Consider the following 59556-nt stretch of genomic DNA (forward strand, 5'->3'; position numbering starts at 1 on the left):
GTGATTTGGATTGGAGTTGATGTTTGCCATCTCAATCTTCAATTCATAAAACATTTTGTATTTCACATGGAGGAAGTGGTCCTATTGGTGTGAAGAAACACTTAGGCACTATATTTTCCTTCTCATCCAGTGGTAATTATAACATTTTTCCATTGAGAATATTTTGTTTTCTCCTGGTCACATTTTTAACGAGCTTAGTTTTTATAATAAAGGTACTTACCGGTGGCATTCCATTTAAAATATTCAGTTTTACCTCTCAGAACCGTTTCTGCTACACCTTGGGGTTATGACTTTAGGAGTTGTATATTTATTTATACTCTTAATATTCATTTTGCAAATTCAGAACACTGCTAGAATCGAGCCTGAAGATGTTGCCAAGCATCCAATGGACTACGGATTCCACGCACCATATCTAAATTATACAGTATATTATTTAGATACACGTAATAATAATCTCACCTAATAACTAATAATATTTTTTCTTTAATTTTTAATTGTATCACTTTTAAATAATATAGAAAAAAAAACTAACATAAAATTTAGTATACGTGCATCGCACGTACTTTTTGCTAGTATATATATAATTAACAATGAGAAACCAATAAATTGTATACAGTATATATATTTATATATAACTAAACCGTCAAGTTAATTACTTCGCAATCAGACTTATCTTAAGCTGTACTTATGGAAGCAAGTTACACGTAGTAATATATGTTATCCGATGATTCTGTTTATTAAAAACATAAAAGGGTTAGATTACTTTCATTTTTCATTATACGATTTGATTAGATTTTGAATGTTGTTTTTTAGTTTTTCTAAAGCCATCTCTATTTGTAAAATTTAAATTTAGTGTTAAATCAACATAAAAAAATTACTATTTCAACACTAATTTTTTTTTTTTTAATTTTAATCACAACACTAAAAATTACACTAAATTTTATATTATTTATTATTCTATTATTTTATTAATATAATAAGAATATTTTAATACTCAATATATATTATTATTTAATTTTTTTGGTGGCTATTTATAAGTATAATTTTAGTGTTATATTGTACTGAAATAAATATAAATACTCAATATATATAATTATTTAACTTTTTTGGTGGTTATTTATAAGTATAATTTTAGTGTTCTTTTGTACATTGAAATAAATATAGTATAAAACTACACTATATTTAGTATTTTAGAGTTTGATTAGAGATACCTTACTCTCTTCTTGTAAAAGATCCCATTTCGCGCAACTTTAAAACCAATTGAATTATTAAAAGGCTACAACTAATATATATGTGAATAAAGAATAATATATATATTAATTACTTGTTCAATTGTTTTTATTTGATTTTCTATAAATACCGACGAAGACGTACATTGTAGAGTATAAAATAAGTGGTAATAAATAGTGTTGTGCACTGAGAGTCGTAGCGTTTCATAACAAGACAAATTAATAATCAAACTCCTTTTCACTAGCTCATTTTGTTTTTATGTTGACTAAGTGTCTTAAGTCCTACAATTTCATTTGTCCATCTTTTAAATCATACATAGAAGTTTATCTGTTTCTCTCTCTGCTAATACTCTTTTTTTTCTTTGAATTTTCCTCTACAAAATTACCGCAACAAAGGAAAAAGAAACGTTTTCCATTTTATTATTTTGATAAAGTTGTGTGACGTATATATTATTTCCTATATCCATAATTTTTTACATAAAAGTTTTTACCTTTTTTTTTTGTATAAATTAATTTAATTCCTCAATATATAATTAAATTACCAACCACAATAAAATTTATAATTTATAATTACGCTCTCATACACTACAAAAAATCTTAATTTTAATTACAACAAAATTTATTGAATAATAAAAATTAAAAAATTTACATGATCACTTGTCATTCTCCAAAAATAGAAAGAACTTCTTAACATAAAATAAAAGAATAAAATAGTTTAGTTTCTAAATCAAATAAAAAAAATTATATTAAATTTTATAAATTTATTTTCTTAATGTTAGAACTTTCGGCGGCTTTTCTTTATAAGACAAAGTAATATTTTTTACTATAATTATTATTAATATTAAGCTAAGTAATTTAATAAACTCTTTCATAGTTTAAGTTTGATTAAAACTAATGTTTCTTTTTATTTTGTAAAGCGATCAACAAATATAGTTGCTCACTCTTTCGCTAGAGCTGTTATATCCCACCCTAATCGTCGTTTCAACTTGAACAATGTTCCTGTTGAGTTGTTGTCTTGTTTGATAACTAAATTAATCATTTAATAAAATGATGATTTTATTTTTAAAAAAAAAGGTAATTTAACTTTAATATATATTGCTTGAAATATTATCATATTATAAAATTATTATTTTTATCATCACTAGTAATAATACTTTATGTTTAATGCTTTTTTATATATATATATAACAATATTATAAAGTATATTTTTTAATTAAGAAAATTAATCAGAAAAAATATTAGTCTAGATTATAATTGTAAATCTCAAAGATTAATGTTGATAAAATTGTTGTTGTGGACAGAATGTAGCTAAAAAATGTAAATATTACTTAATAACAGGTTATGTTGATATATTATCATATTATAATTATTTATAATTTATAAATATGTGTTCCTATTATTTTATTAATAATTTTTTTAAAAAATAAAATAAGTATATCTTTGCACTTTGTTTTCATTTAATATTTATGGACTAATAATATTTATTGATATCCTTATATTTATTTATAATTTTAATATGAAAAACTTATCTTGAAAATTATATTAAATCGAAGAAAACTTTTTAATGAATTAATGCTCCCATATTTCCGCAAACACCAGACTCTATTATTGATCCCAGCTTTTATTGAATGCTACTACTCATATCTATCCTATTCCTCATAAATTTTCTCAGCATTGTTTTTCATTAATTGTTTTAATAATATTTGACCCAACTGTTTTGAAAGGGAAAATAAACTATAATGTGTTATCCGTACATACTACAAATATATCACTAATCAATTAAGCAAAATAGCTAAAAGTACTAACATACCCTCTCATTACAAAGACGCATAGTTATGTAGTGGACAAAAGATAATCACCTTTCCAGTGGCAAATTAGTCATTTCTCATCAATATATTACGACACACGTGGATTGTTGAGGATGGAGAAACGCCGTGAACTCGCTCTAATAAAATAAACGGGATTGAAATATAATACGAAGCCTAGCAATAGATGAAAGAGGGGGCACGTGTCAGTAACCCACGTTGCTGACAGCTAATATGAATCCAGAAAGCAAGGAGTAACACGCTCCCGCCGGAAAATGATGGCCTAATAATAATACCATCTAAAATCAAATATCACAACGAAAATATTAAAGAGAGTCATAAACATATTGAAATAAATTAATACTTAATTATTTCCTTTTCTTTATGTATACAAAATAGAAAAATGAAAAAGGTGACTAAAAGTGAGGGAGAGAGAGGTGTGAGAAACATGATGATTGGATTTGGGGGATTATATTTATTTAATTAATGTGTAAGTATTTGTATTATATGAAGTGTTACTATAAATAAAAATACAGGTATACAAATTTTCTGAAAGGTAAAAGGACACGCGTACATCTCCATAGTGATCTAAAACAGAGGACGGCACCGAATCCTTTTGACTTCAGCAAGTTTCTTACCCTTAATCCTTTTGCTTCCTATTTATACCAAGTACGTCGCTTACGGACCCTACAAACCCATCTCTCTCTTCTCTTTTCATATAAATATATATAATCTTCCCTCTCTACTCCTAAATACAATTACATTTATAATAAGCTATAATTAGAAAGAACTCTTGGATATAGATTGAGCATAATAGCATTTGATTGGAATATAAAGGAACATTTTCACATATACCAATATGGGTAGAGCACCGTGTTGTGATAAAAATGGGCTCAAGAAAGGGCCTTGGACTCCTGAAGAAGATCAAAAACTAGTTGATTATATTCAGAAACATGGATATGGTAACTGGAGGACACTTCCCAAAAATGCAGGTATGTATATTTTATTAGTTACGTCCTTTAATTTGTTTCTCATGATGTACATATATATATATAGTACATATGCGTGGTGTTTAATTATTTACTATATACTAATTCATACTAAATTTATGTATAACAGGACTTCAAAGGTGTGGAAAGAGCTGTAGACTTCGATGGACAAACTATCTCAGACCAGATATCAAAAGAGGACGATTTTCTTTTGAAGAGGAAGAGACAATTATTCAACTCCACAGTATTTTGGGAAACAAGTAAGCGCTAAATTTTCTTAAATCTTTTGAAAAAAATAGCTCACATTTCATTTTCCTATTTGATAAAATTACGAGTGTTTTTCCTAATATAATATTTATTGTGTCTTTTCTTTAGATGGTCTGCTATTGCTGCTCGGTTACCAGGAAGAACTGACAATGAAATAAAAAATTACTGGAACACCCACATTAGAAAACGGCTCCTCCGAATGGGAATTGATCCAGTGACTCACAGTCCTAGGCTAGATCTCCTAGACCTCTCCTCCATTCTAAGCTCTTCATTCTACAACTCATCTCATCATCATCAGATGAGCCACATGAGCAGGTTCTTAGGAGTCCAACCAGCAGCTGTAATGAACCCTGAACTTCTAAAACTAGCCACTTCTCTCATGTCTTCCTCAAATAACAACAATTCTCAACAACGTGGGAATACTTCATCATCAACAAACCAAAACAGTAACACCACTACTTTCTACTTCCAAAACTCCCAACAAGAAGTTGTCGATCACCAAAACCAGCTTTATAACAACATTAATCAATTCCAACAACAAGTACTGTACCAACCTAACCAACTCCATGAAATCTCACAACCTGGTTGCCCCACTACTACTACAAGTACTTTAGATCACGTGTCTTGTGCCCCACTTTCTAATGATGAACTAGTACATCAGGACCTATCAAATTTCACAAATTTCAGTTCCCCAAGTTCCCAAATCAGTCATGAATGGCAAAGTAGTAGTACAACAACAACAACAACAACAACAACAACAACAACAAATGGGATGCCTTCAAATTTTACGGAAGCAGATCACTATGCTCCGAGTTTACCGGGTTACAGTTCTTACAGTACTTATCATGATAATCATAATTATCATCATCAACAACCTACGGTGATTGATCCCTCAACGGAGAGCTACCAGTCAAATCAAAACTTTAGTTTTACTACTACTACATCGGTTTTGTCTACTCCTTCTTCGAGTCCTACGGCGTTGAATTCGAATAATTCGACCAATTATTTGAATAGTACTACTTGTTCAACTGAGGATGAACCGGAGAGCTATTGCAGCAGTATGTTGAAGTTTGAAATCTCAGATATCTTGGATGTTAATGAATTTAATTATGTAATGTAAATCATGATTAGAACTATTACGGATTATAACTGATCCAGGAGAAGGATTTTTTTTAATTTAATTTTCTATTTTTCAAAAATGTTTAGGGTCTTGGGTTTGGTGGTGGTATTGATGCGTGTAAAATTTACTAATAATTAATTGTTTTTTTCTTTTTTAATCTTCGTAAGCCTTACTGTATCGGGAAGAAAAAGATCTAGCTGTTAGTATTTTCTTAATGGAAAATTTCCATTATTGAGATTATGTTTTCTTGTCCTTTTCTCCCTCTTTATTTTCAATATCTTATTTATATGTTTTCTAATTTTTATTATATAAATAATTGTTTTACGTCAGTGTGATAAGAATCATATATATTTATTAATGAATGTATTAATTATATTTCAAGGACTTTCTACTTATATATATAAATGAAATAGACCTACTCAACAAAACAAGACCACTCATTACTATAAATAACACTTTATCTTACAAAATAATGTTGTTTATAAATTCGTAGTCACTAGAAGCTCACTAATTTAATAAATGTGACAGCATGTAACTGATATATTATGTACAGATTTTATAAGAAAAACTATAATTATATACAAAATAAAATGATTAATTATTAAATTCCTTTCCCAAACGTATGAGACGTTAATATATATATATTTTTTTTTGAGAAACGCGCGTTAATATTTCTATTTGATGCAAGAAATAGACCCCTACAAAATAATTAAACACAATATATATATTCTTTGTAAGGAACACAATATATAAATATGAGAAATGTTAAAGGGCAGTATTGGTGCTTAACACCTTCCTCCGTGTCAATATCGTTATTGGTCCAACTAAGTATCATGTCCCATATAATTTAATATAATAGCTTTTAGAGAATATCGCTAACTAATCGCAAGAGGTGCCTAACAATGTTATATATATATATATATAGTTTACGGAAACGTAGGAAAAAAATGTAAGGTTTCTCGGAATCCGACAATACTAGTTCATTGGTTCCGGCATAACAAGCCGGAGATTTGTATATAAGTACTGACACGTGTACTTCTACTTGTGTGGCTATTGGTCCCTTTCACGTATAATAAAGTAATAATTTTGCATGGAGGGCCTATTATCATTGTAATGTGAGTTTGACGAAACCAATACCATACGTGTCAAGACAAGAGCGGTGACCCTTGTTAGGGGACCACTTTAAAAATAAAAGGGCAGTGTTTCTTTTTATTAAAAATTTTGGCATGGGTCTTGTGCTTGGTTTGGCTCTTTTATCCTATTATTTAATACCCCAATGTCAAACCAGGAACCTAATGTTAATTACCTCATACTGGAGACACGTGGACTCAATAATACAGTTTGTGGGGCCTTAAAAGGGTGTGATGTAACTTGTTGACCACTTGATCCGGTTACCAAAGGAGGGAACCAAACGAAAGAGGGGGCGGGAGAGGTGGGGTCTTATATCCAGTTGCCTTTTGGTCCCTTTTTGACTGAAGACTTAGATTAGGGAACAACATATATACACATATATATGATATCTTTGGTCTTTTTACAATAATGATTACCCAATATCATGAGATATAAAGTACAATAGTTGTACTGTTATTAGATATATCGCCATATTCCGCAATGACATCTTTTCTCTCCTAGCACTTTTAGAAAAAATCTTATTGTTATATATTTTTTAACAAGGTGTGAATTTGATTTTTTTGCATTCAAACTAAGAGATCCTTTCCAAAAGAAAAAGCTCTTTACATGAAAAAGATTCCTTACTTTTTATTTTTCTTTCTTTTTTTCCTATCTAGTTTACTGTTAATGAAATTCGCACATGTATATTTAATTATAATTTTCCTTACAATTATGTATAGTCTCCACTTTTATTGAAAAAATAAAATTTTAATGATATTCAATTATAGCCTATACATATATAGGTAGCAAAGATTGTTAGAATTTGAGAATAAGATGAATGGAGTTTCATTTTAAAATTAATTGTTAATGGGAGGAGTAACCCATTCATCTTATATATTACAATTTATTTCTACACAATAATATAAGACTAACTCTAATAAAAATTATGTAACAAAGTCTGCATAACATTATAATTTATAAGTAGCACCAAATATATTTTTAGTTAATTTCCTGGTTTGTACTTCTTATTTGAATAAAGGGCAACATCAATATATAGTCAATAATATATATAATTTTCAACAAAAAGTACCATAATTAGTAAAATATAATGATGATCGATCATTTTTATTTTCAAACTTGAAAGCACGATATCCTGAGGCCAACACAAGCCATGGGAGTACTATTAATTAGCTATAGTTAATAATTTTTGACTTAAACGATGATCCACTATTTTACCAAAATGGAAGCAAATTCAAAAATTACTTTCAAATTTCGGCTACGAATTCAACTGAGTTGCACTATAATAATGTGGCATATATGTACATCTTTTTCAGGAAATGGTTAATGTATAGCTTTTTAGCAATCATGATAGCTAGCAAGCAAAAGTTCATAATAATACCATATATATATATATATGGTCCTAATTCGATATCGTCTCGTTGAATGTTTTCGGCTTTGGACTTATTAAGAATGATGAGTTCAATATCAAAAAGAAAAGAAAACCTCTTTAATTTGTCTCAAAAAGCGGGTCCCTTTTGTTTTTATTTATGGCATGATCGTCGCGCCACACCATATATAATCCTAAATGTCTCCAAATGAATGTCTTTCTCCACACGTCTCTAACATATCTCTTTAATCTTTATATATATAAGTGTGTGTATGTGTTACACTGCTTCAGTCTCTACTCCACACATGTAATATTTATCACATTTAAATCGTTATTAATTCATCATAATTTTTTCTTCTTTTCTAGATCTCTATAATATTTTTGTTCGATTGCGTGTTCAATATTAATTTATATTATTGACGGTGCATACATGCATGTGTATGATGTCAATTATAAATGAATAGTCTCTCTTTTTTTTTTCTTTTTACTGTGATCGAATAATGCATCCATTGTTATATATGTTCAGTGTAATTAATGAATGAACAAGTGCAAGTATGTATAGCTGCAGCTGTATAATAAATTTATATAAATGGTCAACTAAACTAACGAGAAACACACAACAACCACAAATGAAACTGAGTAGCTACAAAGAGAGCCTTCATTAATTCCATCACTCTATCTCTATACTTGCCGAATAGAAACTTGGATGGAAGGTCAAAGCCTCATCAGTTACGTAAGCCATACATCATTTATACGTCTTTGTTTTTTTCTTGCATATGATGATGACTCACGCCCCAGTATTGACCTTTATTTTGGTACAATAATAATATCAAGGCATGGTATATAGCACAAAAAGCTAATAATCATTAATCATGATCATGTAAATTTATTGTAATTGAAAAGATATAATTTGGATGGTGTGATACGTGTCCACATGTAAAGACAAATTTTTGGCATATAGGGTTATTGGCTACGTAGTTTGAATACCATCGTGTAGCTAGCCGACCATAGTACACAAAAATAAGACATAGACGACCAGACCATTTTCCAACCCTCTCTTTCCTTATCGACCGCCCAAAGAAAAAGCCCTTCATTGTTTTGAATATATGTAGTAAACTCTTAAAAGTGAGTTTATGTCTCTGCGTGCCTATTCATTTTTTTTCTTCCTTCTCTTTATATATATTCCATATAATTATTAGTCCATGTTTTCTTTAATTATCTCCATACATTTCTGAGATTATGATAACGCCGTACTATTTATTGTCTATATGAAAATTAAAACTACTGGAAAAATATGTGCACTCATCAAACGCGAAATTGTTAATTAATTATGAGCGAATTGGGCCTGATATTCCTGACAATTTTAGTTTGAAAAGTGATCTGCAAAATTTACTTGAAAATATAAAATTATATTTGTATGAATTGCATGTCATTATATATTGCCTTGTCACGGATTGTGGCTACATATGTCCAATTTATATTTTGGTTTTAAATGAAAACTGTCGGTGCGTGGGAGAAATTAACAAAATATTGAAATTTAATATGTAAAATAGTCACACTCAGTCTAGCTACTCTATGCTGCGACTATGATCATCGCATAATATAAATTTATGGTTGCATAATTTTTAGTTGCTTTGTGCAATCATTCATAATTATTTTGCAAAGAAATTTTTTTATAAAGTTATTTTATTAATAAAAAATTTCATATTACAAAATACTCTCCACTCATGAGTAGGTAAAAGCAGAAAAACAAGCGGTCATTTGTAACCTTAACACAGTTTATCTTTGAAATTCGGATGGAGACATCTCCTCTTACTGACTCTGTATAGCATAATTACCTTAATATATAATTGGAATTGCAACCGTTCACAAATGTCTTTAATTAGTTTTGAATTTTAATCTATTAATTAGTGTAAAATCTCTCAACGCGTAAATGATAATAGTAATTAGGGATGAGGAAAATGTTTGTTCAAGAGTAGCTAATAATATTAGCATGCCGCCAGTAATAATAAGTAAAAAGGGATCTCATACATTATATTATAATAAAATAATGTATCTCACTCTTCCTTTGTTTATTTATTTTTCCTCCAACATGGCCTAGTTGCAGTGATATCTTTCTTTCTATGTATAGCTGCTAATGCTAATAATATGCTATATATATGAAATTAATGTTCTAAATCGACAGACTTTTCCTTACGTTAGTAGGTCCAGTACGAAGACTTCGTGATTGTGACGCAGATTAATTTTCACACCATTTATTAGATATATAGTTGTCGCAGTCATATATGATGCCAGAGCTGCTCGTTCTATTTTATCCAATAATTATTAAAAATAGTATGAAGAAATTAAATAACTAATATACATCAATACATATACAGAAATAGCATTATAAATAGAGCAATTTACGTACTATAAAATTTGATTACATGTTTAATATATGAGAACTTATGTATGAATACTCTACGAGAGATGCACCTTCAGCACTCTCTTTTATAAATTTATCATACATTAATTTTTTATTATTTTATTTCAGGCCTTTTTAATTATAAGATCTGAACTCTATAGTGTTATATTTCTATAGGGAAAATTAATTTACAAAACTTTTAAGTTTGATATATAAGTATATCTTTATTGGTTCGTCAACATGGTGTAAACAATATTCTCTCTAACACCCATTTGTGACTTGGTCCTCCGATATCTGTAAATATGTATTTGTTGTGCTAGCCTCACTTATGTTTTTTTTTGGGCTTTTTAATATAAAAGTTGTGACGTACAGTCATAGAAAAATGAAGAAATTACACTCTATACTCTTTTTGTCTTCTTTTATTTTTACCCTCTTTTTTAAAGTCTATCATTTTTACCTCTTTTTTTTAAACATTGTACCAATTTTGTCCCTGTCACTTCAAGATACTCTCCATGTGACTCTCTTATGTCAGAGTATTTTAGGTACAATACATATAAAAAGAGGTATGTTTCAATTAAATATAAAATTAGAGGTAAATTTGATTAATTGATTAATAAAAGTGGTATTTTTGCACTTATCCCTAGAAAAATATGAGTTGTGTCGTATGGTACAACAATTTTATATGGTAGGCTCGATACGGCCCGTAAGTCCAGTAATTTTGTATCATATTTTATTCGGAGAACCTTTTTTCTCAAATAGATCAACTTATTTTTTTATACGGGCTCAAATTTGTGTTCTATATTTTTGTATTTTTATTACAATGAGCTAAATACTAAAATATATGTACTTTATAGTTTTAATAAATTTTATATCTTTTTCAATAATAGTTGCACACAATTATATAAAAAATAATTATAATTATTATAATTTGAATATTACAATCATGTTAATTGATAAATAATATTGATATTATCAAATTATTGGGCTTCTTAATGTATTATGCTTTCGAGTAATCTATTCGTGCTTACATATTTGTTTACCACAATAAATTTACTAATTTTTATTTTTATATTACCAATTATTTCAATATAACAGTAAATTACAGGTCGATTCCACGAGAACTATTATCAAATTATCATTCATAAATTAGTAACAAGAATTAAAAAATGAGTTCTTATAATTATATAAAGATTAAACAATAAACTAGAATGCAAATAAAGATATTACGCTATTAAGAAATAGTTAAGAGTCAATCTTCACCCTCAACAATCATTCAATATCAATAATAATAAAAATTATTCTGATTTCCCAATTAAATTATTAACTCCACAAAAAGCGCTAAGCAATCAATTTTTCGAATCTTCCTATTACAATTAATCATCAAGGTGAAATGCTTAATAATTAAATCTTTTTTATTAAGCAATAGATCCACGAAACATGCAATCTATTTAAACTAAGAAAATTATTAATTTCTATGGAGATAAGTTAATTTATTTAACAAATCAATAGAGCATATAATTCATTTAACTTAGATTCTATTTTTCATCACAATCAATGATACATTTGACATTACTATTATAATTGTAAATTATCACTTTATTTAAAATCCTAAACTATTAGGTGAGAAGTAATTCTAAGATAATAGTATAATAATGAAAAATCTTAATTAGTTGTACACCTAATAAGAATTCACAATATTCAAGAATAGAAACAATTTAATATGAGAGAAATCAATAATAACATCCATTATTAACAATCAAAAATTCATGTTTTAGGATTTTGAAATAACTTACGCTTGACTAAAAAGAAACTACTCTACAATCACAACTATAATCATAAACATAATCATAATTAATTAAAAATTAAAGAAATTTGGGGAAAGAAAAGAACTTGATGAATAATTAGTGATGTAATCTCCCTCTTCTCCATTTGTTATGGGTTTCTTCCTCAAAAATGCAGTCTAAAAGTTGCTAAAAACGAACCCTATAAGTCCTATAAATACTCCTAAAAATCCTATGATTTAAAAAAAAGAAAGATAAAATTTGAAAAAAAAATTAGAATCATGCTCTCGCAGCGAAGGGAAGTGCTCGCCGCGGCCATGACTTGTTGCCGAAATTTTTTGTCGCGTGTTCAGATTTGTATATTGGTCATGACTTCTTCAATACAACTCAGAATTGGATGATTGAAGATGTTCCGGAAAGCTAAGAACGAGATCTAAAATTTTCATGTTCAATCTGCTTCCAAGGTCGTCGAAATTTACAATAAGTTTTGCCTTGTAAAATCGAGCTCCTTGACTTCCACTATTTTTCATTAAAATGTGCTAAAATCTATCCAAATTAATGACTCCAAATGCATGATTAGTCTTTAAAATAGTCTAATAAATTATAATCACACTAATCAATATTTTGAAAAATCAATTTAAGAATATTAATACATAAATTGGTTATATTTATAAGAAAAAATACCGACTTATCACGTGTCATGCTTTCAGACTTGCCTTGCCTTATCGTACATAAACTCATATTTTTTGTGTCGTGTCGTGCCTAAGTCTAATACTTTTCATGTCATGCCATGTCGTGCCTAAATTAACACATAATTTTTGTTATCGGATCGTGCTCGTGCCTCTCGGACTCGTGTCTGTTTCGTGTAAGCACAACTCCGGTCTTGCTAGCCTATCAAACTATATATTTAAACGTAGTGTATATCAACAATGTATCATTAACAATAGGCCGGCCATATATATACATGATGTTTAGGTACTGAGGATGCATTCAAATAAATATAAGAGATTTAAAACAAAATTCGTATGATACCATTTTAGACTCTTCATATTTACTCAAAAGATTCTTTGTTAAAAAAAAATGATTATATGTTTTGGAAGTACTTTTTCTTGACTTTGTAATTCTTAAATTTGTTCAAAATATTTTAATTTAAATCTGGTTTTAGGTAACTATTTTGAACCAAAGTTACAAACTATGACTATGAGATTGAGTAAAAGTAATTTACTCTATTAATAATTAGGAATAGGATGTTGGAATCTTGATTCTAGAGGTGATTGTGCAGCGGACAGTTTGGTGTTTTGCAAACATTTTGTATCACTTGCATATACATTTTAAGTAATTTTCTAAACTGCACTTGCACCACAAGTGTAGTATGACTGTATGAGCGGTTTACACATATTACAATTTTTTTTTTAATTTTAAAAAATGAAGATATCTTGTACACCTAAAGATGTTAGATTTCGATATTGTTGTATTTTAGTAATAGTGGGCGACTAGAAGTACCGCATGAATGAATTATGAAGTATTAGAGTGTATTGGCCCAGTTTGTCAGCTAAAAAAGTGCAGCTTGCCGATTAAGCTTCAGCCCATTTAAATCTAGTAACTAGTAAATACGTTGTGGGCCTTTAGGAAGAGTTTCAGCATCTACTACCTTTAATAGTTAAATCTTAGGAATAATTACATGAAACATCCATTTTTGTAAAAATTTTACAGTTTTACGTTCATTTTTTTTATCATAATTTTACAGTATTTTATAAAAATATAAAAAAATAACAAGAAAACTACATGAATTTAACAAAAAAAAGAAAAAAATAATATAAAAAACAAAGCAACATAAAAAATAATATACAAATAATGAAAAATTAACAATATATAACAAGAGAATAATATAAAAATACAGACATTCATTATACATAAAAACTATAGGGTGAAATTGTAAATATACGTGGAAATTACTCAATTATTTTTTACTTCCAGACTTTTCTCTCGACCCTCCCAGTATGAACGAAGGTCTTTCATCTTCTCAGGCGTGTTCACACTCGATTCATCCCAGTTTCCACACGGTGAAACCGATGCCAAGCCCCAGATTGTTTGATCGCGGTGGCTCCGACTCCTCTTCCACTGAGACGCAGAACAGCTCGACCCACCCAAGCCAAGCGAGCCGTTCTCCCCTGCAGAAACCCAACCACCCCAGTCGAATCAACATTTACTCCGGCCTCCCTCCGAACTCAGCGACCAGAACAGGATTAAATGATCTCCTCACAGGTATTGATTTTCCCTTACATATTCTCCTATTCACTGTCAAATCTGCTCAGAGAAATTGGTTTTTTATTGAGCAATTTAGGTATATTTTTGGCCTTCCCATTAAATTGTACCCTGCAATTCGTACCTTCAAATGGATTTGGGGTAGTGAGAAACCTCTCAAATCAGTTGACAGAAGGGAGTTAATCCTTTTTGCCAATTTGAGTTCAAAATCCACATTAAATTCTATCTGTAAATGTGTTCTGCTCAGTCTTAAATTCAATACCCTTACGAAGCAACTCTACTCCACATTAATTATCGCCGATGGGACTACTACTGCTGTGTTTTGTATTTACTTTGTTGGAAAATTTCTATTTATAGCTGTACAAATAAGCAGGTCTTCAACATACAACCTTGTCTCACACATCCCTCACTCCCTTCAAAGCTTTACGTACCTGGTTCTTTTGCATGTTATCTATAGTATATATCTTAGTCTTGCCTTTCCCCTATACGCCTTAATCACCCAAGTAATTATTCACTACCAAAATCCCTCTCTGTGGTCTAATATAGTTATAGTGTCTTCCTACTCCTATCTACACTCTCATATCACTTGCCTATTATTGTTCTTTCTTCCCTGTAAGATTTTCAACATAGTTAAGTGTGTCTTATATATTACTTATCTTTATACTCTCTCTGCCAGTAAATTAGCTTTAGTTTTGTTATCCCCAGCGTCTGTTACCATTCTCAAAATCCCTCATTCGTCCATCCTCACTTACCCGTGCATCTATTGGTCTATTTGCTTTCCAAACTTTTTCCACACCTCTCTAAAGACAATTTCTTTGCAATCACAGCTTGGTTTTTCTCTGTTTTGTGTCTTACTTCACACTCTTTTTGTCTGCTCAATGGATGATCTAACCTCCTCTCTCTCTGTTGCTCTCAACTTAACAGAAACTGAATGCACTATCCAAACCCTCCATGATCACACTCCTGCAAATACCCCTGAAACCGAGCCTCAACACACGCCTCCTTTTCTTGTTGTTAAAGTGCTCACTGTCAAGTCCTACAATCGGAAGAATTTTATCGAAAAAATGACAAAGAATTGGAATCATATCTCTAGGAATCCTGTGATCATTACCGAGCGCCCTCATGGCCTTTTCCTTGTTGAGTTTGGTTGTGATGGAGATAGGCGTCGGGTTTTGTTACAACAACCTTGGACCTATCTCAACCAAGCTATCCTTATGGACATCCCGAACTCTTTGGATGTTCTCAATGGGGATAGCTTACTCAAAATCCCCCTTTGGGTTCAAGTTTTCAATACTCCTTTTCTCAAACGTTCCGAAGAGTTGGCGGCTCTTGTCTCCTCTTCACTCGGCCATATGTTGGAACTCTACAAGCCTTCCCTTCGTGAAACTTGGGGACCATATTTTAGGCTTAGAGTTATGTTTGATGTCGCACAACCCCTCCCTCGGGGCCTACCCATCCATTTCTCGGGTATCAACAAAGTTGTCTGGCTAGAGCTAAAATATGAGAATCTTCCTGACATTTGTTTCTTCTGTGGCCGAATGGGACATAGCTACAACAAAGGCTGCATGGACTATATGAAAGCTTGTGATGAAGCTCCCTTTCCCCCGGAGCTCAGGTATGACATCAAAACCATTACGGGCAAAGTAAAAGTTTCTACTAACGCTATGTTATGTCATGAACAGCTGAACTTTGCCAATCCTCCGGTAGCGCCCTTCATGACTTCCAACCCGGCTAGTGCGGTTTGTGTTGCTCCCCCGGAGATCATGCCTCCGTTTCCCACTTATGGCTCCCAAGACATCAACCCTTCTCATGGCCAAACACAACAAGTGGGACTCTTCAAATCTGGCCCATCCACCCTCCCACAAAACTTCCCACAATGGAACCAACCCGATCCCACAAACAATGCACCAACCCACAACCATCCTCAAAATACTCTCGAGACAATTACACCGACATACACCGCCCTCATGAATGCTACTATGAGCAACTCTAGCGTCCAAAAAGCCTCCCCAACCTCCACACCGAACCAAGTCGTCACCTCCCAACATTCAAGTGGCTCCAATTCCACAAGCCAAAAACACTGCCATGTACCCTTACCCGAGAACATCCCTCTCCTTGACACAAGCAAGAGGCTTGAAGCCATGAACCTCACCTACCAACCGGGATTTGCTACCCCTTCGGGATCAAAAGCTTCAAGGAAAAGGAATAAGCCCGATTCAAAGGACAAATTCAAAAGGCAAACTGAAGTGGTCAATGGAGAGCTTCGTCACCAAATCAAACGCTCCCGCTCTGACAACCCACAGGCCACTGAAATTTCTTCTGGAAACGCAGGCCTTGCCACTGAGCAGGCCTGCCCGCCACCATGAAGCTTGTCAGTTGGAATGCACGAGGGTTAGGGAGTGACCGTGCATTCCGTAATCTCTCCCGTTTAGTTTCTTTTTGTAATCCTACTATCTTATTTATTATGGAATCTAGGCTTGCTAAGAATGCTGTAGACAATTTAAAGCACAAGCTCCATTTTGACTCGGGTTTAGAAATACCTAGGATTGGTAGAAGTGGGGGCTTGCTTTTATTTTGGTCAAATGATGTAACTATCACTTTACTTTCTCAATCTATTAGCCATTTTGATTGCTATGTTTCGTGTACTGTTTCCAACGTGTTTTTCCATCTTACTTGTTTTTATGGTTCTCCGTTTGACTCTCTTAAGGCCCACACTTGGAATATCCTGAACAGAATTGGTAGGGATAACTCTCGGGACCCGTGGCTTATCATTGGGGACTTTAATGCATTCCTTTTTTCCCAGGATAAGCAAGGGGGAAATCCTGATAGGGGCCCTTCCTCTGACTTCAGACAGCTCCTTGACTCTTTTAACCTCTCTCCTCTTGACCCGTCTGGCCCCTTGCTCACGTGGAACAATAATGTCGCCTCCCCAAGGAACATTCAAGAGCGTCTGGACTGGGGTATCGTTAATAACCCTTGGACTGACAATTTTCCTGATGCTACCCTTGCTCATTTGGGTTTCTACGGCTCTGACCATCGAGCTCTTGAACTTGTCACCTCCAACCCCTCAGGTGCCCGTCCCAAAATTAAAAATAAGCGGTTTCACTTCGAGAACGTTTGGCTGCAGGACCCAAATTGGAATCATGTTTTAGACCAGTCTTGGACTAGACTCCCAAACCAGAATGAACCCATTCACAATTTGGTTGCTACCCAAAACGCTTGTGCTCAACACCTCAATAACTGGAACCACAAAAAGGATTTTAATTTTAAAAAGCACATCAGCGAGCTTGAGAAGCACCTCGAAATAGCCCGCTCTGCTCACATTTGGGACGACAACACTATTCGGAACATTAAAGAGCTCCAATCTAGGTTAGACTCACTTCTCTACAAAGAAGAAACCTATTGGAAGCAGCGTGCGCGGACCCAATGGTTAGCTCAGGGGGACAAGAACACCAAATTCTTCCACCGCTATGCCTCTCACAGAAAGAAAACTAACAAAATCCATCAGCTTCACTTGGCCAACGGCGGAGTCGTCTCTGATGAAGAGAGCATAATCCGTGAGATGGAATCCCATTTTCACCATCTCTTTACATCATCGAATCCCTCGGCGGAAGCTGTGGCTAAGGCTTTGGAAGGAATTGAAATTTCCCTTTCCGAGATAGATAAATCCTTTCTGGCTGAGGATTTCTCTTTGGAGGAAATTGAAAAAGCTTTTTTCCAGCTTCCCCCTGATAAAGCCCCCGGACCTGATGGTTTTAATTCTAATTTTTACAAAGCTAATTGGTCCTCGGTCAAGAATGATGTTCTCAAAGCGGCGGCAGACTTTCTCAATGAGAACGGGGACATTACCCCTCTCAACACAACCCTCATCACTCTCATTCCCAAAGTAAAACAACCAACCACACTTTCTGAGTATCGTCCCATTAGCCTCTGCAATACCATCTACAAAGTTATATCAAAGACTATTGCAAATCGGCTGAAGCTCGTTCTCAACAACTTGATCTCTCCCAACCAAAGTGCTTTCCTCCCTGATAGACTCATTTCGGACAACATTATTATTGCTCAGGAGGTAGCGCATTCTATAAAACTCAAGACTAGGGGCAAAAAAGGTTGGATGGCGGTCAAACTTGATATGGCCAAAGCTTTTGACAGAGTGGAATGGACCTTTATTGATGCTATCCTTCGAAAATTCCAATTCCCTGCCCACTTTGCCCATTTGGTGCTCTCCTGCATCTCCACGGCTTCTTTCAAATTCAATCTTAATGGTAGGATTTTAGGTAATGTTTCCCCGTCCAGAGGTATTCGTCAGGGTGATCCTCTCTCTCCTTATCTCTTTCTCCTCTGTGCAGAAGGCTTCTCCTCTCTCCTGCGCCAGAAAGAAAGAGATAACTCCCTCCCTGGCATTAAAGTCGCCAGGAGGGCCCCGGCCATTTCTCACCTGCTTTTTGCGGATGACAGTTTCCTTTTCTGTCAGGCTTCTATCAACTCTTGCAACGCCATCAAAGAGGTACTCGAAGTTTATGAAAGGGCCACTGGGCAAAAAGTTAACTTCCAAAAATCTTCCTTGTATTTTTCTCCTAATGTGGAGTTGCGAGACCAAACCTTGATCTCTGATTTTTTGAGGATTCCTGTGCGCCTTTCTTTTGAGAAATACCTGGGTCTTCCTCAACACATTGGCCGAACGAAGAAACAACTGTTCCACTATCTTCATGATAAAGTCTGGGGCCATCTCCACAATTGGCGAAATAAAGTCTTCTCTAAAGGGGGCAAGGAGACCCTTCTTAAATCGGTCATCCAAGCCATCCCTACTTACAGCATGGCTTGTTTCCGCCTCCCTGTGGCTACGTGTCGCTCTCTCGAATCCATCATGGCCAATTTTTGGTGGGGTTCTAATGACAATAATCGTCCCAAAACCCACTGGCAAAGCTGGAAAAAACTTTGCAATTCCAAAAAGAATGGTGGGCTGGGTTTCCGTTCTCTGGTCCATTTTAATCAGGCTATGCTGGCCAAGCAAGCCTGGCGCATTCTCAAACAGCCAAACTCAACGGTGTCCAAAATCTTATCTGCTCGATATTTCTCTCAGACCTCCTTCCTTAGCAGTTCAACGGGGCATTCTCCTTCTTTTGTTTGGCGTAGCATTTGCTGGGGAAAAGAGTTGCTTCGCAAGGGTCTTATCTCAAAAATAGGAAATGGACAGAACACATGCACTATTTCGGATCATTGGATTCCTGGTTTCCGTCAGGTTTCTCCCTTAACCCCTGTCCCGGAGAAGGTCGCATCTTTCATCACCCCTTCTATGTCTTGGGATACCTCTCAGCTTCAAAGTTGTTTCCCTCCCCACATAACCCAGGCTATCCTCTCCATTCCCCTTCCCCTCACCCCCTCCCAGGACGATTTGATTTGGGAACCCTCAAATTCTGGGGTTTACACTGTTCGATCAGGCTATTATCTTAGTTTCTCTTCAACCTCCCCTCCGGACATCCCTTCTTCCTCCACCCCTTCGCCTTGGTGGAAATCCCTTTGGCACCTTTCCATCCCCGCCAAGGTGAAACATTTTGCCTTCCGAGCCACAAACTCGACCCTCCCTGCTGCCCAAAACCTAGCTTTTAGGAAAATCATACAATCCCCGGGTTGTAATCGTTGTGGAAACCAGGAAGAATCAGTGTCACACGCTTTGTTCTACTGTCAGAGTGTCCGGAAAGTCTGGAAAGGTACGCATTTTTATCCGTATATATTTTCATGCTCATCAGAGATTTTATTTCATGATTTGGCTCACATGGTTCATACATCCTTTCCCAAGAAAGATGTAGAACTTTTCCTGTGTATTGCTTGGTTTATTTGGTTTAACAGGAACAAAGCCCTCAAAGGCCTCCCTTGCGACCAACCCCAGGCCATTGCTAGTCTGGCTCAGAGCTTCTTGGCAGATTATAATGCGTCCTCATCAGTTCCAAGCTTCATGGGTCCCACTCGTTCAGTTCTTGCCCCCTCTTCTTGGATTCCCCCTGCCCATGGCCTCCTCAAGCTCAATGTTGATGCAGCGGTTCCTAAGACTGGCGGAAAAGTGGGCTTTGGTGGAGTTATCAGAAACAGTGAAGGTTTGGTTGTGGCCGCTCTCGCTCAGCCCTACTATGGCGGGGGCCCGGTTGCCACCCTTGAAGCAAAGGCTCTCCTCTCCCTGCTTCGATGGTGCATTGAAGAACACTTTTTAGTTCAAGACATTGAAACGGATTGCAAATCCATCACTGATGCCCTTCACCATCACAAGGAAGACCTCTCAGTTTTCGGTGATCTCATTTCGCAAATCAAAGAAACTTTATCTCTCTTCCCGGCTGCTCGAATAGCCCACATCAAGCGTAATGCAAATTCCTTGGCTGACAAATTGGCTCACTGGGCTACAGGGTTAGATGAAGTTGCTGTTTGGATAGGCGATGACCCCTGCGACTTAATGGACTTTCTTTCTTTTTAGCGGGCTCCCTTTCTCTCAAAAAAAAAAAAATAATATAAAAATACATCCAAATACAGTATTTTTGTAAATAAAATCTAAAAAATCATAAAAAAAATTACAAACTTCAGAAAAATTGTATTTTTGTAATATTTTTTTTTTTTGTTGTTTTTGTTTTAGTTTTTGTATATATATATATTTTTTTTTTGAAATTATCCCTAAATTTTATTATTTTATATATAAAAAAAAATAATCCTTGTACCTATATGAAAATATCATTTTACATGTTGCCACAAAAACACACGTATATATATATTTACATGTTCTTTAAAGGAAAAGAATTGACTTTTTTTTTTTTTTTATGTATTTATATAGGATTAATATTATTTCAGACTCTGTCTTTCACAAAAATTATCAATTAAATTTTTTATTTTATTAAATGATAAAATAGACCCTATATTTTTTAAAATTGTAAAATAGGATCCTGAACTGATTTTTTATTAAATAAAACTTAATAATAATTTGATGAAACTGGTTACATTTTGAGTATTGTGTTAGAAATTGTCCTAAAGTTGGTCTTATTAAAAAATAAAATTATTAAAAATTGAGCTGAGGGTCCTATTTTTACTATTTTGGAAAATATAGGGTCTATTTTATTATTTAACCAAATAGAAAGTCCAATTGGCAATTTTTATAAAACATAAGGTCCAAAATAGTATTTACCCTATATAATAAAAGTAAAAAATTAAAAAGCTGACAAAAAAAAAAAAACTATAGAGTTATAGGTGTTACAATTTGTTATTATCCTAATACACTTGGTATTTATTTTTCTTTTATTCTTTCATAGACAAAAACAAGAATTAGTGTTATATCTTGGCCTAAAGACTAAAATCTTAAATCAAGATCTCTGGTGTAATGTTTTCCGTGGTAAGTACCATGTAAACGAGGATCCTCCTTTTGGAACTTTAATCTCCATGCTTCAGCTTTGATAGTAGCTCGAGCTATTATTTCTTTGAGAGCCTTGATTCAGCAAGGGGGCTATCTTCTTGGAAATCTTCTCTCGATCTGTAAAACAATTGGCTTAGAAATTAATTCTCTTTTGAGCAATGGAATGTTAGATAGATCCAAATTACATGAATGGTTTGTTCCGAAGATTGCTGATAATTTTTCTCGCCTCGACCAACTTCGTTTGGGCATGGATATGATCTTCTCATATGGTTGGCTCGGAATAAGTGTTTCATGAGGGAGTGGTGGAGGCCCCAAATGTTACTCTTCAAAAGGTGAGGAATGGAGTTTTAGAGTTTCGTCATACGATGTCTGCTGACTTATTGTAACAGATTGAGGTTGGTGGTAGGGTAACATCTCCCGCCCCAGGCTCCAGTGACTTCAATGTGTTTGTTGATGCTGCGGTTCATGGTGGGGAGGCCTTTCTTGCTGTTTCAGTTTTGGGTAGAAAATATGTTTTCGTTTTGAGGCTCTTTCAGTTAAAGTTAGGTTGTCTTCCCCTCTCGAGACAAAGCCCCTTGCTCTTTGCCATTCTCTTGCCTGCGCTGTAGCCGTGGGTGAAGGTCCACCAATTTCTACTCTGACTGCCGCGAATTGGTGTTGGCTATTGATGCTAGGAGAACACATGTTTAAACACTTACTAATGTTTTTCTATCTTTGTTTGAGTTGTTAGATGATTGCTTTTGTAATAGTATTTTTGATTTCCTAAAGCTCCAACGTTGCAACTCATGATATTGTTGAGTGAGCGACATCCTGTAATGTGACTCGTTTCCTTCTCTTAGGGAGGTTGCACTATTTGTTACTTTCCACGCTCTAGACTTGTTTGATTGTTTTTGTTTTGGCTAATGAAATGTTCCAATTAGCAAAAAAAAAAAAAATAAATAAATAATAATAAAAAATAATGGCGTTTGGTGATACTTTTTTAATTAATTTTCTGTTTTTAAAAGTAAAAACGTGAAAATATTTTTTAAAAATATGTTTTATAAAATTGTTTTTACTTTTTAATTTTTTAATTGAGAATCAAAATTTTAAAAACAAAAAAAATCACTTTCAATTTTTTTAAACAATTTTTTTTCTTAATCAATATTTTGCACTTCGATTAGACTCGGACCCAAATACCCCCGCGGTTTGTGGCGCTTAACCCGACCTCTAACCTGAACTCGAATCTGACCTCGGACCTATAGACCCGACGTAAATAAAATCAAAATTTGAATATAAAAATGAACTTTACAGAACACATTTTTGTTTTCTGTTTTTAAAATTGAAAAACAAAAGTAGTTACACAACGTATTTTTGTTTTTTAAAAACAAAAAAATTTTAAAAACAAAATTTTACTCATTTTGTGATTAAAAATTTAGAAAATAAAATTGTTACCAAACGGCAACTTATATTATTTCCACAAGAGTTTGAAGGAACTTTTTAGATTTTTTATTTGTTGACACATGCATTTGAAAAATGTGTATTAAATTTGTGTATTTTTATTTCTTTTATATTGTTTATTATATATACAATGATTTTGCACCAAAAAATTGGTAATTATATGTTATTTTGTTTTTACAACTTTCATGTTTATGAGATGTATCTTTGAATATATGCTGGTTTGAAAAATCTTCTCAATCTGATTGATACTATTATTAAGGAGTTTTCGGCCAATCCTTTTTTTTTTTTATTATTTTAGGTGTGCATGTAGTATAAACTATAAAGCATATGTAGGGGTTTAAAATGAGAAATATGATTGTCTCTCCTGCTACGCAATTTCAAAAGAGCGTATTGCAATTATTTTAGCTTTTGGGCTGAAAGTTGAGAAATTGTATTATCCCATTTAATTTAATTTAAAGTATTGCTAATTGTTATTGGACACCAGTAGTGCCTAGCATCCTTAAGATGTGTCGCCTTACGATTGGCTAGTGATACTCTCTAAAAATTATTATATTAAATTATATGGGATCTGATACTTAATTAGACTAATAACAATATACAATATTAACACGTAGGAGAGTGCTTGACACTAATGCCTTTCAGCATTTTTTTTTTAATTTAATAACTTTTAAAATATCTTAATAACAATGCCTAATAACAATTTCTAGAATCACCCTCCTTTTTTGTAACTGTGAATACTTTTTAGAGAAGTGTAATGATTATACTCTCCTCCTTTGTGAGGACTTTTTAGAGAAGTATGATGATTGTAAGAAAGAAAAAGAAAAAAAAAAGAGTATATTAGCATTTGGAAAGATGGGAAAATGATAAATTTGAGTTGGTTCCTTTTATATAAAAACATAATTAATAATTGAGGAATTTCTGGTTTTTGCGGTAAAATCTCCTAAGTTTATGTTATTTTTATAAATTTAAGGTGTCAATTAGATATTATCGTTAAATAGTAATTGGATTACTACTGTAATGATTTTAAAATTTTACTGTGATATATATAAGTACATATAGTGGTCGTTCAATTGATATTTAACGGTAATATTTAGTTGACGTGTCAAATTTAAAAAAAAATAAACTTAAAAAATATTGTCAAAAAAAAAAAAGAGAATTAAGTATAAATAAATTAAAAGATAAAAGAGATTCACTGCAAATTACTCTTAATAATATAAAAGTATGTTGTGGATAATGTATTTATTTATTTATTTTTGAAATGGTTAAGAATAATATTTAACTTATATTTTGACTAATTGACAGATGAAAATATTAAAAGGTATTATAATGTCTAGTATTTTTTTTGTTAATATTATTATTTTATTCAATTTAATCTAATCAATCATAAATTGATATATCTAAAAGTGTGAAGCAACACTATCAACAATAACAATGCCCTTGACACATATTCTCATCAGTTTTCACTCTTATACCAAAACGCGCAGCACATTGTGTACGTCTCGCCACGTTGCCGCGTTCAATCGATGTCATCCCCCTTTAGCTTTAGTCAGTCAAATCTATGTTTTAGTGAAAATTAATTAATTATTTCCAGTTATTCTCTTACTATGATCAATTATATGATTTGTTGTTAAATGAAAAATCATAAAATATCTTTCATTCGAAGTGAATGAAACCATTCTAAGCTCTCACATTCATATTACTTCATTCCAGCTTTTGTTTCACCTACCACCCACTTCACTTCGTTAAACGATTTAATCAGGACTCTTCTTATTGGTAGACTCCACACCAAAAAGACCCTTTGCTCCCTAAAGACAAGAGTACGTCGGCTACTCTTTTGCATTTGCTATTGTTTTTTCCTCAGCCGTGTTGTCGTCAAAAAGGGCAATTTCGTCAATTGAAAAAGACAAAAGCCCATGCCCATCAACATCAAAAAGTCCGTTGGCTTCAGTGGGGGCATTAGTAACCGACGTAGGTGCAGGTGACTAACACGTGTACAACCAGCACTTACATCGTGGACTCGCTACGTGTCACCCTCAATCCAACTGAGCTACGTGGCGATTTCGTGGATAAATAGATAATAAATCACTCTGTTTTTTTCCTCGATCAGAAGACCAAACTTTGGATTTAAGTACCAGTACTTACCACTTCAACTTCAAACTTAAGTGTATATAATCAAATAGGAACAGGCGTACGGCTACTGCTCTGCTCCTCAAAGGTGATAACAAACCTGAGATAAGTCCAGTAATATCCGATATGGCCAGGTCTATAGAGCCACTTGTGGTAGGCAAAGTGATAGGAGATGTGGTCGACATGTTTAACCCAACTACTGAGTTCACTATCCATTATGGTTCAAAACAGATCAGTAATGGGTATGAGATCAAACCCTCTGCCGCCGTTGACAAGCCCAAGGCCCAGATTCTCGGTCCACGGAACCAAGCCAATCTCTACACCTTAGTACGTACTTTATTTATACTCTGTCTGTTATTTTATATAAATATATATTAATGATTGTCGAATTGGATTAATAGGTGATGGTGGATCCTGATGCTCCAAGTCCTAGTGAACCAGCATTGAGAGAATGGCTCCATTGGTATAGATAATACATATTCAGTCACACTCAAAAATGTTTTCTTAATTCTATTGTTGGTCTTATTTATTTATCGTAAATAGTGACTGGTAATAAAGATTATTAATTATTTCAGGATTGTTATAGATATTCCAGAAGGATTCGATGCCACCAAAGGTTTGAACTTTTGTTATATAATAATTATGAGAATATTCAAATTTATTAAAAAAAAAAAGTAAGTGAATGGAACGTAATCACGTACAGTGGTAATGATGAATTTAAATATATATATAGGAAAAGATTTGGTTGAATACATGGGACCCCAACCACCAACTGGTATTCACCGCTACGTGTTGGCGCTATTTAGGCAGAGTGAAGGGAGCATGGCAGGAGTCCCAGCACCAGAGATTCGTAGCAACTTCAGTACTCGCCAATTTGCTGCCCACTATGGCCTTGGGCCACCAGTTGCCGCACTATATTTCCATTCACAGAAGGAACCTGCTACTAAAAGACGTTGAGAATCGAGATCATCACGCTACCTCTTATGTTTCAACTTATCATTCCCTCATATATAACTTATTATAGGTTTACGAGTTTGATCACCAGATCATACTTTGTTACTTGATTGGAGTGGTTTTTTAAGTTGATTTTCTTAGCTAGTAGTAAAATGTTTTGTTATTAATTTTAGTGGATCGATCGAGTTTGCTTAATTGGGATCTTGAATCTTCTTGAGATGACAAAAGTTGACAAAGGGCACCATTTTAATCACTCGATAAACTTTGCTTTTGCTTTCTTTAGGATGACGTAGCACTATATTTGCCAGCTTCAGAATGGTCAAATGCGTTAATTAAATTATTTCAAGTATAGTGTATTAATAGACTAGTTACAAAGGGTTATAATTCCTTTTACACGATGTGAAATGAAAAAGAGTTCTCTTTTGGTGACAAATCTGTTAAGACAAATAGCAAAAGTTAATAAGGATGGTGGGGTGACATAAGGCCTTAAATAAATCATGAGAACATTTTTCTTTAAACAAAGTCGTCTTGTTCTAATCTTAGTTTTGGCTATCCAATTGAATCTGACCTAAGCTAATATTCATCATTTTTATTTTTGTTAATTGTTGTGAGTAATTGAGATTAATAATAGGCCATGTGAACGAGGTAGTGCGATATTAGATTCTTATTTTCCTGTTATGTGTTTATGAGAGGTTTACTATATGAAACACAAGTTACTGTAATACTGTTAAATGCTTTGAGCTTGTGTAATTGTGTGAATTGAGTAACACGTACAGCACTTTTTATATTTTAAAGCGGGTATGAACTATGAGCTACATTACACTTTTGAATTACATTCCATTATTCTCTCTTCGAAATATATCTAAGAAAACATCACTGAATTAAAGCACCTTTTCTTTTGCCCATCATAATCTTTCCTAATCGTATTTGGATTTCTATCCAGGTTCTAGTAGTTGAGATTCATGTAAAGACTGTGCTCCCAAAACACCACGCGTGACAGACAGCTTAAGTATGTAGTAATTTACAAACTTGTAAGTTGTAAATAAATAATCTCTTCAGATAGATCACTACAGACTTTACTCATTCTTTCCAATAATCCATAATTACGAGTCAGAATAATGCATCACTAAAGGGTCTAACATATGTGTTGAACTGATTACGTAAAGTTAATACATAGAATAAGTACAAATTCTTATGCAGATTGATAATTGAATTGAGGCTGTTTTCTCTTACTCCTACACATGACTTGTGAAAAATCAAAATCTAAAGATCCGTACGGTCACACAAAAGAGTGTTGGGACACCTAAGAAATACATACAGTAAACACTCCGCAGGAAGTCATTGAACATTCACTATCATTTATTATTTAAAGTGCTATGCTAAATTTAGACATGCACGAGGAAAATTTTCCAGTCTGTACAAATATATTAAATGGGTGCTAAAATGGAAAGCAGAAGATATAAATGAATATCCAATCTGGAAACTTACGTTGCACATGTAAGCTCACGAATTTCTTTAATAGCTGCACTAATACTGTGAAGAGCCATCTTCTTCACCTGTTTTCGTGACAATAATAATAATAATATGATATACATCAATACAGTTGATAAAAAAAGAAAAAGAAAAAATGACCAAATAATCTTACAGGATTTTTACCTGTAACTTGTCTACTTTGGCTTTATGGTCTTCTGGAAGCAGTCGTATTTCATCGGACAAATGAGCACACTCAGTAACATTCTCGGGAGACATGAAGTCCAAAACAACATGAACACACGCCTGATTATGCCAAAGTAATATAAGTAATAGTATTCCCATTAACTTCATGATAAAATATACTTCAACATAGAACGATATGGTATAAACCAGAACTGCATGTCAGAGAATCAGAACAAAAATGCGTACATATTAGAAAATCCAGCTCACATTCACTGATTTAGTATGGGGAAATATTAGTTAAGTTAAAAGCAGTGGTAGGGAACATTTTAAGGTATATTTTTTACTCAGAGAATAAAAGTAATGTTTCCAATATCTTTCTTAATTTAGAATGTCAACACTGTTGCAAAAATGACCTTAGGACTCCTAATCTGGTAGGGACATCCGGCGGGAATGATAACAGCTTCTCCTACGTGTTGCATGAAAGTCCAAGGTTCAATCTCTGGTAAGAATAGAAAAGGATTATTTTCAGTTATTTCAGATTACCACAAATGATGACACTCACAAACAACTTACCAAACTCCTCCTTAAGCCTCAGTTTGTGAGTAGTGTCAAGAAAGAAACTCTGATCAAGAATTGGATGATCGACCTATAATGCAAGCAAGTTAAAAGATTAAAAGACATTATTTGACAGGAAAAGATGGCAATATTTTAGTCTTTACACTTACATGGTTATGGCAAGCAAACTCATTAGAATGCCTTTTGAGATAATCTATAAGCTTGGGAACATCTTGTCTGCGAAAGACATCCCACTGGGCACCATCAGACACTGCTAGTGATTTCTTCCCATCATGATTGGAGCTCTTATTGTTAACCTTGGAACTTTTTCTGTCTTCTGATGTTTCTGAGCCATGAATACTCTCGCGAGAAGGAAGCAAAGTTTCAGAATCAGTATCAGAATCAGATTCATCATCATGCGATGAATTACTCTCTTTAAGATTTTTATCCCATGGTTCGTGAGTGGCATCAGAGGAACAGGATACCTGTGCAATTTTCTTTCGTAAATGCATTTCTTCTCCAATCAAATCCTGCACTCCTGAATCTTCAATCTTCACCTCATGCAATGGTGATGATTTTCCATTGATGTTGTTTACCATGTTTTGATCTGAAGTGATCTTGGAAGATAAGGATGAGTGACTTTGTTGAGCCTTGTGCTTTTTCAGTAACTTTCTTATTCTAGAAAGTTGTTCTGAAGAGATTGGGACATTTGAAGTATGTGCCAGTATGTTAACCTGGGGTAAAACAAACAAAAGATACAACAACAATCACTCACATTCCTAAAACCATATATAATGGCACAGTGCATCTGATATAGGAAGGATAAGAAATAACAAATATTGATTAATATGTTTGCGGTCATATTATGTGTCAGTGAAAGGTTAGTAAAAGTTCAAAGCTCACAGTAAATGTAACGATTGCAACCTTCATTAACAAAATACAAGTTTTAAAACTCTAGGTTGTCAACTAAAATAAGACGAGAGCTGATCCAAGGCCTAGATTAACATGATATTGCAAATTGACTTGAAACAGAGGTATCAATGCGAGTACTTTCAACTTAACTATAAAAGAAAAACATGCACACATGTAATTGTTATTCGTTTCCAATCAATACTGAATTTTCCTTGACTGAAATAAATGGGAAGCTACATTTATAAATCAAGAGTTCAAGAGATTAGTATTTTGAACTAGAGAAAAGAAATGGGCATACCATGTCATATGAATTATAACAGAGTTTTAGGACAGAATTGGCATGTTCAAGTTGCTCAGCGTAGCCATATGAGATATAAACACATGGACCAAGATCAGGCTTCTGGATATCCTTTGGCAATCTTGCAGTAAGATTTAGACGACCAGATGAAGGATTCATGTATTCTTGAAGTGGTAGAGTATGGATTACTTGAGCATAATGGGATGGAAACTGTTGTTGAAACAACTGAGAAGAAAGCCAGCCCCTTAATTTCAGAGTCTCATTCCATGTATTCTTATGTGTCTGGCCCTTGAACGAACCCATGAAGTACTGCCTGATACCAATTTCTACCTGTCACGTGACCCAAAAAAAGAAGTGTCATACTAATCTTCCTATGCCATAAAAGGATGAGAAGATCGTGGAGTTCAGCAATACTGAAGAAAATCACAAAACATTACAATCATAAGGTTAAACTACCATCTGATGCCATGCCATAAAATTTACCAACATGGAAATTTTGATCTAGGGTAAATCCACTAACCTCACACCAATCCAAGCAATTGCTAATTTCACATAGATCCCTGTTACTTTCATATCTGGATATGCTCCTTTCAAGATATGTGCAAAACATTAGAACTGGATCCCAACTCACATGTGAAGTAGCCTGAAGAACATTACGAACTATAACAGGATGACCCTTGAGCCAGTGTTTCTGAAAATGTTCAAGCTTATCACTATGAACATCTAGAAGAGTAGGATAATATAAAAAGTTATCACTGGACTCTTCTCTTACAGCTGCTTCTCGCAACTGCTTTCTTCCTCCAGTTTTTTGATTCGTCCCATTACAAAGAGTGCAGCACGAAGATATGTCTGAAGTTTCTGGAACATCATAGCTACAGACTATTTGTTCTGCACTTACCTCCAGCTCTTTGGTCCAATTTAAAGGCAAAAGAGATCTCAACTCAAGGAGATTCTCACCACAACCACCAAACTCCTTGGGTGGGCAAGATGTATCGCCATTACCATTATGAACTTTCCAGTCAGGTAGTGACACTGAACACTCAAGGTACTTACTACTGGGGTTCTGCTTGGTTCTTATTGGGTTCTCTATCTGTCGCACATAAGGGTACGCAGGAGTTTTAGTTTTGTTAGAGGACAGTGTGATAGAGAAGTCAGTACATCCAAGAAAGCTTTCTTGACGTAAATCTTGACAACAACTTAAACAAAGGTTATAGGAACAATTTGGGCAGCTTCTATGGAGATTGAGTATAAGACTTTTGCATCTATTACTGCTCTCAAAGTAAAAAATCATGCAGCAAATTGTCAGCAACACAAAAATGTAAATACATTGGTAAAAAAAACACAGGTTTCAAGACATGTGATACGTACCAGCAATGCTTCTCATTGCATTCAATATCAGCCTGTTTTATATTAATATCAGATGGGTTTTGTCCTGTTACAATAAAAAACACGAGCACTTCATGTACTAATCTAAAAAAATTGATGCACAGAACATCAGCAAAGTATTTACCATAACTGACATTACCTCTTATTCTTGCTTCTATTTCTAGTTCATCATTTTGGTCTTGGTTTATTTCTTTCAGCACAGGAAGAAGCATACAAATCAAATAATGGAAACACAATATCACTTCAACTTCGTGTTTATCCTGCAAGTACTCCTGAAAAAACAAGGTATTTGTGCAAAGTTTACCATCACAATTTAATTAATAATACAGGTAATCAAGATCACAAACCAGGCAACAATGTTGTCAGACTCAGACCTTACTTTCACTGTCTTTAGATGGATTTTCCAAGCAGTCCTTACAAGTACAAGCTTTGCGACATACTGGGCATGTATCTTTGACTTCTTCTTCTGTGTTGAAGTATCTAAGATTTCAAATATCATAATTAATAATTATCAGTGTTTCGTATCAAGTGAAGTGACCAAATAGCTCAAACCAATGAGCTATGGAAGTATTTAGGCAAAATCAAACATACTGACTATTGGAGTAAGACTATAATATGTGACTAGCTAACACAGAGTCAGTAACTAAAGTCATGGGCCTTTGAAAGAACCAGCTTGTACAGCTTTGAATCCCTCATTTTCTTTCTCCAGTTTATTTTAAATGGGCACATGTAAATATGTATATATGTCACTGTTCACTCAACAAAGATAGAATGATATCCATAAGTAGTACTCTCTTAACAATGTTGACAGAGAAGGGAATTCAATATTTCTCTCCCTTCTTCATAATTTCACACATTGTACTTTCTCTCTCTTCTTAGTTTTTGCTTTGTGTGTGTTTTGAAGAAACACAGGATGCTTTCAGTAAAGTATGATAAGATTTCATCCAAATTACAGACTAGTAAGCTATTCAAGATCAACATTTTACTTCTACTCATTTGAAGCTCTTGAATAATTATGCTCTAAACGATGTTGCCTAAACCCTGTTAGACTAAATCTAATAAGATGACTTGCTTTATAAAATTTTATAAGAAAATACAGAACAATCATCTAAAATGTATTGAGCTGTTTACCACAGAAATTTCACTATAAAGTATGTTTTGTACCAAGGCCGATATAGAATAGAAGCATAAGGAAATGGAAAAAGCTCTCATCATTATAATTATGAAAACACAAAAAATACATTATACGTTTCAATGCTTTAGAGTTTTGTAGTTGTTAAGTACTATACGGAACTATGTCATCCAATTCTCATGAACTAATGGTTGCCTGATATCTAATAATAATAACTAAAAAGATTGATAATTTATCGAAAGAACTGCTTTTTAATATGAATTGAAAGAAAACGAACCGTTCTTTAATGCAATCCAAACAAAAGAAGTGTTTTTGGCAACTCGAACATTTTATTAGAATCCGGGAGCCGGTTCTCTGACACCAATGGCACCTCTTTTTCCTCTTATCCCTACCCAAATTGGCAACACTTCGAGCACAGGGCAATACCTTGACAATTAAAATCACAAAACCAAATCGATCAAAATAAAATCATTAAACACAAAATTTGGAGTAAATGGAAAACAACTAACGGAAAAGCTAATCATAGGTCACCTGCAATTTACCATAAGGCAATGCCTCACTGTTCTTAGACCGAAACTGTCGTTGTGGAACCGGCAGGAAATCAACTCCAACCTTCACACGAGCAGGTGAATCAGAACCCACATTGCCGGAACACTGTCGCGGTGAAGGTGAAGAAGACGAAGAGATCGCCATTAGACCATTAGGAAGGTCTCTCGTGAGTTCTTCCTCACTATCATCATCGTCTTCTTCATCTTCTTCCTCCAAAACAACCTCCTTTTTCTTCGTTTCAGTTTTCGTCTTCAACTTCATGCTCTTCTCTGTACTCTTCTCCACCTGTCGCTTCAGCACCATCCTTATAAGCTCCATCTCCGAATTCCCTCTATTCAATTTCTTCACTGACCTCAACGTCTCACCCGATCTCTTCCTCTTCTTCACGAGCTTCGCCAAAATGTCCTCTTTCTTTGACCTAATTTGAACGCCGCGCTTACTTTTGTCTCTGTTCAGCACCTTCTTCGTCGTCTTCCTTTGCAGTTTCAGCGATTCCGGCACTATCTCCTTGTTCTGTCGATGACGCCCTTGCAAGTAGTGATTCTCGCAGAGCTTCATATTCTCCATGGCTCTTAGTTTGCAACGCCATTGTCGTCCGTCAGTACGGTTGCACCGCAAATTGTCCGGTAACGGTTCGTCGTCCTTCATTAAGACTTGCAGACCAAGAGAAGAAAAATAAAAAATTCGACTTTCCGAGAAAAGATATCAATTTTCTCGGGAAAAAAAAAACTAAAAGGGAAGTTTTTGGCAACAGGGAAGCGCAGAGAAGATAATTAGCCTAGGAAAGGGTTTATTTGCGGTGAGTAATGAGTATTAATTGGGGAAAAACAGTGAGGGAATGATGGCAGAGTTGGTAATTATGGAAAGAGAAGAAGTCCAATTTGGTCCCCAAAAAATGTTGAAGATGATCACGACCGGGAACAAGGAGATTGCCACGAATCCGGTCTTGTATTTGTAGTTTTTAGTTAAAGAGTTTTTGTTCAAACAGCGGTTTCACAGTCACTCCTCACTCTTTTCCAACACTTTTTATTTTATTTTTTTCGTTTTTTGATAAAGTCATTTTTTTTTAATTTAAAAATATATATCTAATTTGGGATTGGGAGCTTTGTATTGGTGGATTTCAAATCAACATGAGATGTGGAGTGTTATAACAAAATAATATTAAGTTTTATAGAAATGACAGTGATTGTTTTGCATTTATCAGATTCCAATTAAAATATTGGAATTTTTAATCTGGTATGATCTGATTTGGGCACAAAAAGTAATTAAGTACCTATATATAATTAGGGATATGTTTGGCACTAAACTACTCAAAAGCTTTGATTTATTATGGAAGAGTTTATGGTATGAGCACAGAGAGATGATAAGACTTCAGAAACTAACCATCTGACCAATCTGTGCCTCTGTATATTTAGTCTTACAATATTTTTGGGTTGATGATTTTCATGAAACACAATTTGAAATGAAGTTTTCTATTCTATTTAGTGAAAATTATCATAGTATGTGCACAACTCTTGTTTGCTTTAATTTAGTAAAGAAAATGAGAAAATTAGAATAGATTTTGATGGGATGTGAAGTATTGTTGTGAAACACAAAATTGAGAAGGCTAAAGATGTAATTAACAATAATAACATCAAAAGGAGAAGTATGGTGGTCCACAATGCGCAGGATACTGAATATATGAATTGTACTGAGAAGAAAGAAGCACAAATAAATGGATTTAAGGCTGCCCAACTATTAATTAAAGAATAGAGTAGAATAAACTGTGGCGAGGCCAGCAGCAAAATATTATTATAGAAACAGTATGCAGAAGACATGCATTAATTTGAGAAAGAAAAAGGATTAATGACGTCATATATGAAATGAAGGAATATTAATTTAAAATGAGAGATGGACCCTATTTGTTAAGTGATCATGACTCGATAGTTCAATCTGGTGTAATGTACATGTATTTGCATCTTGGACTTTCCTTTTCACGAAAAATCTATCATGAGAAGAAACAAAATGTACTATTTATCACAGGTATCACTGAAAAATAAATGCAGCAATGCTAGTTATAACAAATAAAAAAATTCGTCTCAAAAAAAAAAAACAAATAAAAAAATTACTTGTTAAATGCAGCAAGAAAAAGAAAAATACTTTCTATTAAAATGTAATATTGTTTTCCGCTAGAAAATGGTATTTAGTTATAGAGTGATGGCTAATTTGATTTTGATTATAATAAACCCTAGTCACAACAAATTATAGTTTTTATTAGAGATTTTTACACCTCATGTCAAAATTGACACCTTTTTTACATTTTTATCCATACACGGTTTTTTAAACTTTTTTAACTTTTACATTTTTCAATTTTACTTTTCAAAAAGTTTAATAATTACAATTTTACCTTTTCCCTTCTTCCTTACACACGTACACGCACGCCACCTCATAACTCCTTTTTTTTTTCTTTTTGAATTTTTCATTTATCTGATTCTTCCACTCTTCAAACCGAGCTTCCCACGATCACCATTATCAAGCCCTAACCATTTTCTTCTTCCCACGATCTCCTTCTCCAAGCCCTCACCCACGTTTTCCTCAACCTACATTGTCATCCTCCACCATATTTTCTCTATATAAATGGCAACCACTAGAAGTGGTTCGAAATCACCATCTCCGGCGAAGAAAGTTTCTAAAAAATCGAAGAAGGCTCCAACTGTTACTTCCAAAGTCGAACCTAAGATGGGGTTAAAAAAAATTGCTAAAAATTTAGTGGCTGATGTTCCAGAGACATCGGGCACTAAGAAAAGAGCCCCTCCTGTTAAAGCCGATGCTCCTAAGACTAAGAGAGCAAAAATTTCCAAGTCTGCACGCGATGTAAGTTTCTCTTTGTTGTTTTTAAATTTTTCTTTAGTTTTTTTCTGGTTGTTTTATTTCTGGTGTTACATTTGATGATTTAAAGTTTTCCCCATTTTTTGTTCTAGGTTTCCTCAGATTCTGATTTTGAGGATGAAGTGCATGGTGAGGACCAAAAGCCCAAAGTTGAATCAAAGGTAATTTAAATTTGCTTGGTTTCATTTTATTGTGTTAATTTTTACATGAGCTTTTTAGGTCACTGGTTTAGGTGTTTATTAGGATGTTTTTATGTTTTTTTGGTGTTCTTTATGTATTTCTGTCATGTATTGTGGTTGATGTTGTTTTGTTGTTTTTATTCAGTTGTTGTTTGGTTGTTGAAAAATTGCCCAGTTCAATTCGTATTTTGTTACAGTTTTGAATTGCTTTTCCCCATTGGTTGGTTATAAGTTTATTGTGAATTTGTTTTCGGTTGTTTTACACACTATTGGTATTGAGAAGCATTTTACTAATTTCAATTGCAACAAAATCTTTCAGTGTTGTTTATTCTTTAGTTTTGTATATGTTTATTGTCAGTTTTTTCTCGGTTGTTTGTCACACTACTATTATCGACTACCATTTTCGAAATTTCATAACAACGAGCTTGTACAGTGTTGTTAATATTTTAGTTGTTTTTTTTAAGTTGTGACAGTGTTGTTACTGTATTTTTTTGAAAGTTGTTTATCTCTTACATTTATCATACTGTAAGGGTTTCATAAACGTTGTTTTTAGGTTTTTTATTGGCTGTAATTTGGTTACTACATTTTTATATATTCATTGTTATTGTATCTAAGATTTGTTGCTTTTGTATTTCTTTTTTTTTGCAGGTCCATGCTAGGACCTCAGTGAAGGTTGAAGGATTTGACCTACCAAAGAAAAATCCCCCTAAGGTGTCCTTTTTTTTAAAAAAAAAATTATTTTTATTATTTGTTTTCTGTTTTTTTTTTAGTTTTTTTTGTTTTTGTCCTGATTTATTTTGTTTATATTGATACAGGAATGGGATTATATTTATGACCAGAAGAATCTATTCATTGCGAAAGCCTTTTCCACTGCTACTTTCCAGGTGATAGAGAACATTAAGTCTTGTCTTTCAGATGTACAGCTTGAAATGTTTTCAAAAACCTGTTTTGGTCATTTCCTTAACCTTCCCGATTTTAAAGTTCAACCCCAAGTGTTTCATGGGTTGTTGCTCCGGGAGGTTCAGCAACCTAATGATGCTGAGTTGTGGGTAATGATACGCGGTGTTAGGCTTAGGTTTAGCATTGAGGAATTTGCATTGATTACTGGGTTAGACTGTGAAGGTGACTGTAGTGTCTTAGATTTTAAGCAAGAGGTTAATAGTCTTTGTGAAAGATATTGGCCAACTTCGTCCTCTATCACTAAGGAATCTGTTAGGGAATGTTTTACCACCAAGAGGTGGGGTGATTCTGATGAGGATGCTGTGAAGTTGGCAGTTTTGTATTTCGTGGAGTGGTTCTTGCTTAGTGGCACTAAGCATAAAAATGTACCCAAGTCTATTTTAGATGTTGTAGATAGTGGGAGGTACAATGAATTTGCTTGGGGCCGGAGTTCTTTTGAATTGACTATTTCCTCATTGAAGGGTAAGCTTGATAGTTGGGTTGAGGGGGTTAGGAAGGCAAGGAGTTCGGGAAAGAGGCCGAGTGTTTTTTACACTTTGATTGGTTGTCCTCATGTTCTTCAAGTTTGGTTCTACGAGTGTTGTAAGTACATGAAAGGTAAGTACTGCCAAAAGGAAAGCTCTCGTATTCCAAGGATCACTCAGTGGACATGCAATAGTCAACCTACTTTCAAAGTTTTGAAGACTACTATCTTTGATGTTTCCAAAGATAAGGTATATCTGTTTGTTGTAATTTGGTTTTTCAGTAGTTGTTTTTGTGTTGTTTTTCATTATTATTAATCTTCATAATTGAAATTTTAATTTTGGTGTTTTTTGATCAGCTGCAACTTTCAAATATGAGGCCCACGGCTGGTGAGTTCAAAGCTTTGAAACTGAGCAGTTTCAAGTTCGACACTGACTACAACTCTTACAAGAGTCTCCCTCTTCCCGAAGAGCCAACTGTTGCTCAGAGTGACATTTCTGTCAAGCTTGATGCCTTTTCTGAGAAATTTCATGGGTTGGAGGTCAAGATCGATTCGTTGCATACTTCCCAAATCGAAGATTTCATACGATTTGGTTGAGTTGAAAGAGTTTGTGTACGCACGGCTTGTTTCTTTTGGTGCTCAGATGGCTTCAATGCAGACACAGTTTTCTACTGTTTTTGCCGATTCCTATGCCAAGGTATTTTAGTTTTTCAATAGTTGTTTTTCGGTTTTTTTTAAGTTGTTTTATACTAATTTAATTTGTAATTTCAATATAGGAAAAAGGCAGTGAATCTTCCAATGATGATGATGGAGGTGGTGATGAAGCAGATTTTGATTTAAATGAATCTGAAGAAACTGATGAAAATGAAGAAGAGAATGTTATGGGTGATGAGGAAGGGGAGGGTAGTGAAGGTGAAGAGAAGGATGGTCAAGCCGATGAAGATTCTGACTCAAAAGAAAAAAATGATAATGGCAGTGATGATGAATCCACTGATAGTGAGGAGAAGGTAGATAAGTAGACAATGTAACTAGGTTTTAGTTACTTTGTGTGGTTTATTTTGTTGTAAGTCCGTTTTAGGTAGTGCTCTTGTAATTCTATGTTATTGTTATGTCTCTTGTTATGTTTTATTTTTCAGAATTTTGCAACTATTTTCAGACTATTTATTTGTATTTATTATGTTATTTATATGGCTGTGTTTGTAGATTATGTTGTTCGCAATTTATTGTTGGTCTTCTTATTTTACTTGTTGTTTTTATTTTGTTTTTAAGTTGTTATGTAGTTTTTTTTTAGTTGTTGAAGTCTTTCACAAAAAATAACTTCACTTTTTTTCCATTTTCTTTTTCCTTTATTTTCTGTATCAAGAATTTCGTTGATTTCAATGACGGCCCTACTCAAATAGATGTTGAGGCTACTGTTCAGTCCGGTGTAAAAGCAGTTGAGATTATGGTAATTTTGCTTTTGTGTTGTATTTTGGTTGTGTAAAGGTTGTTATTTTTTAACCATGCTCTAATTCCTTTTTAATACCATATATAAACAGATGTCTTCAGATGGAATTGGTGGTGATCCTTGTAAACAGATTTCAGTTTCTGAAAATGTTGAGGTTACGGATCGTCGTCTTGTTTGTTTTGAGGTATATTTTTTTTTTGGTTGTTTTTTAGTTTCTTCATACTTTTTGTGTTTAACACTGTCTATTTTCTTTCATTTTTGTGGAAAAAATATATTAGATGGGTGCAACAGGTCTCAATGTTGATTCTAACATTGAACTTGAAGATGACCCAATTCCCGTTGAAGAAACTCCTCTTGTTGACAAGAGGAAATCTAAGAAACCCATAGCGCTGACGTCTCCGTTTATGGAGTATGACTCTTCCATTTCTAGTTCTAAAGATGGTTTTGGTTATGGAGTTGTTAAGTATGTAACGCCCCGATATTTTGCCTTATTTTACAAAAATACTATTTTCATGCATAATTTGAAAAGATAAAAAAAAATAATTTAAATACAACAGTGGATTTTAAAAAAAAATCAAAATGCAACAGAGAAGGATCCTTCATTTGTAAAACAAGATACAGTAAGTAAATAATTTTAAATAATGCATTTCCACTGTGTTAGATTTATCAACTGCTTAAAATAAAACTAAGGCACCACCGGCGTTCTAGATCGTTTGTCCGCCCGTAGCCGCTCACAGTATACGTACTTAACCGACCTCGCTCACTATACATACTTCCCCGTCTAATACCCGTAGGGGAAAGTAAGGGGGGTGAGCTAAAAGCTCAGTAAGGAAATGCTTATCAAACAATACCATATAATATCACACATACCATTAATGTATTTATTAAGTTTTAGCAATATCATACATGCTCTTTTATAACTATAACCAAATAACTGTACATATGGAAACCTTTATCATACAAGTCTATATTATTTGTTCACACCGTACACATATACAAAGATCATAACTCCAATATCATACTCATAACATAATCATATCAATACTATAAATAATAATGTCATTATCACAACATTGGCATATCATAGCCATTACTTACATAACTCGGGCCTAGCCTGACCCTACAATATCCTGGGCCTAATCTGCCCACATAATAATATGGGCCTATGCAGCCCTACCATTGTTATAGGATAGGGTATCTCTATATTCAACAGTAACATCACTGTATCATACCCACCATAACAATCTCATACACGACTCAGGAAAATGCAGGGTAGGGTATCTCTACATTCAACGGCCTTATCCCGTATCATACCCCACCATGGTCCCTCACTTTACCTGAGACGTTAGCATACAACATATAACATACAACATATAACATACAACATATAACATACAACAATACACCATACACCATACAACATACAATACACAACATACAACATACACATATACAAGTCATAACAACCATAATTTATATATTAATTTACGAATATTGTGTCCATACCACACATTCTCAGTACCATATACAGACTTATAATAACAAATCATAACTCATATTTCAGTACACAAAGAATCCAAATTTATGCAGATAAACACATATAACACTATCTAATTTCCTTACCTCAAATCCCGCTGCTTAAGAGTTGTTATCTCGTCACTACTACCTATAATAAGACATGGGTCAAGGCCCTAATATTAAAATTCGTACTCTTACAGTACAGCAGAAAGATTACTATTTTTGACCAACAACTACATGAATTCAGTAAAAGTTGTCTTCATAAAAATTATAGAAAATTCCATTATCTTTCCAATGATATAAAGATAATTAAAAATGGATTAAAACTCAGAGAGTTATGATTGTTTTACTGAAACTATTTCTGAGAAGGAATATGGAGTAACGAATTATACGACTTAGCAAAAATACAAACTTTTTGCATTGAAAGGTTCAGAACTAGAAGATAACATCTTCATGAAAGTTTTAGGAAATTAAATTCCCTTTCCAATGATACCAAAATCTCTGAAATTGGAATTATATTCAAAGAGATATTACAATTTTACCAAAACAGTTTTGGAAGAACAAGATTTAAGAAACGAATTACATGATACAGAAGGAAACTAACTTTTCGACATAGTATTACTCCGAATTCACGAAATGTTTATTCATGAAACTTATGGAAAATTGAATAAGCTTTGAAACCATATATAGATCATTAAAAATAGACAAGAATTGAGAGAGTTATGGTATTTTAAGTGAAAGTACTTTTTCTGGGAATATGAAAAAAACGATTTACAATAATATCAGAAAGATGATAATTTTCGACATAGAATATCACCGAAATGGTGAATGGTTTCTTCATAAAAATTATAGGTCATTGAATCAGCTTTTCAATGATATCAAGAATGCTAGAATCAGATAAGTATTCAGAGAGATATTCAAGTTTTACTGAGACAACCTATATAGAATATATAAAAAAATAATCTATAAGAAACAGCGTAGAAATATTAATTTTTGACATAGATAAATTTCGATTCAGCAAAACTTTTCTTCATACGAATTATGGGAAATTTAATAATCTTTCTATAGGCACCAAGATTGCGAGAATCGGATGAGTATTTAAAGAGTTATGACAGTTTTACTGAGACATGTTTCATTCTGAAAAATAAGAAAAGGAGACCTACGAATTTTCTCCTATTGTGATCAATAAATAAGTAAATGTAGAGTTTCTTACCTCAAATACATGAAGCTTCTTGGATCAATAGACATAAGATGATGGTGATCAAAGATGAGAGTGAAGAGTGGTATAGATTTGGCTAAGGATGTAATGAAAAGATGACTTGAAAATTTTAAGGTTAGTCTTGAGAATAGAACGATATAATTTTAGGGTTAATGAAACCTATACTATTCTGACTCTTATTAGGTTTAGTTTTATGAATAATAATAATATTAACATAATAGCAATAATAATATGATAAATTATTAAATAAATAAATATCCTACTTTTAAGTTTAAATTATAAGCTCTAAATCTCGTAATTTTAGGACTTAATTTTGACCTAGAAAAATTACGAATTATGATATAGCTATTTCTACAAAATTTATAGATCTTTTAATTATCTTTCCAACGCCACTGAAATCACCCCAATCGGAGTTATAAAACTCCAGATATGGTCGTTTTAGTAAAACAGTTTTTTAAACCTGCGAATTTCTCTAAACTTACGAATTTTCTCACATTAATTAAATAATAATATTATTTAATACCACTTATACAATTATTTAAATCAAATAAATATATTATAAAGAAAACTTAATGGACTTTCATATCGGGCTTTAATTAAACGATTACGTACTGATGAAAATACCATAATATTTTACTTTCGTAGTTAATATAACTTTAACTCTCTCTAGAAAATTGGTACAATAATCTAAGCAACAATCTCAACTCACTAACAACACAAATATATAAGATAATTATCCTCACACAATTAATATCCCAAGGAGAGAAAAAAAATTAAATACTATTTTAATCTGGATATTACATTCTACCCTCCTTAAAAAAATTTCGTCCTCGAAATTTAACTTACCAACACTCGGGGTGTTGAGTCTTCATGTCTTTCACCACTTACTGCATTACCTCATTATCTACCATATATATTGACCCAATAAACATGCATTTAACCTATGTCTTATCGGTCAATCCATAACACATAAAATATACACAACTTAATTAAGTATTATTATTTCTCTATACATTACTTAAATACCAAAATATACTCCATTACAATAACGTACATATACATGCTTTAAATACATAAGTTTTGCAATAACATGCTCGTAATTTTATAAAAATTTCTTCTCTTATGAACATCCTTACATGACAATTGAGAACACATTATATAATACAAAAATAACAAACACAAAGAGTAGGGTAAAAGATCTTATGCAAACTTCTCTTTAATTATTCCCATTCTCTCATTGAATGTTATTACAGACTAAAATCTTACTCTCTCCCTCTCTCTTTTTATTCCACTGTAAAGCTACGGTGTCATTTTTACAGTTTCATAGTTGTTACTCATCGATAGATACTTTTTCCATGGCACTTGGAAATAAACATGGAATATCTTTAAAAGGTCTTCTATGTATAAATATTTAACTATCTATCCGACTACCTTTTTGTCTAACGCTCACTTCTTAATTTCCTTTATCCATGCATTCGTTGCACTTGTCATGACTTCCCATTTTCCAAGATATATAATAGTCTTTGGTTCCTTTTGTTGTCTGATTTTTGTATCACTCTATTGTATTTTCTTTGCTAATCTCTCTTATGGTGCTTGGTCCTCCATTACCCCCTTCAATCAAGTTGACTTGATTATGAGATTAGCTAGTATTCTATACTAACTTTTATCTACTTTGGTATTATCTTGCTATAGTGGTGAAGTTTGAATCTGTAATGCCGATAGATTCTGATAGTTATGTTTAATGATTGCTTCTTCTAATATACTAGCCATCTGAGGTATCACATAACTTCATACTTATCATAGCATTGATTATTCCAGCCATATTCATGCCCTCAATATTGTAGCCGTCTTTAATTCACCAAAAAAATATCTCAACTTCTTAATTGTACTTCTAAAACTTTTTAATCTCTTAAACATACATTCCAATACTAATTATTTACTTAAGACTATACCATATATGTATTAAAACATAGAAAGCACACTAATAACCCCTTTAAAATAAGTTCAACCCTACCATGGCTTATCGTAGCCTAATTATTTATTATCTGTTGACTATTAACAATAAGTCAACCATACCAATCTCATAATGTATTGATCATCCAAGTTATCAGGGTAAGGATACTATATATAAAATTTGCAAACTATGCCGAACAGACCTTACTCTGTCCATCACTATTATACCTCCTATACCCCTACTTGTATTTGATTTATTACTGGAGACTCACTATTTATAATTCCTTAGTCAGGAATTTTTTATTCTTACTTCCCATACTACCTTTAAGCACAAGTCAATAATTCGTTCAAGCGTCTCATTTTACATCCAAACGCCACCAAATTATCAATACCTATCTTGTTTTTTTCTTCTTCTAACTTTTGCACTTTCAATTGGACAAGACTTAGTAGTGTGCACTAAGTTAGTTATTGTTAGCTTGAGAGAGTCCTTCCAAAGATCTCTATTACTGGCTTTTCAGATTGAGAAAAATATCTAATATTTTTCATTTTTTTGCTCTTAACAATTTTAGCTTTTGACAAATCCATAGTCATTTTCTTCTCGGGCACTATAGGGCCTAGAAACACCATCTCTTTTCAGCAGGGCTGGACTTTGTGAGTTTTCCTCTTAGTTTCTCATTAGATGACACTCCAACATACTTATACTATTGCCCATAATATAAGTCGTAATTGGATTGTAGTATCCTTTGCTTACGTTGTGCCTTGAATTCCTTTATGTTGCATGAGTGTATTTTCTAATCCCAACACTTATCAAAAACTTGTATATTCCTTGACATGCCATGACATTCTTCAATATAAGTTACTTTGGTCCTAATTGTGTCTCACTTTTCTCCTGTCTCTAAGTGAGGCTTTCCTAACATTTTCTCATTGAGCTATACTCGACACCATTGTTGTTGTATCAGTGAGTATTTGGAATCTAGGGATGTCACCCTTGAATGCTAATTCCTCCTCTTTCTCAAGTTTTGAATTTGCGATCTACTCTCTATAGTTGTTTGTTGTACACCCGCCACAAAGCTGCATCCACAGTCTCTTAGTTGTGTAGTTGTGATCAATTCCGAGTAGTCACCCTCTTAGTTGTCTTTCATTCATGTTGTACCCAAATTGTTAGCCGTGCCTGGACCTTTTTTGTCTTTCTCCTTTGAAAATGTCTCTGTCGAAACCATACACATTTTTCTCTATTATCTCCTCCACCAAGTAGATGACCTTGAGTTTAAAGTTTACAACTTTCCTTCGGTAATCTAATATTTGTTGATGCTCTGCTTATCTCTTAGTATTTAAGATACCTTAATAAGTTGTTACCTCTAGTAATTTTATCATGTCTCTTTCTAACTTCTCATTTTGGATTCTATTCAACACACTACACTCCTTTCTATATGATGGCATCGTCCTCTCCTGACTCATTTCTATAACATACTTATCTCCAATGTCTTTGCATACAGTACTCATACTTCTTACCATCTAACTTAGGAGTGTGTAACTTATAGAATATCCAACAAGATAGTACCTTCTCCTTAAAGATCTATTATTTCATCCTTCTTAATAAGTAGGTTTCATAAATTATACTGTCCCAGTCTGGTATAACGTCTACTATTCTAAGTCATCCCTACTTCCTATATGTTGGGCTTCCATTCATGGCTAGGTGTAGAGACCGCTTCTTCAACCATTCATAGATAGGTGAAAATATATGCGTCGGTACTTAGTTGGCTATTGGTACATTTCATTATGTGCTTCAAGTTCCACTACTAGTGTTGGTGATATTTTGCTGAGCCTGTGAAAACTCTTCAACAAATTGTCTTAGTCATGCTCGTAGTCCTTCCAATACCTCTATTAGATCGTTAGCCTTAACTATTATTGGGTTCTCTGGAACATCAACCATCTGTGGGTCAGCGGAACACACATCCTTAGCCCCCACCTCTATTGGTCGTTCCTTTCACATTGATTCTAACTGATCTTCTAGTTTCATGTGTGAGCTCTTACAAGAAAGGTTGATTTAAAAGAAACAAAAGAGTTCAATTATTGGAAGAGAAGATTCTATGTACATATCTAAACTTAATGTTGTCAAGCTTAACTAGTAATATTCTATTTATCAAATAAAGTCTTATGAGCTCCTAATATAATTTATTCTAAATTTTTCAAGAAAGGAACACGATCCTTCCTAGTTCAATTCAAGACAATAAAGAAATATAAACCTATACATCTTCTTCCTAAAAAGTGTAATCAATCATAAGAGATAGAGGGTACTATTGATGTCTCTAAGCACCACCTAAGATGAGGCTCTAATTATATGTATCACATATAAGACTATTAATGGCAATACCAAGAAATGAAAACTAACACTTACATAATAGTGAGAGGGATCTTTTTCAGTCTTCTGTATGTATACCGTGAGTATCCTTCGGGCTAACGGACGATCGGCTCTGATACCAACTGTAACGTCCCCGCTTCAAGCCTCCATTGGGCCCTTACACCCACGGACTAATGGCTCTTATACACGAGTACGCCACTCTGGCTGCTTCCTGGATTGATGACTGACCCTACAGACCAACACGAGTGTTTTCAGCGTGCTTTGTCCTCACTCACACGCATCCTGAGAAAACTTCCCAGGAGGTCACCCATCCTTGAAATTGCTCCAGGCCAAGCACGCTTAACTGTGGAGTTCTTTCGAGATGGGCTACCGAAAAACAAGATGCACCTTGTTGACATAGGTAGTACCAATCAATCCATTTAAGCCCTCTTCAACTGTGTAGTCCCATACCTACATAAATTCTCGTAATCATCCCACTCGACCTTCCCCTGTGCGTGTGGCATGATCGCACAGCTTACCCGGTATTTCCCCTTACGGATCACGGGACTACTGACTGTCACAATCACCCCCCCTTACGGGATCCGACGTCCTCGTCGACCACACTTCCGGCTGGGTCAAGGCTCTGATACCAACTGTAACGCCCCGATATTTTGCCTTATTTTACAAAAATACTATTTTCATGCATAATTTGAAAAGATAAAAAAAAATAATTTAAATACAACAGTGGATTTTAAAAAAAAATCAAAATGCAACAGAGAAGGATCCTTCATTTGTAAAACAAGATACAGTAAGTAAATAATTTTAAATAATGCATTTCCACTGTGTTAGATTTATCAACTGCTTAAAATAAAACTAAGGCACCACCGGCGTTCTAGATCGTTTGTCCGCCCGTAGCCGCTCACAGTATACGTACTTAACCGACCCTCGCTCACTATACATACTTCCCCGTCTAATACTTGTAGGGGAAAGTAAGGGGGTGAGCTAAAAGCTCGCAAGGAAATGCTTATCAAACAATACCATATAATATCACACATACCATTAATGTATTTATTAAGTTTTAGCAATATCATACATGCTCTTTTATAACTATAACCAAATAACTGTACATATGGAAACCTTTATCATACAAGTCTATATTATTTGTTCACACCGTACACATATACAAAGATCATAACTCCAATATCATACTCATAACATAATCATATCAATACTATAAATAATAATGTCATTATCACAACATTGGCATATCATAGCCATTACTTACATAACTCGGGCCTAGCCTGACCCTACAATATCCTGGGCCTAATCTGCCCACATAATAATATGGGCCTACGCAAATTTGCCCCTACCATTGTTATAGGATAGGGTATCTCTATATTCAACAGTAACATCACTGTATCATACCCACCATAACAATCTCATACACGACTCAGGAAAATGCAGGGTAGGGTATCTCTACATTCAACGGCCTTATCCCGTATCATACCCCACCATGGTCCCTCACTTTACCTGAGACGTTAGCATACAACATATAACATACAACATATAACATACAACATATAACATACAACAATACACCATACACCATACACCATACAACATACAATACACAACATACAACATACACATATACAAGTCATAACAACCATAATTTATATATTAATTTACGAATATTGTGTCCATACCACACATTCTCAGTACCATATACAGACTTATAATAACAAATCATAACTCATATTTCAGTACACAAAGAATCCAAATTTATGCAGATAAACACATATAACACTATCTAATTTCCTTACCTCAAATCCCGCTGCTTAAGAGTTGTTATCTCGTCACTACTACCTATAATAAGACATGGGTCAAGGCCCTAATATTAAAATTCGTACTCTTACAGTACAGCAGAAAGATTACTATTTTTGACCAACAACTACATGAATTCAGTAAAAGTTGTCTTCATAAAAATTATAGAAAATTCCATTATCTTTCCAATGATATAAAGATAATTAAAAATGGATTAAAACTCAGAGAGTTATGATTGTTTTACTGAAACTATTTCTGAGAAGGAATATGGAGTAACGAATTATACGACTTAGCAAAAATACAAACTTTTTGCATTGAAAGGTTCAGAACTAGAAGATAACATCTTCATGAAAGTTTTAGGAAATTAAATTCCCTTTCCAATGATACCAAAATCTCTGAAATTGGAATTATATTCAAAGAGATATTACAATTTTACCAAAACAGTTTTGGAAGAACAAGATTTAAGAAACGAATTACATGATACAGAAGGAAACTAACTTTTCGACATAGTATTACTCCGAATTCACGAAATGTTTATTCATGAAACTTATGGAAAATTGAATAAGCTTTGAAACCATATATAGATCATTAAAAATAGACAAGAATTGAGAGAGTTATGGTATTTTAAGTGAAAGTACTTTTTCTGGGAATATGAAAAAAACGATTTACAATAATATCAGAAAGATGATAATTTTCGACATAGAATATCACCGAAATGGTGAATGGTTTCTTCATAAAAATTATAGGTCATTGAATCAGCTTTTCAATGATATCAAGAATGCTAGAATCAGATAAGTATTCAGAGAGATATTCAAGTTTTACTGAGACAACCTATATAGAATATATAAAAAAATAATCTATAAGAAACAACGTAGAAATATTAATTTTTGACATAGATAAATTTCGATTCAGCAAAACTTTTCTTCATACGAATTATGGGAAATTTAATAATCTTTCTATAGGCACCAAGATTGCGAGAATCGGATGAGTATTTAAAGAGTTATGACAGTTTTACTGAGACATGTTTCATTCTGAAAAATAAGAAAAGGAGACCTACGAATTTTCTCCTATTGTGATCAATAAATAAGTAAATGTAGAGTTTCTTACCTCAAATACATGAAGCTTCTTGGATCAATAGACATAAGATGATGGTGATCAAAGATGAGAGTGAAGAGTGGTATAGATTTGGCTAAGGATGTAATGAAAAGATGACTTGAAAATTTTAAGGTTAGTCTTGAGAATAGAACGATATAATTTTAGGGTTAATGAAACCTATACTATTCTGACTCTTATTAGGTTTAGTTTTATGAATAATAATAATATTAACATAATAGCAATAATAATATGATAAATTATTAAATAAATAAATATCCTACTTTTAAGTTTAAATTATAAGCTCTAAATCTCGTAATTTTAGGACTTAATTTTGACCTAGAAAAATTACGAATTATAATATAGCTATTTCTACAAAATTTATAGATCTTTTAATTATCTTTCCAACGCCACTGGAATCACCCCAATCGGAGTTATAAAACTCCAGATATGGTCGTTTTAGTAAAACAGTTTTTTAAACCTGCGAATTTCTCTAAACTTACAAATTTTCTCACATTAATTAAATAATAATATTATTTAATACCACTTATACAATTATTTAAATCAAATAAATATATTATAAAGAAAACTTAATGGACTTTCATATCGGGCTTTAATTAAACGATTACGTACTGATGAAAATACCATAATATTTTACTTTCGTAGTTAATATAACTTTAACTCTCTCTAGAAAATTGGTACAATAATCTAAGCAACAATCTCAACTCACTAACAACACAAATATATAAGATAATTATCCTCACACAATTAATATCCCAAGGAGAGAAAAAAAATTAAATACTATTTTAATCTGGATATTACAAAGTATGTGGCTGGGTTGTGTCCTCTCGATGATAAGATTGGTGAAGATGTACAACATAAAGACGAGATTGATTTTGACTTGTGGCTTGGTGAAGGACGCCGATCGAAGAAAGATCCGTAAGTGTTTATTTTCAGCATTTTTGTTGTGTTTTTGTATTTTTTGTTTTTTACTTTACTATTTATGTTTCATTTTTTTTTAAATGTTAGGCATGATAAGGAGAAGGTTTACTTGAAGGGTAAGGATAAGATTGTTCCCCCTTTTCGTTTTGGCGTGGAAGATGTTGCAACCAAGATGTGGTTCCACAAGCTTGCATATCCTGACCAATGTTTGACTAATTCTGTAAGTTAAATTATTTTTTCTTTTGATTTTTTTCAAAAATTTCAGTCTATAGTTTTATTCAGGTTGTTTGTTGGTTGTTTTTTAGTTGTTGAAATATAATTCATTTTCTGATTTTCGAACATTTCTCATTTTTTATTGTTTAGCATCTGGACATCATTTTTTACTATCTACGTAAAAAAGGAAAGTATGCAAAGGAGCCAAAGGTTAAGTTCACAACCACCGATTGCTTATTCTTCAAAACCATTCATGCTTTGTATGAAAAATTTATTGCACAGAAAAAAAATCTTTCTTTGATAACTGCCCAGCATGCCATTGCTGATTATATAAGAGGTAGAAAAATGTTATGTGGTTCCCCTTGGCATTTGTGCGATCATGTTTTCTTTATCATCCATATGGAGACTGAATCACATTGGATTCTTGGTCGATTGAATATTGAGGAAAGGCGTGTGTACATGTACAACTCCTTGTCGACTGCTATGAAAGATAGTGCTGCTATCAAAGCTTGTCAGCCATTTGCGGTGTTGTTGCCCCACTTTTTTGCTTTGTTTGATGAGTTCAAAAAGGAAAACAAACCGGTTTGTTTAGACCCTTTCGAAGTTGTTAAGGTTGATGGTTTGCCTCAACAAACCTCGAAGTAAGTTGTTTTTATTTTTTATTTTCAAATGTTTTTAAAATTTGTAATGTTATTTTCCTTTTTTAAGTTTTTCGGCTGTTGTTTTTTGGTTGTTTTGCAGTGACTGTGGTTGTTTCATTGCATCGTTCGCCGAATACTTTATTGATATGAAACCGATTCCTCCCATATTTGATGTTGAGAAACACCGTGATAGGCTTGCTGTGTTGTTCTATAAGTATGCTCGCATGAAAGAAGTGGAATTTATTGATAGTGAAGATGAGGCTCCTCCAAAGGGTCCAAAGAAGAATTTGTCTTAGTTATCTATTGGTTGTTGTTTGAAATACTACTTTTTTTTTATGTAGCTTTTGTTTTTTCTATTACCAGATTATGTTCATAATCATAGACAAGTTGTTGTTTCTATCATGTTTTTTTCTTAATTGGAATTGGTTTTTAATTTGTTCATATTTTTGGATTTTTAATCTTTATATTTACTCTTAGTCATGACAGCATACTATTAACAACCTTATTACAACCATCTGACAAACAACTAAATTGCATTTGTAATCACTTTATGTAGTTTATTTTTCCTTCTTATTAATTTCAACCTTCTTCCACTCATTTAATTATTTAACTATAATATTTGATGTTCTTTTGTATATTAATGATAATAATACCAATTCCCTATTATCAATATCTCTCCACATAAAAAATCACAATAAAAAAATGTATGTAACAACCAATCGTAATATGCAGTATGTGTTTTCTAAATGTTTTAATATAGTTGTTTTTTGGTTGATGTGTAGTTGTTTCCACTTTTATGCTGTAATTCTTCTGCAGGTCTTTTTGTTATGTCCCTTTTGTCCACACTTGCCACACTTGTTTTGTTTCTTTGTTTCCCAAGCTGCTGCCATTCTTCTTTTCCTCGGCCTTCCAGACTTGATTCTCTCCTTTGGAGGCAACACTATGATTTCTTCAAAAAAATCTGGAAGTTCCCATTCTCTTACGTTTCCAACTGGGTATACTGTTTCTTCATATGTTTGCAGCCATGCTTTTGATGTGTAGTATTGTGCACAGTAGTTGTATGTGTTTATGTTCAAGTCCTTCATGACGGCGACTGCATGGTTACATGGCATTTCATCTTTTTGAAATCTATTGCATGTGCACGTCTTCTCCTTCAAGTTTACTATTCTTGTTCTGTCTTCATCTATCACCTCAAACAGGTTCTGGTTTGCTGGTTTCACCTGCATGTTTTAAACCAACTTTAAAACAACCAAAAAACTATGCAAAAACAACTGTTTTTATTTTACTTTATGCGAACGATAATCTGAACTTACTGTTAGTCGCAATGACTGTACATAGTTCCCTATGAGTTTTTTCTCAGATGATGGTGTCAGCCTTGTTGTGCATTTTTGTGCCTCCTTTCTATTATTGTATGTCCACTCTTGCATTTGTGCCCTCAAGCACTCCATTAATGTTGTCACTGGTGTTTCCCTTGCTGCTAAATTTGCTGAGTTCAGTGCCTCAGCTATGTTTGATGTCATGGTAGAGTACCTATATTTTGGACAGTTTCTGTCATAGTTCTACTTTTGAAAAAAAACTCAAACGCAACGCAAAAACAACGCAAATACAACGCTCTAAATAGGTGAACATATCATTAATTTTATCCTTCTTATTAGTTTTCACCTGTTGTTTTCTGAATGATACCTTGACCATTTTTCATGGCCAATTTTCTCCAGGTACGGTCTTATGCGCTTATCCAAGTTGTCTAGCTCCCTCATATGGAATTCAAACTCCATTTCTGTGTAAGCTTTTGCAGCTGCAAAGAATGGCACTCTGAAATGCTTTGCATTTTTCTTGAATTTTGTTTTGAGGTTCGACAAGAGGTGGAAGATGCAGTAGCCATGTGTTATTTCAAGGGAACACTTTCCTAGTTGCTTCGATGATGCTTTCATGTCCGTCGATATTAGGCATTGACATTCTCGAACCCCGAATGCTTCTCTTATTTTTTTTAAGAACCACTCCCACGATTTATCGTTCTCAGAATCAACTATGCAGTATGCTAGTGGAAAAATTTTCGATTCTGCATCTTGTGTGTTGGCAGTGAGCAACGTGCCTCCATACGCGGCCTTTAGGAATGTACCGTCTACCACGATGATTGGTTTGCAGTTTGGCCAACCTTTTATAGCAGCATTCAATGCAACAAATGCATATTTGAAACTGTCATCATCATCTTTCTCTATGTCTATTAATGTTCCTGAATTTTAATCAAACAGGATTTTGTCAAACAACATGTACTCAACGAAATAACAGCGCAAAAACAACTGTTTTTTCACAAATATTTTCAAAGTAAAATTTTTAAATTTTTTTTTACCTGGATTTGTTTTCTGTAGCATGTACAGGTATCTTGGCAAGAGATTGTACGACTCTTTAGCATTTCCATGTAGCTGGGTTTGTGCTCGCTCTTTACTACGCCATGCTTTCATGTAATTCATCTTTATTCCGTATTTGTCTTTCATTTCGTCTTTATGTCTCATAGGCCGCACTTTGTTTTCAGGTTCAAGAATTTTGGTTTTACAAAATCTGCTATCAACTTTGATGTAGCTTGTCGTTGATCTCCAAATCTTATTGTAACTGCACATGTGTGTTCTTCTTCGTAGCTCCTTATTATGAATGTTTCTGTGTTTCCATTTTTTGTAGCCTTTAAACTCCATTTGCAGTTTGTGTCCAAACACACTATGTTGTATTCTTTTGTGCAAGATTTCACTACTTTGTATTGAAATGTCTTCTTGATTGCAAAGTAGCATAGTGTACTTATCAATGTTTCTTTGTCCTTGTAAATTTGCCCCTTCTCTATTGTTTCATGTCGTTTGTCATTGATGATCATCATTTTTGTGTTGTCCACTTCCTCTTCTTCTTCCTGGTTGTTTTCTAGTTGCTGTACCATTTCTGTGTACCACAAGCTTTGCGTAGCTCGGTGAAGTCGAAATCTTCATCTACCGTTGTAGTTTTTTCTCTGTTGTTCTCTCGGTTGTTGTATGGTTGATTCCCGATGACACCGTTATCGTTTCTAGGAAAAATGCATCAACTTCACCGCATCCCATCGTCTCGCTTGTGATAGTTGTTGCTTGGAAGTTGTTGCCGTGTTGTTTCCAGTGTTGCCGCAAGTCTTCCCCGTGCTGCGTTGTTCTCATACGATTCCATGATCATATTGTTCCACACCATTGTTTTGTTAGGTGGTGCCGTGTTACTGGTTTTGTTCACACACAATGGGTACCTTGTGAAATCAACCTCCTTCGTTAATAGCTTTATGTAGAACAACAGACTTTTGTCATCCTTGATTTGTAGTGGTTGGCCTCCTTCCTTCAGTTGATATTTCAGTTGTAGTTGTGTTGATTCATGGTTGCATTGGAGTTCTTCCATCATTATTCTCATTAGTTCCTCAAAAGTGCACTTGGTCGAAATTAATTCTCCACTTGATTCATAATCAACATAGTTTCTGTTGTCATCCCAATGCCCATTGCTCTGCACCAATATTTGTAATGGTTCCGTTTCCTGAAATAATGTAAATTATTTACTTGGTTCAGTTTTTGTAGTTGCAAACAACTATTTTAATCTGCCAAAACAACCAATAAACAACTCTTTCCACCAATAACTTATGCATGTAACACTTTCAGCTGGCCGACTATTTATATAGGTTAAATCAACTATCAAACAACTATTTCAAAACTGATCACTAATTAATAACAATAGATTCATATTTTCCAGTTTGTAGATCCCAAACAACTATTATTCCACTGTAAAACAACTTGTAAACAACAGTTTCAGAATAAAACACTGTAGCAACTATTTATATGCCTTAATGTTTATTTTCATGCAAACCGTTGTTGTTTTTTTCTCAGATTCATCAATATTTCATTATTATATCAATTTAATCCGGTTTTCATCAATTAATATCAAATTTTTATTCATCTACACTAAAATTTTTTTTCACGTTCATTAAAAAATTTGTTTACCTTCAATTCTCCTTCTGATTCAATCATGGGTGAGTTTCTTTGATTTCCAGCTCTCCTTCTACTCGGTTCTTCTCCTCTGATCGCGATTTCTTTGTTCAATGATTGTTGTTTTTGAGTTTTTTTTGTACATCAATGGAGGTTTCCTGGTTTTTTTTTTTCCTTTTCGTTTTTGATTTTGGATTTTCGGGATTCAGCTGGTTTCCTAGGAGTTCTACATTTTGAATTGAATTTGATTTTGCTGATTTTTGGAAGAAAAATGGTTGAGATTGGGTTGTTGGGGTTGGACGGCTGGGTCACGAAGAATGGTGCGGCTGGTCACGAAGAAGATGGAGTTTCCCTTTCCGTTTTCTCAGCCGGCATTTTTGTAATTAACAACTTTTTAATTTCCATTTTTGTTTATTTCCTTTTTTGGGGTCATAAATGTAAATTTCATCTATTTTTAGTCTATAATAGAAAAAATCTCTTTTTATTAATACTTTTTGCTAAGAATGTTTTAGTAGTAATATAAACTTAATTATAATATGTTTAATTTTAATCATAATGTTTTTTTTTTATTTGAAAACACGGAATATAATTTTTTCAATCATAAATGTTATTGTGACTAAATATTAATGTTATAGCATACATAAACATTGGAAGCTTGTAGGTTGGAAAATTATTTTTGTTCATGCATACTTGTAAGGGTATTTTTTTCTTGGAATTTTTATATTAAATAGGCAAATTTTTTTTCAAAAATACTTTATTTTTGAGATTATTCTCACGAGAACTGTAGTTAAGTACCAATTAACTGAATTCTTATCTTTATTTGACAATTGAAAAATAAATTTTAAAACTACATAATCTAAGTAAAAAATTTAATAACAAAGCAATAAACAAGATTTAATCTGAAATATAAAAAAATTAATTTCAATTACTTCTACTTCCTATTTCAATAATACAAACTAATATATTCTTGTTCTATCAACTATTATAGCAGATTATATTTAATCTATATTCTAATTAAGACATGTAGAATCTAAATTACACGACACTATTTCACATTTTTGAGGTATAACACGCATATAATCAGCATTAAGTATTAATTCAAAAGCTACACAAGCCACACAAATACTCTCGTTTTGTGTTGAAACATATGTTTATTTAATTACAATATTCTCAATACTCGCTTTTTAAATTTTGTATTGAAATCATAAATCAAACATAATATGGTCAATCAAACACATATAATAATAAGCACAAATATAAATAAATTACATCAATAGAATAAAGAAACTAAAATAGCATTAATCCCTAGGAAGTTTCAAACAATCTCCAATAAAATTCCTAAATTGAAGTTTAACTAACAATCCATAGAAAACATAATAAAACCAAAAAATAAAAAATAAATAAAAAAAAGAGAAGAAACTAAATTTAAGGTTGCTTGCCACAATCGCACCAAAACTTGATCTCCAATCTCCTTTTTCATATTTTTCTAAATTTTAAAAGGTCTCCCTCACTCAAATTCGTGATTTTCTCCTTTAAAAGTGAAGACGTAATTCTATTTTTGTTGAAATTCTTAAAATGCTTGTCAAAAACTAAAAAATTCGTGATTTGCACGGCAAGTGGTGCTGCAACACCAATACCTCGCTCTGTGGTGCCTGGCACCAATAAAACACTTAATTCTTTCCTGTAGTGGTGTTCTGCGGAGCCAAAATCCCTCGCCACTGCGCTAATTCTAATAGTGGATAATATTTTTTATTTTAAATCTTACTGCGACGACTATTGACTAGTGGTATTTTAGTCATAACTCTCTCGATATTGCTCAGAATGAGACGATTCAAGATGTTTTAAAAAGATAAAAGAACGACCTAGAATTTTTATTCACAATATTTTTTCTGAAAGTACACGAACTATTGTCGAAAATTATCTTGAATCTTTAAATCTAATTTTCGATCACAAACAGAGTGTGTTGAACACCCAAAACTTAGAATTTTTCTCCCCATATATGAACGATCTATAACTTTTATTCACAACATTTTTCCTGAAAATACATGAATTATGTCGAAAATTACCTTGAATCTTTAAATTTAATTTTCGATCACAAACAAAGTGTGTTGAACATTCAAAACCTAGAATTTTTCACCTAGTATATCTTAGGATGACAAATTCCATTATAAAATCATCATATTCATCTCATTTAACATGGTTTTTTTTTTTTTTTCTATTTTCAATTCTTCCTCTAGAGATAAAAATGGGAAACAGATAGGATGTGTGACGTGGTGTAAGCCAATATGTGATGTGGTGAAAATTAATTGTTAATGATTATCTTAGGGCCCGTTTGGCACAACTTTTGGAAAAGCTAAAAGCTGCTTTTTGAAAAAACTGTGATAAAAATGTGTTTGGCTATTGGAGAACATTATCTCACATGGATTAAATGTAAAAGTATTGAGCCATATATAAGAACATGAGCTACTCCACTCATTGCCAATTGGTTTTGAGATGGAACCTCATGATTCTCAACATGGTATCAGAGCCATATCCCTAGCGGGCATTTGATCCACACCTATCCAGATGGTTAGCCAGCCGCACGAGATCCAGATGGTGCAATGACGCCTGAGATCCGAACAAAAATAAGCGAGCAAATGGCATGACCTGTGATAAGGTGATTCAAGATTGGTGAGCAAAAATAGCCACCATCTTGAGGGGGGATATTGGAGAACATTGTCTCACATGGATTAAATGTAAAAGTATTCAGCCATATATAAGAACATGAGCTACTCCACTCATTGCCAATTGGTTTTGAGATGGAACCTCATGATTCTCAACATTGGCAAACAGTCAAAAAATAGCTTATGCAGAATTTTTGGAGAAGCTACAGCTAAAAGCTGAAGCTGCTCCAACCCAACTTTTAGAAAAAGTTATTTTGATTAAAAGGCTATAATTATTTCTTTTGTACTAAAACCATATTTACTTATTTATTACATATTAAAAAAATAAAAAAAATAATATAAACTAATTATAATAAAATAAATAATTATTAAATCTCTTATTTCTTTTTAAAAAATAATTTATATTTAATTTTAATATTAACAAACAACATTAACCTAGAATTTTTCTTATATACTTGAGTTTCTAATTTTTTTTTTTACATTTGATAAAACATAATAAACAAATACTATAAATTATTTTTATCAAATGCATATAAATTTATATTTTAAAAAAAATTAAAAATATAGAAAAAAATAAAATATTATATAAAATAAGTTCTTACATATTTGTGATTATAATAAACTAGATTTTAACATTATCATTATCATTATAATAGATCTTAACGACTCACATTAATTACTTTAAAATTTATAATTTACCAAACACTCAGCTCAGTTTTTTTTCACAATTTTGCTACAGCTGTTTTTTCTCATAGCACAGCTACAGCTGCTTTTTCCTACATCACAGCTGTGCCAAACTGGCCCTTAGTGTATCTTAGTTGTTGTTGTTGTTAATAGTGTTGTTTATTATTTTACAAAATTAGTTTTTTTCCATGTTTGATACCTAGTTACTTTTATTATATTTTAGAATTTGGAATAAAGTAAATGAGGTTTTATCTAAAAATCAAATAAGAGGACTAACTCATTCATCTTACATATTTTATTATTTTTCTACATGTTATTATTTTATGTGAGATTATCTAAAATTATATCATTATAGGTATGTTGACAGATTTTTATTTATTAATAATATTTTATGGCACTCTTTTTTTTTTTCTTGAAGTTTATCCCACTCAATTTACTCTTGAGGTTTTATTAAAGTCATTTTTGTCGAAAATAGTTTTTCATATTTTGACAATGGACAAATAAATTCCCAAACATAAAAATTGGTGTAATTTTCAAGATTATTATTCATTTATTTTATATAAATAATTTAATATTTAAAACTTTCCATATGTAATTATTTTTTGCTGTTACTTTGTTAATTAATTTGAAAAAAAATTAATTAAAAAATCAAAAAATATATATGTTAAAAAATTGCAATAAAAAAAGTTTTGATATGAAATAATATTTATGGATGTCTAAATTACTAAATTAATTATCACTAGTTTTATTTTTTTTGATTTAGTTTTCTATTCTTTTAGTCATATTTTTGTATAAATAGAGGTTTACCCATTAGAATAAATCACTGAGAAATTCTCATTCAATTTTTTTTTTCTGTCTTCATTTCTTCCTTTTTTCTTCTTATATATTTTATATTATTTTATAACAAGTTTCTTACGATGTTATTGTATTTATTTTTTAGTGACTAAGAGCATGCCTTGTATTGTTATCTATTTTTTATTTTCAAAAAATTATTTTTAGAAATGAGAACAAAAAATACTTTTTGAAGTTTTTAAAACACAAGTCATGTTTGGTTAGTATTTTTTAAAAACAATATTGACCAAAAGTGAATTAGTTTTTTAAAACAGAAAACAACATTTTGTTGTTTTCAAAATTCGTTTTTTGTAACTTTGTTTTCTGAAAACTGTTTTAAAAAAATAAGGCCAAACAAGTCAAATTGTTTTCAAAAAATAATTTTCTGTTTTTAAAAATAAAAAACAGTTTTTTAATTATGATGTCAAACATACACTAATTATTTGCATAATTTGTCATTTAAAAAATCGATCCTCTTTTTTTTAACAATAAATAAATAAATTATATACTCCTTTTTTAAAATAAAATAAATTAATAAAATGATATACTCCTTTTTTTTTCTTCTTTTTTTTTTGGTGATAAAAATTATATACCTACAAATTATATATACAAACACAGTATGTTTATATACAAGTTGCTATACATATATGTTCATGATCACAAGATCAAGTATATACAAGAGATGTCAGGATGAAAGGGGGATTAAAAATATAATACAAAGCATAAGATTATTTACTAGACTTGATATATTATCTTGGAGTCATCTTTTACGGAAAACAATCTTACCCTCAGCATCGTGAAATAAGAGAGGTACAACTTCATGAGGAGGGTCAAAGCACCATACTTGAGGTTTGTCCAAATAATGGCCCATTCGGGCTAATTTGTCAGCCGCTCTATTCCCTTCCCTATAAATATGAGAAACAATACAACTACTTAGCTTTGGAATAATGGAGTTGATGTGAGCAACGTGCATTTGTACATCGACACA

At 32.9% G+C, this 59556-nt stretch overlaps 7 protein-coding genes across 8 annotated transcripts; 5 read left to right on the forward strand and 2 right to left on the reverse strand.

Annotated features, from left to right (window-relative positions):
• Positions 1-3715: 3715 nt before the first annotated feature.
• LOC115707674 (transcription factor MYB102) lies at positions 3716-5648 on the forward strand. Its single transcript, XM_030635701.2, has 3 exons — positions 3716-4026; positions 4154-4283; positions 4399-5648. The coding sequence occupies exons 1-3, from the start codon at positions 3894-3896 to the stop codon at positions 5408-5410; spliced, it is 1275 nt and encodes a 424-aa protein (XP_030491561.2). The 5' UTR covers positions 3716-3893; the 3' UTR covers positions 5411-5648.
• A 19642-nt stretch (positions 5649-25290) lies between these two features.
• Positions 25291-26787, forward strand: LOC115707673 (protein MOTHER of FT and TFL1). The gene is made up of 4 exons (XM_030635700.2): positions 25291-25638; positions 25713-25774; positions 25887-25927; positions 26045-26787. Exons 1-4 carry the CDS (start codon positions 25438-25440, stop codon positions 26266-26268), a joined length of 528 nt encoding a protein of 175 aa, XP_030491560.1. The 5' UTR covers positions 25291-25437; the 3' UTR covers positions 26269-26787.
• Positions 26788-27603: 816 nt separating this feature from the next.
• Positions 27604-33992, reverse strand: LOC115707672 (lysine-specific demethylase JMJ28). Of its 2 annotated transcripts, XM_030635698.2 has the most exons (12): positions 32736-33978; positions 32482-32630; positions 31447-31552; positions 31212-31344; positions 31055-31118; positions 30207-30954; positions 29687-30016; positions 28647-29210; positions 28495-28567; positions 28335-28420; positions 27922-28041; positions 27604-27821 (listed from the first exon to the last, which is right to left on the reverse strand). In XM_030635698.2, exons 1-12 carry the CDS (start codon positions 33399-33401, stop codon positions 27750-27752), a joined length of 3111 nt encoding a protein of 1036 aa, XP_030491558.2. In that variant the 5' UTR covers positions 33402-33978; the 3' UTR covers positions 27604-27749. The 2 variants fall into 2 exon arrangements, with proteins under 2 accessions (XP_030491558.2, XP_030491559.2); XM_030635699.2 differs by lacking the exon at positions 27604-27821 and having other exon boundaries at positions 27936-28133; positions 32736-33992.
• Positions 33993-35217: 1225 nt separating this feature from the next.
• Positions 35218-37820, forward strand: LOC133034536 (uncharacterized). The gene is made up of 4 exons (XM_061109639.1): positions 35218-35606; positions 35714-35782; positions 36449-37473; positions 37581-37820. Exons 3-4 carry the CDS (start codon positions 36730-36732, stop codon positions 37818-37820), a joined length of 984 nt encoding a protein of 327 aa, XP_060965622.1. The 5' UTR covers positions 35218-35606; positions 35714-35782; positions 36449-36729.
• A 32-nt stretch (positions 37821-37852) lies between these two features.
• LOC133029274 (uncharacterized) lies at positions 37853-39376 on the forward strand. Its single transcript, XM_061101751.1, has 2 exons — positions 37853-38854; positions 38949-39376. The coding sequence occupies exons 1-2, from the start codon at positions 38762-38764 to the stop codon at positions 39201-39203; spliced, it is 348 nt and encodes a 115-aa protein (XP_060957734.1). The 5' UTR covers positions 37853-38761; the 3' UTR covers positions 39204-39376.
• On the forward strand, positions 37867-38706 carry LOC115704612 (spore wall protein 2-like). The gene is made up of 3 exons (XM_030631813.2): positions 37867-37920; positions 38000-38230; positions 38587-38706. Exons 1-3 carry the CDS (start codon positions 37867-37869, stop codon positions 38704-38706), a joined length of 405 nt encoding a protein of 134 aa, XP_030487673.2.
• An 11831-nt stretch (positions 39377-51207) lies between the features above and the next one.
• On the reverse strand, positions 51208-52908 carry LOC133034546 (uncharacterized). Its single transcript, XM_061109651.1, has 4 exons — positions 52764-52908; positions 52076-52646; positions 51727-51943; positions 51208-51633 (listed from the first exon to the last, which is right to left on the reverse strand). Exons 1-4 carry the CDS (start codon positions 52906-52908, stop codon positions 51208-51210), a joined length of 1359 nt encoding a protein of 452 aa, XP_060965634.1.
• Positions 52909-59556: the final 6648 nt, after the last annotated feature.

The sequence above is a fragment of the Cannabis sativa genome, chromosome 1 (genome assembly GCF_029168945.1).
Source record: "Cannabis sativa cultivar Pink pepper isolate KNU-18-1 chromosome 1, ASM2916894v1, whole genome shotgun sequence".
NCBI classification, from domain to species: domain Eukaryota; kingdom Viridiplantae; phylum Streptophyta; class Magnoliopsida; order Rosales; family Cannabaceae; genus Cannabis; species Cannabis sativa.

Excerpts from the sequence above, each read along its gene's own strand:
- LOC115707674 (XM_030635701.2), top strand. The coding sequence starts at position 3,894 with ATGGGTAGAGCACCGTGTTGTGATAAAAATGGGCTCAAGAAAGGGCCT. Across the intron at positions 4,027-4,153 it reads GACACTTCCCAAAAATGCAG|GACTTCAAAGGTGTGGAAAG; the intron begins GTATGTATATTT and ends TATGTATAACAG. Across the intron at positions 4,284-4,398 it reads CACAGTATTTTGGGAAACAA|ATGGTCTGCTATTGCTGCTC; the intron begins GTAAGCGCTAAA and ends TCTTTTCTTTAG.
- LOC115707673 (XM_030635700.2), top strand. The coding sequence starts at position 25,438 with ATGGCCAGGTCTATAGAGCCACTTGTGGTAGGCAAAGTGATAGGAGAT. Across the intron at positions 25,639-25,712 it reads AAGCCAATCTCTACACCTTA|GTGATGGTGGATCCTGATGC; the intron begins GTACGTACTTTA and ends TTGGATTAATAG. Across the intron at positions 25,775-25,886 it reads TTGAGAGAATGGCTCCATTG|GATTGTTATAGATATTCCAG; the intron begins GTATAGATAATA and ends TAATTATTTCAG.
- LOC115707672 (XM_030635698.2), bottom strand. The coding sequence starts at position 33,401 with ATGAAGGACGACGAACCGTTACCGGACAATTTGCGGTGCAACCGTACT. Across the intron at positions 32,631-32,735 it reads TGCCTTATGGTAAATTGCAG|GTATTGCCCTGTGCTCGAAG; the intron begins GTGACCTATGAT and ends TTAATTGTCAAG. Across the intron at positions 27,822-27,921 it reads CCAAAGTAGACAAGTTACAG|GTGAAGAAGATGGCTCTTCA; the intron begins GTAAAAATCCTG and ends TCACGAAAACAG.
- LOC133034536 (XM_061109639.1), top strand. The coding sequence starts at position 36,730 with ATGTTTTCAAAAACCTGTTTTGGTCATTTCCTTAACCTTCCCGATTTT. Across the intron at positions 37,474-37,580 it reads TTGATGTTTCCAAAGATAAG|CTGCAACTTTCAAATATGAG; the intron begins GTATATCTGTTT and ends TTTTTTGATCAG.
- LOC115704612 (XM_030631813.2), top strand. The coding sequence starts at position 37,867 with ATGGCTTCAATGCAGACACAGTTTTCTACTGTTTTTGCCGATTCCTAT. Across the intron at positions 37,921-37,999 it reads TTGCCGATTCCTATGCCAAG|GAAAAAGGCAGTGAATCTTC; the intron begins GTATTTTAGTTT and ends ATTTCAATATAG. Across the intron at positions 38,231-38,586 it reads CCACTGATAGTGAGGAGAAG|AATTTCGTTGATTTCAATGA; the intron begins GTAGATAAGTAG and ends TTCTGTATCAAG.
- LOC133029274 (XM_061101751.1), top strand. The coding sequence starts at position 38,762 with ATGTCTTCAGATGGAATTGGTGGTGATCCTTGTAAACAGATTTCAGTT. Across the intron at positions 38,855-38,948 it reads GTCGTCTTGTTTGTTTTGAG|ATGGGTGCAACAGGTCTCAA; the intron begins GTATATTTTTTT and ends AAAATATATTAG.
- LOC133034546 (XM_061109651.1), bottom strand. The coding sequence starts at position 52,908 with ATGAAAGACAAATACGGAATAAAGATGAATTACATGAAAGCATGGCGT. Across the intron at positions 52,647-52,763 it reads GCTACAGAAAACAAATCCAG|GAACATTAATAGACATAGAG; the intron begins GTAAAAAAAAAT and ends ATTAAAATTCAG. Across the intron at positions 51,944-52,075 it reads TATCATTCAGAAAACAACAG|GTACTCTACCATGACATCAA; the intron begins GTGAAAACTAAT and ends TCCAAAATATAG.